We start from the raw sequence: 72,089 nt of genomic DNA, 5'->3' as shown, positions 1-72,089 counted from the left end.
TTGTTGGGTGAAAGGACTCGGACGGTCCTCATACGTGGTCAGGGCTCTTCGGGTGTCCCTATTCTCTCTGGCCTCTACCCTTGCTTGCAGGGCACGCAAAGAGTTGCTCATTTGCAAAAGCAATGCCGTGTTGGGGTCGGTTACCGGTGGGTCACTTTGAACTGGCTGTGGTAACGGTGGTGGTGGTAAATGCCTCAAGCTTTCCGGGAACAAGTCTACCGGTACCTAGATCATCCGGTGACCGCTTTCAGTGGACGATGTTGGGTCGAGGCCGGGGCTTATCGTTACTGGAGCAGCATTTATGTTTGTTCCTACTTGGGATGCTTTAGTCAGGGCTTGGGTGAGTGCCTCATTGTGCTGGTGCCTCCTGTTCAGTCCTCGGGCCAGCGCAGTGTTTTCATCTTCCAGCTCCTGCAGCCTTTGTTGTGAAAGGCGGTTTGTTTCCCTATCGGTTGTTTGTTGTCCCCGATCAATCCTGGCTTGTTCCTGGAAGGCTGCGATCTCCGCTGGCATAGACTCCAACTCTGATACCGAAGCTACCTGATTCGGGGCCTGCAGGTGCTCGGTGATTGGTAGACTGCCCGTGCTCTGTGGGTCCAAGAATCCGAATCATGGCGTTTCTGCTGATGAAGTACCTGAAGAGAATATAAGTGCCCGGGCGACACTTCTACCCTCTCCTGCGATTTCTTCCTGCTCGGTCATGATGGCTCTCCCCTATATGGCGCGCCAATGTTTCTGGTGGCTTTCTCCGGGTGCCTCATACAGAATGTTATACCGTCCGGGATACCGATCGAACTCCTAGATCTTGAATCAAGAATACAGCATTAGACAGGTAAACTGTACCGGACGGTTTACACCTCTCCGATGCCTGAGTAAGAAACTAATATATAAGAGTATCAAGTAAATAGTGGATAAAGGAGCTATTACCCGTTCAAGGTAGTTGTGCTAATGGCCTTATACTCAAGCATGGGGAAGGAGTCTCCCCTATCTTCGATGTGGGACATAGGTTGTTCTTCTGATGCCATATCAGCTCTCTTGTTTGTGTAATTAGAAGGGCTGTGCCAGCCTTGCCCCGGGCCCTGGGTGGCTGGGGTGACATCCCATACGAGTCCTGCCATGGTGGGTCGTGAACCCGGCCCATGGTATAATACTGGGGAGTACCGAAGGATCTTAATTGATAGTGCCAAACCTAGTGGAGATTTCCCTAGTATGTACACCGAGATAACGCAATCCCAAAATATCCCTCCAAGATAACTTCGTCAAGTACCTGATCACAAACGGTCTCATCTCAATACATGAATCACAAAGAGATTAAAGTTCGAAACCCCCGTTTGAACGAAAACCCTAAAGTAATGCCAATCGAGGAGGAAATTCATACAAGACCACCAAAGTCTCCGGAACACTCCTACGGTCAATATGTCAAAATGACAAGTCGATCCGACGATTGGATCGTCAAGGATAGAAAACCGAGATAATCGAAATTACGGAAAAAAAACCTAACATTTCAAACGATCTCCAATTGCTACAAATCATATATCAAAACCCTCGTATCGATGAGTAGATGATAAAATGACAACAACTGCACTCAAAGGAGGGTAGACGTGCCACCACCATTGGCCGCATGTGGGCTTCACGTGCAGCGGGATCAACCTCCAAACCAGGCTAATCCAGCCGGTCAAAATGAAGAGCTTGATGAGAGGAACAATTTTCATACTTGGAGCTAAGACCGAATCGGCCTAGATCAAGCTAGACCAAGCTCAAAAATTCTCAACCGTTAAACTTCAACTCGTTATTCCGATCACCACACTTCGAATCGGGTTTCAAGGCTGATATGGTTATGATCTAGAGGAGGAGAGCGTTAAAACTTGACCAATTTCATGCACCGCCTTGGCCGAAGGAGGGAGATCGCTCCGGGTCAGCTCCGCCTCATTCTTCCACCATTCGATCCACCATTTGTGGCTTGATTCGGTGCAAGCTATTACCACAAGGAGGCCAGGAAGGAAAATCTGAGCCGGTTGGTACCTGTTTCACCGCCAGGGACACAGGAATCTGAAAATATTTCCAGGTCGGGTAGGTCTCTTCGCCTATGAGTTGGGGTTAGCTGAGAGAGAGAAACTTCCGGATTTTCTGGAAAGTTTCCAAATAAGGAAACTGATTTTTTTTTTTTCCCAAAAAATCCTCTTTATACAAAATTTCCAAAAACATGAATAACTTCCGTTGACCCAAACTTCTTCATACGATCTCTAATTTTCGCATACCACATATTCATGGACTCGCATCGATGCGCTCTACGATTTCCGTGAAGGAAGTCTTCCCAAAATCGTAACAAATAAAAAGTCAACTCTTTAACCCCTCGAAAATAATACACTTCGAGTAATTATTCATCCGAAACAATTTTGTTCCACCCCCAAATAACGAAATTGTACAAACGACCAACTTAATAATTTCCAGAAAATCACTAGAAATTAATAATTAATTTCTGGGTATTACATCTGTGGGCCCCGAAAAATTTATCGAGCTTAAATTGAGATCGTTCAACAAGTTATTTATTTACGATCTCGATAAATGTCAAGATGCTCGAGAAAATTTTCAGAAATTTTCATAAAGTGAAATCCTCTATTTAAGGATTGGATGATAAAGTGCACGACACGACGAGTTCGTGGGACTTTTCGGGAGATTTTTCGGATACCCGACCTATTTGTTATGATTTTCCGAAGTTTTGAGATTTTAGAAATTAATTAAGAAAATAGAAAATAGGTGGAGAAATCCCAGCCATTGATTCACCCACCGCTTGATCCTAGCCGTCCATCCTTAATTGGATCAGTCTATATATCTAAGTGCTGCTCTGTTGGGAGATCCAGAAGGATTGAGAGAGAGGAAGAGAACCAGAGTTCTCTCTGACCCGAAATGTGACCCGGAGACCCATAAAGAGGATCCGACCGGGGCTACTCCGTCCGGCCTCCTCACAGCGGCAGACCACTGGCATTATCTTCGCATCGACGTAGCCGTCACGCCTGTGGGCTCGGATCGTACATGCACCAGCCGTAGACGGAGGACTAGAAGCCTCGAACTCTCTCCGCCAACCTCTGCAATTTCCGGCACCTCCGGCCACCTTCTGGGTCGTCTGTGGTATAAAACCTTTTCTCCTGGTCATGATCTTCAAATCTGTATAATTAGTTTTCAGTCTGGATTGGGTTCTGATGGTTTTCGTTTCTGGGTTCGACGCTGTTGCTGACGCCGGCTACTTTTCCTGCTCTTCTTGGCTTGCCTCGGTCTCGACTGCAACTATAGGCAAGGTATTGGGAAGCTTTCTGGGAAGATCATGTCTACATTCCCAGTTCATCATCATCTTTGTTCAACCGAGCTTTCTTGGAGTAGTTTTCGAAGGTATCATTCCAAACCTTGAATTCAAAGGTTGCTCTTGTGATGGATTCGAAAATTGTGGACTGAAGAGCTCTTGAATTATTTCTGTCCTGGAGATTTGGTTGAACCATGGTTCTATACATAGTTTGATCGAGTTGTGTAGTTTGGTGGTTTGAGGATTTCTTTGCAGATTGTAGTACCGGAGGTAATATCGAGATTTAGATGGAAATTTTTCAGTTTGTTGGCTGGAGAATCGATTGAGTTATGGATTGAGAAATTGGTTGTATTATTGATTGGAGATTGTGAGTGCGTGTGTGAGGTTTCTGTGAAATGGATTACTGGTTATGAGTGAATAAATGGTATTGTGTTGTTATGTTTGATCTGTGGCTATTGTGATTTGGGAGGTAACAACACAGAAATTTTGAATTGGTTGTGATGTTGAATGCTTGAGAGTGAATTTAAAAGGTGCTAAGGGATGATTTAAGTTATGTGGGTGTCCATAGTAATTCGATGGAATTTACTATGCGACAAAATGTGAAATAGAAATAAAAGACCAAGTATTGGGTGAATTGGGATAAATCGTTTACGAAATTGGGAACATGATCTTTGCTTGTGTATATGTTAAATTGATAGTAAATGAAAGGAATTATTATATATGTATAATGGGTGACCTTAGTAGTTGGGTGCACTCAATGCATATTGGGGTCGATACTTTAAACTTCAAGTCAATGTTCGATAATTTAGGTAATTATCGAATCTACCTCGATTGGTCAAACATGGTCAAATATGGTCAACCCTTGGTCAACTCCTGGTCAAACCAGGAAAAGTTGGGGTTGGACGATATATTAATCGTTGAGATTTCGTTTAACTGTTCAAAAGTTATTAACTATCGAAATGTCGAAATCTAGAACTCCAGTTACCCGAGGAACAGAAGGTTCGCGACTCTCGGAGTACGTGAGAGAAAGCGTCGGAATCCAGGTAGGGATTCAGGACTCTCCTCAGTTGGTGATTTTCTTTTATATTTTATTAATGTGATGCATGATAAGTGGTATGGGTTGGTTATGTAAAATGCAATGCATACTAGCCAATCCGTGAGAAAATGTGTGATGGCTTGAGAGCGAAGGGTGGCTCTGACTTTCTTGGGTTCGATCCCCTTAACCTCCAGAGGGTTAGTTACGCCGGTTGTCCGGGTATTCAGATCGTAATGACGGGCCCAGTACGTGTGTGTAGCTAGGTAGTGGACGCTCTCGCTACGCTTACCTGGTGATAAATTAATTTGAGGTAAGGTCGTGTAGTGGGTCTATGGGACCGGCCATCAGGTAGTACTTGGATTTGGCACCGTATTTATTTAAGCATCATGCATCGGTTTTTCAAGTTGAAAATCATTAAAGTTTGTCGTTCTTTTAAATATTTGGTTTAAATATGTTTTCATACTGGGCAGCCCAAATCTTTGTTTGTTGGTTTTGAGTCTAGTTGAGGTAGAGTTCCTGTTGAGCAGTGAGGACGAAAGCTCACCCCCTACAATAGTATGGATGCAGGTACTGTGCACTGGTGACTGGACAGTAGCGGACGGAGCTAGGTGTGTGGAACAAGTTCGGTAAGTCATTATTTGGATGCTGTTTTAGATTCTATTTCTCGAACTCCGTGTTTCAGAACTTGTGTTTATTTAGCATCATGTCAAATTTAGTTGAATTCTTTTTCATTGAAATTCATACCTTGTGTGATCCTTATCCAAGTACTGGATGAGTGAAATAGATTTCAGCAACTCAAGTTTTTCACCTCAAAAATATCGGTAGCTTCCGCTGTGTTTTGCAAAAAGTTTTCTAACAAAATGCCTAGCGGTCCTCTAGAATGTGAATCGAGCTTTCGGTTTATATTTTAGAGCCCCGTGGCACTGTGACGTGCCCAAGCTGGTGAGGTGCGGTTTGGGGCGTTACAACATCTAAAGCATATAATCATACATACATATACATACATATACATACATAGAAGGAGGATTAAGAGAGGACCTTCTTAAACTTGAAAAGTGAGGATATTTTATTTTTATTGTGTAGTTTAATAATCTAAACCATTCATTCTCTAGTTACATACACACATATAAATCAAACAATAAATTAGCCAAATAAGAAAATGTTTAACCATTTGATTAGCAGAATGTTTAATTTATTTTTATCTACATTTGTTTACACAATTTTGAATGACCAAATAATTATAGATTTGGTTGATTTTTTGTTGACACAATTCTTGCATAGGAATCTAAAAGATCAACGGTTGAAATGATTGAATTAGGTCTCATACTAGGGGAAATTCTACAATATGTTAACGTATAACATGCATACAATTTCCTTAAAATGGCAAAAATCCTCAAATTTTTAAAGTAAGAATGTCCTCTCTACAACAGGCCTATATATATATATAATATAATATAAACAAGGGAAATTTTTAACAATAGTCCCTGCCAAATGGCCCATCCAGAAGTTCGGTACATTTTCTTTCAAAAAAATCAAAACAGTACATGAACTTGTAATCTTGATTGAAAATATGTATATGCTGTTACATCCACCGTTAGTCAATGTGATTTTGGTCAAATTTATAAGGCAAATCCTCCTTTTAAAGGATTGATAAAGAAAGAAAAAATAAATAAATAAGGGAATCAGCTCTCTCTCTCTCTCTCATTCCCTCTCTCTCTTTGTGTCTGTCACATATTTTGATGATGCTCGGAGATGCTCAATTCTCGGTCGTCGATCATCGCTCTAATACCCGTTTACCCAATTCCAAATACTTGCCTACTTGTTTCTTCTCCTCCTCCTCCTCCTCACATTGTGGACTCAAATCGATCTGCAGCCTCTTCAACCAAGATTTTCTCCACTAAAACCTAAACCCAAATTGGATACCCACAATTCATAGAGTTTCAATTTCTCAAGATTGCTTTGGGTGATATGTAATTTGAGATTTTTAGGTTCAATTTTGTTTCTCTGACATGTGCATGCAATTGAGTTTGCCAGGATTGTTTGTTGAGTTTTCAGACTCGGGTTATTTGAGGAGGGAGGAGATTTAGGAAGATGTGTGGGGGTAGTTGAGGCAAGCATAAGGGTTTTTTGAGATAAAAAGCGATAATCTTGCTGCCATGTTTGTTGTCAATGAGCAAAAGTCGAGGGAGCTATCGTTGGTGTGAGGGAGAGGAAACGACGTGGAGGTAGAGCCGGAGGCTACAATGTTGAGCTGGTTGTGGATCTTGCATGTGGGTGGAGATGGTGGGAAGAAGGAGAATTTGGCAGCCAAGGTAGAGCACATGGACCTCATTCACAAAACCCAGATTAAGGTTCAAGCATAACAACAACCCAACTCATTAAGTGAGGACAAGATGATAGGCTTTAGAGGATTGAAATAGGATTTGGCTTTTGGGGTTTAAGGTGATTGGGAGTACCCACTAAAATGTTAGTTTGGGGTTTTGTGTTTTGTTTTGTTTAGCTGGAAGTGTGTAAGGTGACGTCATGATCATTGAGTTGGGTTTGTGAGAGTAGTGTAGACTGTAGAGTTCCCATGAGAGAGAGAGAGAGAGAGAGAGAGAGAGAGAGAGAGAGAGAGAGAGAGAGAGAGAGAGAGAGAGAGAGAGAGAGAGAGAGGTAAAATATTAAGTTACCCTATAAAAATGAATAATTGCATAAGGTTAACGGTGTTATTAATTCCATGTACTAAAAGTGAGTTGAGTTTTGAAAGTCATGTACCGTTTTAATTTTTCTGTAAGAAAATGTACCGAACTACGGAGTTGGCCATTTGTTGGGGACTGTTGTTAAAAATTTCTCATATAACAATGTAAACCCTTTTAACATGTCTATTTTTGTCATTATATAGAGATAGCATTTTACACAAAAATTTTCCAAACACTTCAACAATACTTTTATTGCTTAATCAATTTTGAAAACATAGTTTACCAAACATTTAGCTAAGTTTTTCTACATTTGATTATTTTGACAATTGAGTTTTTTCACAGCTAAGTTTTCTTATAGCAATACCAAACAAAGCCTTACTAATCTTTTAACATGGACTAAAATAAACAAACATTGAAATTGCAAGAGAAAATTAAATGAAAGAATTCATTAAAAAAAAAAAAATCTTTTGACATCAATTTTGTTAAGAAACTTGAATATATTTTAGTTTTTTATCGGTATAAATTAAATGAGAGATTTCGTTAAAAAAAATTACATCTCTAATTGGATATGTGATATAAGGATATTTATGAAAAAAAAAAGTGAGTTAGGTAAGTAAATCTAACTTTAAGCCAAACATCAGTTTGGTCCCTCATTTTTTTTTTAATCAAACTCATCCCTGATCTCTCAAATTACATCAACCTCGTTCAAAATTTGAATCTGGTGCCAAATGTGACGTCATCCGCTGAGCTGTCGCCAATAAGGAGGTCCCACATTTCTGATTTTGAACCCACAAGAAGGACAAAATGGACATTTCATATTTAATTTAATTTCTATTTTTTTCTCTCTTATTTTCTTTCTCTTATCTCTCTTGCTCTCTCTCACTCTTCACTCTGTCCGCTTCCAATGAAACCCGATTCGCCCAACCCAAAACCCACCATGAAATGCTGAGAAGCATCTGTTCCCGGCGTTACAGCGTGTACATCTGCACCGTGATCTCCTCCCTCCTCCTCCTCCTCCTCTTCGTTTCTCTCCTCTACACCCGCCTCTCCCACTCCCAATCCCATCGCTTCAGCTACTGCCACCAAACCCCCTTCTCCCAAAACGACAACATTTCTCTCTCCAACCCCCTCATCTCCGACGACTCCACTGCTGTAGTCACCACCATCCCCGCTGATTTTCTTCGATCATGTCAGCAGAGTTAAGATGTTGAATTCCAATTTGGGGGAGTTATTTGATCATCACAACCCACTAATCCAATACCTAACCAAAATGCAATGCAGACACCACAACACAAAATTGAAGAAACCCACAACACAAAACCAAGCAATCAACAACTTACATTCAACAACCAACAAATTACATAAAAAAACAAGAAAGACAAAAATGAACCTTCTCCTTGTGTGAACCGAGCTCCGAGTTTAGCATAAGAAGAAAGCTTGACGTCAAGATCTCCCTCTATCTTGTGGGCCTTTCTCCTCATCTCCTCCCACCCCGATTCCTGTATCTCCAGATTCGAATCCGTCATTTGGATCTCTCTCTAGTTCGGATCCCGGATTGACCCGTTTCTCCTTGTCTGGATGCTTTCCACCTCTTCCAATCCCTCAAATCCCTTTCCCTAGTCGCCGCCACCTCCCTCACTCTGGCCCCGCAGTCCCTCGCCGCTGAGATCGAGAAGGCGACGCGTTTTGACTTCGACCTGACCCTGCCAATCCAGGCCGTGCAGTTCCTCCTCCTCATGGTGGCCCTCGACAAGATCTACTACTCGCCGCTGGGTAAATTCATGGACGAGAGCGACACCGACATCAGGGAGAAGCTGGGAGTATCACTGTTGCTCCGGCTTTGAGAGGCTGGTGGGTAGTGGGAGCTTGTGATCGAGCAGACATTCACGGTGGCTAGGAATATGAGAGAGAGAGAGAGAGAGAGAGAGAGAGAGAGAGAGAGAGAGGAGGTTTCAAATGTGACTGAGGAGAGCAACAAGAGAGAGAAGAGAAAGAAAATAAGAGAAAAAAAAAGAAATTAGATTAAATATGAAATGTCCATTTTGCCCTTCTTGTGGGTTCAAAATTAGAAATGTGGGACCTCCTTGTCGGCGACAACTTAGTGGATGACGTCACATTTGGCGCCAGATTCAAATTTTGGACGAGGTTGATGCAATTTGAGAGATCAGGGATAAATTTGATTAAAAAAAAAGATGAGGGACCAAACTGATGTTTGGCCTAAAGTTTGTGGGACTAAACTGAATTTAATCCTAAATTTAATATCGAAATTAAAATGTATGGTGTAATGAGTAGATAGGGTGAACAAAGTGGTTTTTAGTCAAGTAGCCCTAGGGTGTGGCAGCGAAACTCCAATTTTGGGTGCTATCATATTTAGCATAGGCAGGGCTTTTCGTCGGGGCGTCGCGTCTATTGAAGACTAGGTCTGTGCAGGGGTGGAACAAGCGGGTTTGAGGGTTGAGGATGGTTGCTTTTGACGCTGGACTCAATAGCTCAAAAGTCGAAAGGGTTGGGAGCCGTCTGGGCATTCCTTACCAGAGAGGCGTGGTTGAGGAGCCGTTAAGGCAGAGCGCGGGCAGGCTTTGGGTGGCTCCGATCGACGTCATTGTGATGTAGTGGTGGATGAGCCGGCTGCCGGAGAGCCAATAGACAGCAGAAGCAGCTGAGCAGCAGCTATCTGGGGCTTTGCCCTATTGGTTTGGGCTTGGGCCTTCAGGTTTGGGCTCAAATCTGTGGGCTTAGAAGGAGGGTGTCTTGCCACCCTCATTGCTTACTTAGTGATGGGCGTGGGCCTGGCCTGAGAGGTGGACATTCTTAGGCGTTAGGTCGATGTATAGTCGAGGACCAATCATTTTCGGATCAAGACTGCTACGGAAGTTGATAATTATTTGGAATAAAATTAACGTTCATTCAAGTAGTTTATGAATAAGGATGTGTTCTTATTTGTTTGCTAGGAAATGACTCTCTGTTGGTACCACAATTGCACGCCTATCTACTGCGGACGTTAATAAATGATTTTGCCCTAGAAGACACGGAGTTTCTTTGTTTGTAAGTTCGCTAATTCTAGCGGATATTTTGTTGTAAGTGCAGCTAGACTCTTACCTATTGATTGTTTGCTGGCTAGATTCTAAATATATCAATTTTTATTTAAAAAAAAATATATAGCGTGAACAAAAAAAAAATAGTTAGGGCAACACTTCTCAGAATTGGAATCTCATAAAAAAAAAAAAGATTTTTCTAGATTAATTTACAAGTTTTCGAAATTGAGTGTCACTGTTTCGGAATCTTATCAGTAAATTCTGCAAATTGTCACTGTTTCTGTTTGAGTCTCCGTTTGAATAAAGTAGAATGTGAGGCCTTTGAGCTGGAGAGTGGAGTCAAGTCCGGCCATTGACTAGAAAGAGAATATTTCCGTCAACAACAGACGACTCTGATTCAATTCCGAAGGAGATGGCGTCAACATCTTCTCGTCGTCAATGGAAATACGATGCGTTTTTAAGTTTCAGGGGGGAAGATACGCGCCTAAGTTTTACCGATTCTCTGTATTCTGCACTAAATCAGAGAGGAATTCTCACCTTTCTGGATGACCGAGAGCTTGAGAGAGGAAAATCCATTAAGCCTGAACTTTTAGCTGCAATTGAGGAGTCTAGATCTGCGATTGTCATTCTCTCACTCAACTATGCTTCTTCGACATGGTGCTTGGATGAACTCGTCAAGATTATTCAGTGCATGAAAGAGATGGGCCAACAAGTCCTCCCCGTCTTCTTCTGGGTGGATCCTTCTGATGTGCGGCACCAAAGGGGAAGTTTTGAGCTCAAAAGGAAACACCAAGTAGATGTAGAAGTAAGGGAGCATGAAGAAGTTTATGGCAAGAAGGACAGACTAAATGCGTGGAGAGCTGCTTTGACAGAGGTCGCCGATATTTCTGGCTGGCATCCCAAGAATTATGTGTAAGTCTCCTTCCTTCATACTACTTATACCCAAAGACTAATATGTTTCCTTGCTAAAGTAGATATAGATATTCAATCCCATCCTTTTGAGAGCAGGATAATCTCTTATTTTTAAATTGATCTATTCTTTATCATTTAAATTGGATTTGGATTAGCATTTTGATTTTTCTCGTTGAGGGATGGACACGAATGGAGAGTAATGAACATCCAGTAAATTTGAGAGACTCGATTACCATTTTGCATTTACTTAATCTTGCCAAATGCTAATATTGTTTTTGCCGCTTGTGTTACATTGCTAACTCACAATTTTATCTAAATTTTCTCAGATATCAAACACAACTAATTGAGGAAATTGTTAGTCATATACTAAAGAAGTCCGTGTATACATCTTCAAGTGTTGACAAGGGCTTCATAGGAATGGATTCCCGCATTCATGATTTATTAAGCAATTACATATGTCCACACCTTTGTGGGGTGCGTTTTATAGGGATCCATGGCATGCGGGGCATAGGTAAGACAACACTTGCTCGAGCTATCTATGATGAAATTTGTCAGGATTTTGACCGAAGCTGCTTTCTTTCTAATGTTAGAGAAATGTCTAAAAACAATGGCCTAGTTTCTCTACAAGAAAAACTTCTTTCCAAAATCCTGATGGCAGAAATTAAAAATATAGAGGATGAATACACAGGAGCCGCTATGATAGAAAGGCGGTTGTGTAGAATAAAGGTGCTTGTTGTTATTGATGATGTGGATCAGTTGACACAACTAGAGAAATTGGCTAGAAGTCGCAACTGGTTTGGTCCAGGGAGTAGAATCATCATAACCACCACAGATATTCACTTGTTAAAGGCACATGGTGTTGATTCTAAATACAAGGCTAACGGGTTAAATTATGATGAAGCACTTCAACTTTTGAGTTTGAAGGCTTTTAAGAAATTTAACCCACCAGAAGATTATTTGCATCTGTGCTACGATATTTTAGGGAAGGCTCAGGGACTTCCGTTGGCTCTGGTGGTTTTAGGGTCTTTTCTATTTGATAGAAGTGCTGATGAATGGGAAAGTGCAATACGTAGGCTAAAGAACACACCTGATAAATGCATTATTGACGTGCTTCGAATTAGTCTTGATGGACTGAATAAGGAAGAGAAAGAAATATTCCTACATATTGCTTGCTTTTACAAAGGGAAGGATAAGGATCGTGTGACACAAATACTAGGCTATTGCCAGCTAAACCCTGTCATTGGTTTAAGTGTTCTTGCTGATAAATCTCTCATAACTATCTCCAACAACGAACTGTCGATGCATGATTTGCTACAAGAAATGGGCTGGGAAATTGTTCGTGAAGAGTCTCCTGAAGAGCCAGGCAAACGTAGTAGATTATGGTTTCATAAAGAGATCAACAATATGCTGAAGAAAAATAAGGTAAGAGTTTGATAATGAATAAAAAGATAAGCACATTATTATTTATGTTCTGCACTTCAATTATTGTGTAGAAAAAAAAAAAGAGGCAGATTTACTTGTAATCTGCTTAGGTCTTGGTATTCTTTGTGTTGCGCACTTAAGTCATTATTCTTGTTTTTCATTATCAGGGCACAGGTTCAATCAAAGGCATGGTAATGGAGTTGACTAAATTACAAGTGGCTCATTGGAAGCCAGAAGCCTTTTCAAATTTGTCTCAACTTAGTCTTCTCCATATTTGTAATGTGGACCTTCCCGAAGGCCTCACTTGTCTTTCTAATTCGTTGAAACTGCTCGAATGGACTGGGTATCCCTTAAGATCTCTCCCAGAAAATTTTGAAGCAGATGAACTTATTGAACTTAACCTGTGCCACAGCAACATTGAACAGCTTTGGAAGGGAACAAAGGTATGGCTATTAGTTAATAGTCTTCTTGTTTATCTGTATGAAGCAAATTGTCCTTTCTGTGTGGTGGCTCACTATTTCGATTTTATGAGCAGAATTTTGACGAGTTGAAGTTCATCAAACTCTGCCATTCTAAAAACATTTCGGAGACCCCAGACCTCACAGGCGTTCAGAATCTTGAGAGTTTAGATCTACAAGGGTGTGAGAATTTGGTAAGAATCCATCAATCCCTTGGATTTCTCGAAAAGCTTATTGTCCTGAATCTTAAAGACTGCAAAAGTCTCGAGAGTCTGCCAAGTAGAATTGAAATGGAATCTCTTGAAACATTAATTCTTTCCAACTGCTCAAAAGTTAAGAAGATTCCCGAGTTTGTTGGAAATATGGAACGTTTGTCGGTGCTTTATCTTGATGAGACTGCCATTGAGGAACTGCCTGTGTCAATTGAACAGCTGAGCGGCCTTGTGTCATTGAATCTGAGCAACTGCAGAAATCTTGCCCGTCTTCCGAGTACCATCAATAAATTGAAGTCTATTAAAGATCTTAATCTTTCTGGATGCTCGAAACTCGGCAATCATCAGGTAAATGTGCGGGAGATGGACTGTTTTGAGGAAAATGATGTGAATAGTGGGTCTGCAATAGAAATGTCAACTACCCACGATCTCATAAACTATGTGAGAGGTTCAACCTTTCATGGATGTGAAGTTGTTTGGGGATCTTCAAATAAGTTCTTGTCTTCTAGATTGGTGCAAAAAGTGAATACAGAGCCAGTGAGTTGCCGCTTGCCTATATCTGGTCTCTGTAATTTAACATATCTGAACCTGAGTAATTGCAATCTTGGTGAAGGAGAATTTGCCATCGAATTTGGTAACTTTCCCTTTTTGGTGACCTTGAATCTAAGTGGAAACAATTTTGTTCGTCTTCCTTCAGGCATTGGTTTGCTTTCTAAGCTTGAGAAACTTAAGTTGGAGAATTGCAAGAGACTTCAGGAGTTGTCAGACCTTCCATCAAATAGTATGCTAGATTTAAGGGCAGATGGTTGTACTTCACTGAAATACTTGTTTGATGCATCAAATTTGAACAGATTAAACAAATCATATTTCAATTTCATCAATTGCTTCAATCTAAATGGCAATCAAGGAAGCAATAACATAGCATTCGAAATGCTGAAGACATTCATGTCTCAGGTACTCCCTCTCTAAGTGTGCCCGCGCGCGTGTATGCGTTTCTGCTCATATACTTATAGACATTAATCACTAACAGCCTATCTTTTCTTGCACAGGGAATCTTTAATAACAGGGAAACTTTTCAAATTGTAATTCCTGGAAGTAATATTCCTGAGTGGTTCAGCCATCGGAGTGTTCGTTGTTACTTAAGTGTATCTCTACCTGCACATTGGAATAACAGTCGGTTTTTGGGATTTGCTTTGTGTGCTGTTTTTGTACTCCATGAGCACCATGGAGTGGATGAGCCTTATATAGATGAATTCGAGACTTTTAATGCAACACATCATCTTGTATGTTGCCTGAAGCTCGATGGAAGAGAGTTGGAAGTATATGGCAGACAGCCTGCATTTCGCTTTAGTGAGGAATTTTGCCAGGTTGATTTAGATCACCTGTGGCTATTCTATGTATCTCGTGATAAATACTTTGGTACAGAGTGGTGGCATAACAGTTGCAGTCGATTTGAGTTCTTATTTGAAACCAGAGGGCCGGGTCTGAAGGTGAAGGAGTGTGGAGTCCGTCTGATATATGAGGAAGATGTGCAAGAGTTGAACCAAACAACCACTCAATCAAGCAGTGGGATGTCTCCTTATGAGGATTTATTGATTGGTTTTGACATTCCAGTTGGAGGGGAAACCAGTGGCACTGGTAGCAGAACTTGCACGCTTGAAGAATTGTAGGACTGGCAGAAATATAGGGGATCCACCACTGGCCACTCTGAAAGACCACAATTAAGGACTTTCTGATTCCATGGTTTGAAATGAGTTGCAGATCATGAATGGTCAATGCCTCCTCTTCTCTCATTTGAATTTCTGCAGTAATTACTTTCTGGAGCTCTCTTGCTTTCATCTTTTACATTTAGGTGAGTCTTGATCACTCTAGTTTTGATATTATGGCTAGTTATTAGTGGACTCCCCAAGTTATTTCCAAATGACACTATAATCTTGCTTGCATAACCGATATTATTGAAGTAGTTTTACAAGAAACTGAATTGCCTCTCTGTAGTTGTTTGATAGGAAAAGCATATAAGCTTCTCATATTGATTATAGTCTATAAGCTATATTCATGTAGAATGGTGTGCAGTTACAGAGACTTTTAAGTAACCTTGCATTGCATTCTTAGCAATTTGTATGAAATTATGTAGCTCCCCTTGAAAATGATGACCTTATACAGTAAACCGACAAAATGTATGGATGCTAAATTTTCTTTGGAAGTCCATCCTTGTACCATTGGACACATTTTTTGCAATTTGCTGGTTAGCCATTGTTTCTAGAGTCCATAAGAATGCATTGATTGCACCAACTGCCTGGTGTGTGGATCTAAATAACAAATGGAATTGCATTTTTCTGAATAAAATGTGTATCTCTGGTCCATCTAAAATAGCAGGCTCAGGGAAAATAGAAAGAACTGTTCTATACTGGCTTTGTTAATTTACTCTCATGCATTGTTGGCCTTTGCCTGTTCATATATTTTTCGTCACAAATTTTTTTTTGATTTTTTCCTTCGTCTGTAAATATGCATTATGTTGTAGTGATCTTTCTGGCAATAAGGATTTTCACATGCCAGGTTGATTGCATAAGTCTTTTCTTCATGCTCTCTGCAAGTTCAAGGTATTCCATTTGATATAGATAGCGAGGGTTGAGGTAGTACTTGTGTATAAAGGTTACTTCAACTTTCCTTGAGTAGTGCAAATTCATGTGGACTTGATCAGCTTACTTTCCTCTTTATGCTTTCACTAATGATACTTGAATTCATCAAGGAGGAAAATGGTTTGATGGTGGTTTTAACTAAAGTTGGCTTGAAAGTGGAATTAACTGCTAGAAGTTTATAAAAGTTACCTGCCACATGGTCCAGTCTGTATCTTTGACATCTTTTGGCTGGACATAATGTGTGTATTGCTTAACATCTTCCTCATCAGTTTGCCTGAAGTTCTGTTTGGATGTAATGTACTATTTTGATGGGATGTACGTACTTTTCGTTTTGGTTTCGTTTTGTTCTTTTTTCAGTTATGTTCTACATAATATTGAAGTATTTGAGAGAGATTGTAAAATAAAAACAAATAAATTTGAGGTTAAAATAAATGCTCAGCTTAGATGAGTCTCTGTGCTACAAGCATGAGAAATAGAAACAGAGGAAATGATGAGGATAAGAGGAACCAAAAAAAAAAAAAACATTAAACTGGCATCAAAATTCCTGGTTAAGATTTCTAAATTAAGCAATGGTGTTCATTACATTGTCTTGTGAGTGCATAATCAATTGCTATCTTGTTAGATTGTCAACCAATTGTTCAGATTCATCTGTCATTTCATGGTAATATAATGCACATATTTATTGTTTTTGCAAGATGAGTTGGTCCCAGTTATACTGGGTCTCATCTTCCCATACTTGAAGAATATAAGTTGTTGATGACTTGCAATAAAAAGAAAGAATATTTTACATTCTTCTGCTTTCTTGCTTTTATTTTGCAGGCTCTTGACATTAGTCCTCCGGAGCAACATTCTCTTCCAGAGCTGCATTCTCCTCGAGAACAGCAACAAATTCACTTGGATCTCTTTTCTTCAGATTATGATGGGAGCCTTCTAGATGGTTTTTCAGATCTCGATAGCTCTGATGATGAGGTAGTTCATGTCTTGAATACTGTAGATGCCATTGGCCCTTTTTGATAAGAATCTCTATCCTCCATGCCTCATGATATTATATTGTTTTGCAATATTGATGGAACTTCCTCATCATTCTATAGGCTAGTACATCAATTTACGTGGGATTATTGGTTCATGGCAATGGCACTTTACTTGCATGTTACATATGTGGACTTCACAGAAAATTAATCAACTATTTTTGCAGGTAACCATCGATCCTAGATCTGAGGCGGAGACAAAACTCATGTCCTTGGCTAAAATGGGGTACAATGAATTGGAGGCTTCAATGGCGATAGAAAGATGCGGTATAACCTTATTTTCTTTGAGAATTCTCATGTACAGATTTATCTCTATGCTTTAATTCTTTTTGATATTCTGTAAACTGCTATTTACTTGCTTTAGGTGTATGCATATCTTTAGCTCCAAACCAAACTCCAGAAGTATAACTACAACAATTTCATTTAGGTTCTAACACTCTAATTTCATCTTCAACGCATCCAAAAAATATATTGGTTCCTTTCTGGGTAGTCAGGAATCAGGATCACAATCGTGTAACTGGAACTGTATACCAGGAGAATCTCGTGGACTAGGCTACAATGTTTTTCATAGCATAAAGAAGGCCAGTGATTTTGGGGCCACAAAACTCCTTCCTGATATTATCTGTTGTTTAATAGGAATTCCAACTAGGTTTACTAGTTTATTTGACTTGGACAATAATCCACTTTCTGCTAGTTCAGTCAGTTGGTGATGCCATCCATCCTCAGTCTCTTTTTCAATTCTATATATGTTGTTACCTGTCTCTGTCTACTTACTCCTGTTTTTTCTCATTCAAACATTGCAGGTATTAGCTCGTCACTTGTTGGTCTGACTGATTTCAAAGGCAGAAGATGCCCATCTTCCCCTTGAAGAGATGGTATTGTTTGTCCTTCTTGCTGATATTCAATGTTAATTTCTGGACTAAGAATCAGTTTATCTACACATTCCATGTCTGGTAGATTTTGACTGCTGGTTCAACTTTTACAGTGTACACGTCTGCAGAGTGAGTATCCTGAGAAAAATAAAAGGAAACTTTGTGAATCTTCATTGCTGAAAAGGAAAAGGATTATGGGACATGGAAACCAGATCATAGGGGAAGATGGTGGTGCAATTCATCTCCCAAATTCAATGATTGGGTTTGAAAATCCAGCTGATCTTTGTCAAAGTATAGATCATATTGGTACTAACTCTTCTTTTATCACACTCTTGGTGCTACCTGTATCACCATATCTATTGTTTACCAGCAACTCAATTCTTGTCATGAAGAGACAATTATGCCCATAGTCTTTTGGAGAAATTCCTTTCGTCTTATGGACTGAGTAATGCTCAATTGTTCTAATTAATTTTTCTTGACCTCTTCTCATGTTCATTGTATTTATTCTAATATTCCAAAAATTATCTAATAATGCTTTTTGTCTAATAGATAGTGGTGCTGAATTTTTTGGGTATTGCACTTTAGGGAGCAGGCAGTTTTGAAAAAGATGAAAAATTTGCTTACTTCTAATTGGATGGTCGTAAGGCCTCGTGGTGGGAAACCCCACCTAAGTATTTTTCTTGCACAATACATGGCCAAGTCATGATACACACTTTACGAGATACAAAAACCAAAGTAATGAGTAGAAGACAAAACAAATTCTGCACATGTAGGGATAAAACTAAGGTTTGCATATATAGAGACAAAGACAAGTAGGCATTGTTGTAAAGACAGTCTTGCTTATTCACATGTTGCTGTAGAGATGGTCCTGCTCACATGGTGCCCTTCTCGTCATTTGAGGAAAAAATTGGCAGCATGGAGTTACGTACCCTCTTTTTTGCTGAGTTACTGATAATTCCCTCATTCCCTTGAGATAAAATCATTTACTTTGGAGTCTCACCACCGCTATCAGTGACACAAAAGATCATTTATACCCTAGTTAGGAGTAAGTTTTCTCGAGCCAATTTTGGGTTAGCCTCTAGAGGGCTATCTCAACTATGTGACCCGAGCCAATCCTAAATCTTAAGAGGCCTGGTATAAAAATTTAAACATATGATTGTGGCTTCAATTTGTTTGGAGAACAAAAAAATAAATAAATAAATAAATAAATAATTTACTATGAACCTAATATATTAGAAAATTACACATAAGTGATCTTTTAAAATTTTAATTAGTCATAAGCCACCTAATTTTTCTTGTACACATAAGACCACTTGCATCCACAAAATTATTTCATTCCTGGCAATTTTACCCTCCCACTTAAGAAACCCAATTCCATTAGCCTTACATCGATCACAAATCTCTCTCTCTCTCTCTCTCTCTCTCTCTCTCTACCTGATCATAGTCTCTTTCTTTCTCTTTCTCTCTGTGTCTCTCTTCGACCACAGATTTTCACATCTTTGGTCTCCCCTCCGATTCTGGTGACCACCAGCACAACGCTCTCTCTCCCTCTCTCTCCTCGATCACAGATCACGTCTTGGTCTCCACCTCCAATTTCGTAGACCACCAGCATGGTCCTTTCTCTCTCACACTTTCTCCTCGATCACAGATCTGCACAGTGGTGGCCTGATGGTGCTGGTCCACTCTAATTCCACTGCCTTATGTCGGTTGATGACCAGAAGGGCCAGCGGCCAGGAGCTCAAATTCAAAGCTGAATCGCTCTCCGGCGAGCGGCTAAGATCTGAAGCACTTGATGCTTTCAAAGCCACTCAACTCCTGGTCTCGGCCTCATCACAAGATAATAGAAAACCTTGATATGGTGGCTGAGATAACACAGGCCTCTACAACGCGTTGCAAAAGTCGTTGTCGCCAGCGGCAGAATTGTCCACGTTCATGTATAGCCTCAAATCTCGCTTCCGTTGCTCCAACTCCTCAGCAACAACATGGATGTGGTGCAAATACGATGGCAGAATCGTGCTGCTTTTCGACAACTTGTATTTGAAAATTTACACTCATTCAAAACCCAGAATTATGTATTGTTACAGTTTTTGGATTAGGTAGGAACTCATTTGTTGATATTTGTCATTCATTTTGATAGCTTTGGTTTGATTTTGGTAATTCCTATGGATTTTACGGTTTACTCTAGTGAATGATGCTCATGGATACAAGTTATGTTGATGGATTATGATATGTGCAATATATGCAATTTTGAGCATTGCAAGCCTTCGACATTGTAAATTTATAGTTGTTTTAATGTTTCATAGTAGTTTTTGTGTTGGTTGGTAGTATCTTTCTCAGTTGGTGATAGTAGTTTTGTTAGTATTTGGTAATACTTTTTTCAATCTTTGCGAACAGATTTTGTTTTGCATTACAGTAGCTTTTGGTGTTGGTAAGAGTAGCTTTTAGTGATGGTTAAAGTAGCTTTTGGTGTTGGTGAGAGTAACTTTTTTGATGTTGGTATGAGTAGTTTTTGTTGCTGGTGATAGTAGCTTTTGTTTCTGTTACAGTAGTTTTTGTTGCCGGTGACAATAACTTTTATTTCTTGTGACAGTAGCTTTCTAATGTTGGTGACAGTAGTTTTTATTGTTGGTGGGAGTAGCTTTTAGTGTTACTAAGAGTAGTTTTTGTGACCTCACCAGAAAACTTATCAGAGTAGCTTTTGTTGCTGGTGACAGTAATTTTTATTGTTGGTGGGAGTAGCTTTTAGTGTTAGTGACAATAGCTTTTGTTGCTGGTCACAGTAGCTTTTGTGACCTCACAGAAGGTTGCCGGAAATTTCATCAGAGTAGCTTTGTGACAGTAGCTTTTGTTACCTCGCCGGAGGTTGTTGGAAATCTCACTAGAGTAGGTTTTGGTATTAGTGACAATAGTTTTTGCGGTCGCCGAAGTTCGCAGGAGTTGGCTGGAGGTCGGCCAGAGACCCGTTGGAGTTGGCTGAAGACCTCGCCAGAGAAGAAAGAGAGAATGATTGTTGACTTTTTACTCTAGTGGCATTTATGTAAATATGTTGGTTTTTATATCCAAAATTTAACACCCTTTTTAATCTAGTGGCCTTATGAGGGAAAAAAAATAGTTGGTAGCCTTATGGCTAAAAAAATACTTAAATATGCGCTATAGACTTGCTCACTTAAGGGACTGTGAGGGACAAATGCATCTCAACCAGTTGTATTAAATATAAAAGCAGAAATTATAACAATTTAAAACTGTGCATTTATTTTCAGCCGTCAGATTCATTTGTCCCTCATAGTCCCTTAAAAACTGTCCCTTAGGTGAGCAGGCATTCTTACCTATATGTAATTAACCCAAAATATAATATATAAAACTAATTTGAAAGGGTTGGATGTAATAAAAGACAATTATATTCTTTTAATGAAAAAAAAAAGAAAAAATACTTTTTAGTCCTTGAACTTTTACCTAAAAAACACTTCAGTCCTTGGCTTTCTAATTTCACATGTTTAGTCCTTGTACTCTCAAATTTTGGACCAATAGGTCCATTCCGTTACTTCCGTCCAAAACCTCCGTTAAGTAGCTAAGGTGGCATTCATTCCACGCTAAAATGTCTATTATACCTTTTTTTTATTCTTTTTTTTTTTTTAAATTTATTATTTTCTCTTTTTTATTTTTATTTTTTGTTTATCTCTTCTCCTTCATTCCCTACGACCTCTTCTGTGGCGTCCCCTACATCGCCCTCCCCCATCGCCACTGGCATCAACACTTCAACCCCGGGCAGAACTCAAAACCCAAAACCCATTTCTACAAACCCCTCCCTCTCTCTCCAAAACCCAGAACCCATTTCCGCCCTCCCACATCTCCCTCTCTCTCCAAAACCCATGCGGCCGCCTCCGCCCCTGTCCCTACACTACTCATTCTCCGACTTTGCCATTCGCTACTCGTTCTCCAATCCCCTGGCCCACCAAATACTCCGCCACCATGAGGTTGCCTCAGCCTTGACCCCTAGATCGAGACCCACATCGTTTCCTCCGCTTGATCTAGTCACTTCTGCCAAGTGCTGGTTGCATTTGCCTCGTCCTCGCCAGCCAGTTGGAATTTGCTTTCTCGTCTTGCTGGTTGCATCTATGGCCACATCTTTACCATCATTCTCTACCGGAACCTGGAAATTTCTTTTCTCTGCTTGATTCTTGCTTGGCAGTAGAGCTTCAAGGCCAAGACCATGTATGCCAATCTCTCCCATGTGTGTTCGAGTTGAGTGGTCAAGTTTTGGTCTCGGTCAGAAGTTTGGTTTTTTTGTCAATTTTGGAATTAGATTTTTTTGTTTGTTGATTTTGGAAGTTTAATTTGAAAGTTTTGTTATGGCCATTGGAAAAGTGGGGAATTAAGGTTTTGGGCGGCGGCGCAGTGGCGTTGGTGATGGCGGTGGGGATTGGAGCATTGAGCTGTTTTGTCACGCCCCCAAATCCAAGGCCAATATTGTACTGAAATCTGGCTCGTGAATTTGTGACGTGAGTCAAAATAAATAAAATTTTCTTCTTGAATAAATCAACAGGAAATAAAATAAATTATATACATGTTTGAATAGTACTTTTATTAGAAAACAAAAAAAATCGTTAATATATTTTACATAACCAAAGTTAAGCAAAATTCGAATCAGTACAGGTGTTCACTAGAAATAGTAGTAGAAAAATATTATTTTATCTAGTAGGTTCATCCCGTTTCCCCAAGCATCTACTCAATACCTGAAAACAAGAAGGTGTAGCATCATGAGCAACACAAGCCCAGTAAGTACATATACCACAATCTTATATTAATTTGCCTTACAAAATGATGCAAATTGAATAACAAAGTAAAAATGATCGGCAGTCTTCTGTCAACGCACTTTGTAATAAATACTAATATCATCGTACCATCACCTTATTGAATCAACAAGTAATGCATCATTAATATGTGAAATAAACTTTAAGCAATACATGCTTGATCACAACCAACAAATATTGCAACATTAATAGGTGAAATAACATTAAAGCAACACATGCTTGATTCTCTTTTTACTAACACCTTCACATATTCAAAATATATCATAGATAGATATTTGATCAATTTCACTAACACCTTCACATATTCAAAATATATCATGGATAGATAATTGATCAATTTCACTAACACCTTCACATATTCAAAATATATCATGGATAGATATTTGATCAAAATAACATAAGTCTTTTTAGTGAATTTTCAGATTAACTGGTAACAATCACAAATCCACATGCTAGGGACCGACGTACTATTCCCAAAGCATGGGACAACCAGGTTGACTGGTATCAAATCATAAATCCACGTACTAGGGACCGACGTACTATTCCCAAAGTACGGGTAAGCCACAGCATACCAAGGACACAACCAAGACATGTATACTCAAAGTAAGCACCCTTCCTAAGAGTATAATAGTGCACTATCTGAAGGGACTAGGGCCCACAGCTTAACAACCACGAAGCATAACCACGAAGCACATTTACCAGTAATTCACTTAAGCACGGGGTTGTTGTAATCACCCGGCTTCATAATTATATTTTTCAGACATAATCAAATTCACAATATACAATCTTTATAAATTATAGATCGTAATATATGTATATGTACACACACATATAGATACATATACTTAGGAATAATCTCATATGAAAACATATATAACATAATTGTATATCACAAATAAGTAAATTCACTAGCAAACAACATAATTAAAAAGAAGCTTATACATAATTGAAATCAAGTAAAATAGATAATAATAAAGCACAAACATTAAATAAGTAACTATAAACAATTTAACAAAATTAAATTATAGTTAGTATAAACATTAAAAAGAAGCTTATACATAATTGAAATCAAGTAAAATAGGTAATAATAAAGCACAAGCATTAAATAAGTAACTATAAACAATTAAACAAAATTATATTATAGTTAGTATTTCAGTCCTTATGTCCAAATCCATTGAAGTTCATCAACCATGTTCATATTTCTCCAATTAGAGTCATCAAACTTCAAGATGTGTTATGTTGTCCATCATAAGGCCGAATTAGTCAAATGAGTACACCATTTCAAAGGGTTTTTCACAAGGAATTCAATAATATAGTCCATGTAAACATGTGCAATGTGTCCAAGTCCAAAAATGAAGATTTTCCAGAACAGTACAGTAATCGTCACTCTTTACTTTAACCTTAATTTCATATATTAATACGTCCTGTAGTTTTGACTACTGCTCTTGATACTCTCCAGATTTAAAGTTCAGATTATAAGCTTCGTTTTGATATAAAGAACATTGAAAACGGATAAGAAATGAGTGAGATATGATAGTTTGAAGTTATGAACATCATATGAGTTTTCCGGTGAAACCGATCGGAAAAGTTTTAAAAGATTCATTGTTTAATGCTTTAAAAATCATTTAAAATGTAAAATTAAGATACAAAATCAATTAGAAATCATCTATATGAACTTGATTAGATAAAACAAGAGTAAGACCAGAATTTTGGTATTTCCGGCAGCCGGAAAATGCATGAACTCACCGGTTTCTGGAAAAAGTTGCCGGATTCTGGAAAAAAAATGGAAAGTAACAATTTTCTTTTAACCATAACTTCTTCGTTTCTTAACCTTTTTCAGTGATTCAAAATCCCAAAATGAGCCATTTTTCATGTAGATTAAGGTAGCATAACTTTCATCAGCAAATACATAAGTTTTATGCACGAAAAATTGGATTATGCAGCCGTGACGTTTTTACACCATTTTATTCTTGGTTCTTCAAATTGATCAGAATTTAAGGCAAAAGACTATAAGAGAGTTTTCATATACTTACATAAATATCTTTTGAAGTGATCAACAGGTAATTGGAGGCTTAGCCACAAAATTGAGCTTCACAACTTAAAGAACCTAAGAGCTTAAGCTAACTTTCTTTAACTAAAGATTTCTTCCTTTCCAATGAGTTTCTAAGTGAAATTCCTATATGAATGAGAATGGGATGACGTTAGAGCAGGTAGTAGTGCTCTTTTATAGACCCAAAACAACATCTAACCTTACTCAAGTTAGTTTCTAAGCTAGCTACTTACCCTTGGTGAATAGGAGTGTGGTTAAGCTCCAAGTGAATAAACAAAAACTTTTAGGCTAGATTTTTATGTGTTAGAGATGATGAGATCAGCTGCTAGAAGCTGCTTATATCACAAAGTCATCATCACTTTCTTTTTATGTTCTTCAAAAATGCATGTAAAGCTTGTCATTTGGTTCTAAGATTTAATTTCAAAATGAGTAAAACTAATCAACTCAAATTAAAATGCTTAGGAATTGAAATGATTTAGAGAAGTGTAATCTATAGGCATCTACATGAATTATAAATGTTGAGATGATCCAACACTCGAAAAGGTATTTTCGTAATAAACTCATGAGTTAGAAAGTCATGAGATGAGCTTTTTGAATTATCAAAATCTTCACAAAAAAAAAAATGTTTTCTAAGATATATGAACTGTCGAGATCATAAAAAAATGTAATATAATTATTCCTAAAAGTTCGGGTTATTACATGTTTGGCCTAGGATTGAGATTTGATGGTACTGGGGTTTTTGAAGAAGGTTTTGAGCAGGGTGTGGATGGAGCTCATGGGTTGTTAATGGAATCTTTTTTATTTTCTTTTCTTTTTGTCTAATCAATATGGGTTTGGAAGAAGAATTGTTGCAATTTTTTTTTTCCTTTTTTGTTTTGATTTGGTTCAAGAATATGTAAAATTTCTGGGTTTAGGGTTGGGAGGTGGTTGTTCGAAGAGAGAAGAGGTTGGGAGTATTGGAGAGAGGGTAAGAAGAAACTTAAAAATAGAGAAAAATTTAAAATTTAAAAAAAAATGAGAAAAAATTAAATTAAGGAAAAAAAAAAGAGATAATGAGGGTATAATAAATTTTTTGACATGGAAGGATTGCCACGTCAGCAATTTAACAGAGTTTTCAGACGAAGACTAACTGAAAGGACCTATTGGTCCGAAAGTTTGGAGTACAAGGAGTAAATGTGTGAAATTAGAAGGCCAGAGACTGAAATGTTTTTTAGCCAAAAGCATAAGGACTAAACAATATTTAGCCTTAAAAAAAAAATTCAAAATGAGAAAAAAAAAGTAAAAAATTCTAACAAAAAGTCATAAAAGAAAAACTAAATTGTATTAAAAAAAGGGAGTTCTTAGCGTCAGATATTAGACTAGAAATATGAAAATTTGGTTACTCAACCAAGTGAGCTAACACACACGCTGAAAATAAAAGTATTTCCTACTTTATAAATACATACTACTTTGTTTCACTTGATCAAAGGCCTTCTGGAATTAAAGGCTTAGTGCGGTTGCAACGGTGCCCCGCCTCAGGGCCGCCCCGCATGTGACCTCCTATTTCTCTCTCCTAACAAAGGTCTTGGCAGCTATTTACATACCATCTCCTATGGACTCAACTATTATCATATTCTGACACAGTAATGGAATTTTGAAGTCCTGTTCCTTTCCCGAATGGTCTAGAAGTTGTATTTGGGCTCTATTTCAATGTCTGCAAACGCTATGGCAAATTGACTTGCTAGATCTAGAAAGCAAAAAACAAGTTGGAATGAGCAAACAGTGCTTCTAGCCCACTAATATCAAAAATTCAAACATAATTATAAAATTTGGTATAAATGATATTATTATGTTATTGTTCAAGTAAATCCAGAATATGTGTCTGGCCCAAACTTGAGGTTACTTGCTTTAGTTGAAATAGAGTTTATATTAGAGATATTCTCGGAGAATCTTAGGAGATATCCAATCAATGTAAGATTATGTTTCCATGTACAACTCTATCTCTATGTTTGTAATCCTCTATATAAAGAGGCCCCTATTATCAATGAAAGCACGATTCAATTCTCTCCCAATTCAGTGTTCCTTAAACACGTTATCAGCACGAAGCCCTAACCCTGATACAAATAGCCAAACCCTGATTCAAGAAGCTAAAATCCTTGAATCTGAATACAAAACCTTGAAGCCTTTTCTACCTCCACCTCACACCTTGAAGCACTTGATCCTAGGAGTCCAGAACCGGCGGTGTCACCCCAAGAATCTGCTGAAAACCACCGAACCGGCCACCGGAAGCTCGATACAACCTGCAACAAATATTCCACCGGTTCACCATCTTTCGGACATCTAATTTCAACCAAATTTTGTCAGCAGACACCTCTCAATCTGACTATTCAGGAATCAGAAGAAAAATCACAAAAACCGGCCTAAAAGTGAGTGAACCGGCCGACTGAACCTTCTGCAGAAAACCGGTCGAAAAGAGAAGGAAAAAAAAAAGAGGATGAGGCAGCCCTAGCCGAGCCTAAGCCGACCACAAGTCAAGCCCAAGCCGCAACCCAAGCCAAGCCCAAGCCGAGAGCAAGCCGCGGCCCACTTACACAAGCCACGTCAGCAGTCCGGTGCCACGTCAGCAGAGGACCCAGCACCACATCAGCATCGGTCAACGTCGTTGACTGTTTCAGGTCAACTTTTCGGGTACTTTTCCGGCCAGCTTTTCGGTGAATTTTCCCTATCAAATTTTCCGGCGACCTATTTCGTGGTATTTTTTACTAAAAGTTCCCGTTTTTGAAGTTTTAATTCTTTTTCTCGGGGACTTACAACCTCCCTTCTTCTACCCCCCTTTCTTCTTCATAGGGGGGACCAAAAGCTGAACTGTGGGGGTTCGTGCTCACTCCAAGCTTGGAGCTTGTAGAGTCCTCCAAACTTAGAGTTTGTTGAGAAGAAAACGATCGACCACACACATCATTGTTTCGATCTAATCTAATACCTCTTGGAATTGGATTTCTTGAAAGCAACTACGCTAAGAAATCCTAATTTCTTAGAAGCGATTACGCTCAGAAATTCATAATTTCTTGGGAGCGACCACGCTCAGAAATTTTATAAGTTTTCGTGTAGCCTTTTACCCTCCGAAACTAACCCTAATTTCTTGTTCTCTTTCAGGATGAGTAACCTAAACAAATTGGACTTTGCTCCATTGGGAACAACTAGCTCTGAATATCACAGGTGGGTTCATGATGTCCGCCAACATCTCAAGGCCGATGAAATCCTGGATACGATTCTCGAGCCTAGCCAGGACATGCTAACTGTTGAGCAAGCTCAAGCTTTGGAAGCAAATAGAGCAGCCTTAGAGGAAAATAAGGCGAAAGCCATCATCCTAATGACTCGTCATATGGATGATTCACTCCAGTATGAGTGTATGAATGAAGAAGTCCCTAGAAGGCTGTGGGTCTCACTTGAAGAAAGATTTGGCAACGTCCGTGACTCCCTGCTTCCTAACCTAGAAGTGAGATGGCATAGCCTCCGCTTCTGTGATTTCAAGTCATTTCTTGACTACAACTCGGAAGCACTTCGCATTAAATCCTTAATGAAATTCTGTGGTAAAGAGATCACAGATGCGATGTTGATTGAGAAGACTTTCTTGACCTTCCTTGTCTTTGCATTGATGGTTGCTAAGAACTATCGAATCGATGTTACTGCAGGACGGATCACAAGGTTTCATGAGCTTATTAGAGCTATGAATGTCGCTGAAAAGCATGACAACATCCTTGTCAATGGAGCTTATTAGAGGGAGGCAACGCCTTTGGCCATGTTGGTAACACCACCAACACTAAGAGCCATCTAAATGACGCTTTCAAAGCGCCTCAATCAATGGAGTCTGAGTAAAGAGATGTATGTTCTCGATGTGGAGTATCCGGTCATTGGGCACACATTTGTAGAGCTCGGGGAGAAATTGTCACCGCATACAAAGCATATTGTGAAGCAAGAGAAGCTCACTATGTGGAACAAGAAGATCAAGAAGATGATCTAGAGTGAAGGGTTAAAGACTACAAATCTGGCTGGGATCAATAGATCGCCAATTATGTTTAGTCTTTATTTTTCCAAGAGATGTAATGGGCAATTGCCATATATTTTTGTAGTAGATGCAAATGGTTTAGTCTTTCTTCAAAGTAGGCTCACCCAAAGTAAGTGTGATGTCTAAGAAGGTTATGAGATTAGTGGTACTTAAGCGAGCCTTGCTCCACCGACATCTCTCTACTCACCTGATCACATTTATTTTGGAATTACCTAAAGAAGTTAGACGACTACCATTATTTTGCATTAGCTAGCATTTTGGATTAGATTTTCTTTGGTCAAAGAGACAATCATGTAACTCCGTTGGCTTATGAATAAAATTTCGAGTTCTTTTCATTATGACTCCATTTTAATTCTAAGCATATTACTTTGTGATCATGATGGCTGGGCGATCAGTATTAATTCAAGGACATGGAATAACCCAAGTTTCCCTTGCCAAATGGCACCTTGATTATTGTCACAGAAACTCTCTACGCTCCTAGGGCAAATCGTACATATAGATAGCCAACGGATTCCATGCGAAAACGCATGTAGAGGACGGAAATGAGTTCATTTGCAATACCTCTAATTATTGCGAACAAATGTGCATCTTAGAGAAGTTTATGTGTCTCTCTAGTGGACTTTATGTCACTATTTGAGCTATTAATCCAATAAAAGTTATGAGAGAAGATCTCTTGGATTTAGACACATATTGGCTTTGTCATGACACGATAGATCATCTTAGTCATGATATGATGATCCGTCTACTAAAGACTTCACATGGACATCCTTTCTTTCGAGCGAAACGAAGCATGAATCAAAAGTTGATTCCTGGACTAATTATGACCGACGCAGCTGCCTTTGGAGCCACCCCCGTCCACCACCAGCCTAGGGCTGGCACAATCCTTATCCATGACGCCATGTATAGCGTACATCATGGTGATGACGCGCCAGGTGATGTTGCAATCACCAACTTTGCTTCAAATAGTGTTTCAGATACTTAGGCCCAACCAAAATCCTCATTGGTTAATTCTAAGGCCTTTCGTTCGTTTACAAAGCCCGTTCCTTAAGGGAAGTTAGGACTGAGACCGTCCTATGAAAAGGATATGAAAATACTCATTTTGTTCTTACATAGAATCCGTAGGGATTCTGTGGACTGATTCAACCAACTTGCGGACGTTTAAATATCTCATGATGTTGGTTGACACGCAAACACGTTGGTCACGTGTTGTGCCATTGTCCACTTGTAATGCTGCTTATACTACACTCCTAGCACATATCATATGACAACGGGCTCAATCCCCAGATCATCATATTCAGTCAATTGGATTTGACTATGCTAGAGAGTTTACATCGAAGACTTTCAATGGTTATTGCAATAAGATTGATGTCGGACATCACATTCCCATGTACACACCTAAATGATCTCGCGGAAATGACTATGATGGTTGTCTGGACATTGGTAATGCGCACCAATCTCCTTATATCTGTTTGGGGTGATGCAATATCGCATGCAGCTATGCTAATTCGGCTATGACCTACCGCCACTCAATGTATCTCTGCGTTACAGCTAGTGACTGGGTACAAGTATTTTGTACAGTGACCCATTTATGTGCCAATTTCACCGCCACGGTTCATTATGATAGGTCTTTATAGATGAATGGGCAACTCAGTTGGATTTGAGACTCCAACAATCGTCTGCCACTTAATGCCCTTGCAAAGCGATCTCCTTACCGCTAGATTTGTGGATGTCACCTTGATGAGACAGTCTTCTAGTCGTTGGGGGGAGATAAGAACATGAATGTTCAGCAGGAACGACATGAATTGTCGTGGTCTGTCCCCACTATGTCTCACCTCGATCCCTGTTAAAGTGATGAGATCACACACATTTGCTGCAAATATGCCTGCAAGGAAGGACGTCCCTACAAGAAGACGTAGCGCCACCCTACACGGAGGTAGGCAGGGCACCAACGCCAAATAGAGTGGTACTCTAGCATTACAGGCCATGGCCCCAGCTAGGACGCGTGGGAGGCCCGTGGATTTGAATGATACTTTGGCACATTCCAATCCTTTGATCATCAAGACTCAAAATCCGTCTCATGAGAATCTTTCGGGTTATGGTTATCATTGAGGGACGCCTCAACGTCAGAACCTATTCCTGAGAATATAGAGCTCTTTGAAAATTACACTAGTGTACATGAGATGTGGGATAGAAACTCCATCATAATTGATCATGTAGTTGTGCATTTCGTTGTGCATGAGTTTGTTGAGTCTGATGATATCGAACCACTCTCCGTTGATGAATGAATGCCAACGTAGAGAAATCTAGCCTAAATGGAAAGATGCGATCCAGGTTAAGTTGGATTCTCTAACGAAGAGGAAGGTTTTTGAGTCAATGATGCTAACACCTCCTAACATAAAACCTGTTGACTAATGGGTCTTCGTTAGAAAGCGTAGTGAGAAAAAGAGATGGTAATCTCGCCTTATGGTGCAAGGCTTCTCACAAAACGCCCTGGAATCGACTACGATGAGACATATTCTCTCATAATGGATATCATTGCACTCCATTACCCTGTCAGTTTGGTAGTTTCTAAATAACTGAACATGCAACTTACAAATTGTTGAAATGAAAAAATTCGCACATCCAATTACAACGAGGCTCGTCCATATCAGGAAAATATGAGTGCTTTATTTAAATAAAATTAAAAGCCTCTCATGAAAACAAGGATGGACAAAGTTGATAGCTTTTAAAACTCTAAACAAAAGGAAAAAGCACAAGAGTCATTAAGCTGGTCTGTTGGATTTTTACAAGACGTCAGACTTCTTGTTTTGTCAAAATATAGATTACAAAGCAACTACAAAATACAAGAGTTGTAGTCTTCACGGAATACAAGTTCCCCAAGTAGTTCACTCCAAGTTGAACTCTAAAACTCTATGTTTTATACAAACCAAACTCATGATCGGTGCAATATAAAAAGCACTGCATAAAGAAAAAAAAAGGGGGGACGAACGTGAGGAGGATAGCAGCGTGAAGAGGACTGTGAAGAAGCAGAGGATAGCAGCCAAGGAGAGGAAGAAAGCAAGGAAAAAGAGGGTGAGACTTTCACCACCGATGTGCACCTTTTCCTTTGCTATTCTCAAATGATGCAGGCCTCCAGCGATACCGTAGAGTATCAATATCATGCTCCGACACGACGTGCCTTAAGGTGTCGATATTGTCGTTGAGCTCCAGCACGGCGTGCCTTAGGGTGTTGAAACTACTATCGAAGCTCCAGTGGTGGTGCCTTACGGTATCAATACTGTTTTAGAGCTTTGACTCGGCGTGCCTTTGGGTGCCGAAATAGTCCTCAAGACTTAAGTTTGGGTTAATACATCCAGAAACTGGCAGAGGACCCCGTGTGAATCACCATCCAGGCCATGCTTTCATAGGGGTCTTGGTTCAAATTAAAAATGATGATAAAAAGAAGGGAACTCTGTCAAAACACCAAAGCCAAAAATAAGTCAGTCCCGACCTTCTGATTCAAAGGAAGGAGAAGGAGAAAGGCTGTCAAAATAAATACAGTTCTGCAGCAGACTCTAAAATCATGTCTGCCGGCAAAATGAAACCAGAATTGGCACTTGGAAGAACATGCTCACCCTTAAAATAAAGCTTCGAGACTTCCAACACTGCTGTGACCACTATCACCTGGTTCGTTTTGAACATGCACAGTTAACAAACTTGTTAAAATTAAATACAAGCTTTGAAGCATCCAATTCCAAGGGTCTGAGGCTTTTAACACTAAAAGATGACAAGTAAGAAAGAAGCTGGGCAGTGGAATTGCAATGCGAGCCTCAAGTTGTCAAAAATTAAGCACACACACTTGGTAGCAGCCAATTCCAAAACAAACCTGATGCACAGGTTCTTATATTTGCAAAAGGCCAAGACAATCAATTGAAACATTCTAGACTTGATCTCATGAGGTGACAAGTATGTGTTTGTGGGTGCAGTGTGTCAAGGGAAGAAAGAAAAATGAAAATTTACGGTGGACTTGACTAAACAAACTTCAAAATTCAATTATGTGCAGCAGCTTTGAAATATTTGTGTTCCAAAAAGGTTCGATGCGGTGCCAATATAAAAGCCAAATGAGAAAAGTCTTGGCGGTGGCACTTTTATCTGGGCATGGAGCTTTAATTTAAGTGTGGTCAATGTGATCCAAACCATCCCAGAACTTGACAAAGCATAAAGCAATATATATATATATATATATATATATATATGTATAAAGAAAAAAACAAAGAACGAGTGCTCTGGTGATGTGCAGGCCATGAGATAGATTAATTAAGCTATGCATAAAACAAAAGAGCTTGATTAACAAAGTGCTCTAGATAGTTGCAGAAGATGACAAAGTGCAAAGCAAAAGCAAAAGAAGAAAAAAATGAATGGTGGCTATAGCAGACAATGGAATCATGCATAAGCCAAATATATTAGCCTCTTGTCAAAATCTGCTGGACTCCTGTCATGAAGCGGTGGATTAATTAACAAGGATGAATGCAAAGGCATATCAAAGGAAGAATAAAAGTCAAAGAAAGAGAAAACCAACTAACTCAATAAATAAAGACAGACAAAGAAGTTTACCACTTCATAGAGTTGTCAATTCACAACTGAATTAGGTGATAAAATGGATCTGGCCTCACCCACGAAGCGCCGGAGTCTTTAGATTGGATCATGCAAAGCTCCAGTCAACATTCCTGTGAAATAAAATCGAAAGAGTGTCAGTTGGCCTCCATCACAAAGCTGGAAGCGAGAGCTAAGAGGAGAAAGTCCTTACCCAATTTCTCACAGGAAGAAGCAATACAGAAAATTTCAAGCTTCAGGTGTTGAGAAATTCCTTCTACTTGAAGACCCAAATCGCATTCCATCTTCAGACCCCTCTCTGATTCGACACTCCATCTTCAGACCCATCTCTGATTTGACTTGGCAGAAGCACCGAGTTCGTGTTATGTCTGGGTTTTGGTTAAAGACAGTGAAAACAAAGAAAAGAAAATGGAGAATGGAAAAGAAAGCATCTGGGCCTCCTTGCCTTTTAAAAAAGGCCTTGATGGATGTGGACCAAGGAAATGACTCGCAAGCAAATCCTGTCTTAAATTTGGGCCCATTCAAACAATTCGGCAACGTTCAACAGAACGGGTGTCCGAATCAAAAATACCCAAGTTTTGATTTAGTTAAAAATACTTCGGAACCTAAAAAATATCATTTTGGTACAAAATCAAGAAAAATCCCAAATTCCCAAAATGTCTGAACTATAATGGTTTGATCCCTTCACAGGGTATGTTGGCAATCTAGCTACCCACTAGATGCAACCACAAATTCAAATCCAATCCCTGACTCCACTAGTCAAATTCACCCAAACACCAGAAAAAATCACATCATTCCCAAATTACCCAAAAACAAATTCAAGGGCTTTAAACCCTGACAAATAACCCAGACACAAATCAAAAAAATAAATGGGTCATCTACCCATTTAAATCCCAAATGCCGGAACTACCACTACACCAATTTCGGAATCAGACAACACATATCAGACGACAGCAAACATTTTAACTGTCGTCTGAATTAATCATACGACAGCAAGAAATATTCTATCGTCTAAGTTTTCGAATCCAACAACAGTTTTTTTTTTTTGCTCTTGTGCAATAGCATTTCAGACAATGGTTGATTTTTTTGATGTTGTCTGAATGAATTAATTCAGACAACAGTTATTATGTGATGTTGTCCAAGGTTGATTAACACAATGGTGGATAAAAGATGTTGTCTGATTGTTTTTAATCACACAACAATTATTACTTCTCTGTTGTGCAATTACTCTTAATACAATGGTTGAAAAATATGTCGTCTGATTATTTTGATTCACACAACAGTTTTTTAGTTGTCTATTGTGTGACTTTGTTTCAGACAATGTACTGAAATTGATGTCGTCTAAGTTTTAGGGTTCAATAGTTTGCTCAGCCCGCCTAATTTTTTGGTCGAAAGTTAAACTTCCCACTTTTTCTTCCCACACATATTCGCACTGCAATTTTGCTCGGCCCGCCTTTATTTTTCAGTTGACCTCTCTCTTTCTCTCGTTGTGCATCTCTTCCCACCGAGACCCTCTCATCCTCTCAGCAACGTCGTCGCCGTCGTCTCTCCCCAAACCCCCAACCTAGCCTCTGTCCCTAGACGCCTCCGACCCCCTTCACGATGCCATTGAGGAGCTCCAGCGCTGCCATCGCACCGATGTTGCGTGTGCCTCGCAGCACCACCAGCCCAGTGACCACGCGAACGACATTCATCAATGGTAGAGCCTCCAGTATGCTCGCTACCTGCGTCATTCAACCCATCGATATCATCAAGGTGAGTGTTGAAATTCATCAAGATTGTAATTTTTGTGAGATTTGGATTGGACCCATGATTCCAACTCAGGTCTTTGAGCTTAAAGTTGTTTTTTTTTTTTATAGGTTTTATATCTATGATTTGTGGGTCTATTTCGGTTTGGTTTCTGGTCAAAGTAGTAGTTAATCTGTTTTTTTCTGGTTTCTAGTTTCCCTAAGTTTCGTCGTCATGGCCTCCAAGAGCATCTTGAAGGAGCTTAAGGATTTGCAGAAGGATCCTCCCACTTCCTTCAGCACAGGTACACTCAAAGATTTATTATTTACAAACTAAATTTAGGTGTTCCTAGCATACCCAATAAATCTAATGCTGAGTTTTACCATTATAGTGTAATCCCCTGGACTCTGTCTCTCTTGCCCAATATTTTGCAGTATAGATGATATTTTTATAATTTATCTTGTGTTTTGTAAAATGGTGTTACAGATTGCCATGCAATATGATGAAGGAACCGAAGTTGACAGGAAAGGCATTGGACGTAAGGTTCCTGAAAAAGTAAACGACACATATAGTGTGGAGCTGGAAAACAAGGATTTTGCTTATGATGGAGAGAAGAGCTTATTTACTGTTGGGCAGCTCCCTCATAAAAAACTTGATTTCACAGTAGTACTGGATGACATATCATCAAGTAGGTACTTATATGTGGATCATGGTGTATCTCTGCTGCTTCCTATTTGCTTCTGGATATTAGCTCAGTGGTTATTCTGCACACAGGTCTAGGACGAATGGGGGATCTGGGGGCAGTTACTCCCTAGAAGAGAGTCAGGGCAATAGGAAGAGAGTCAAGCAGTCATTTCAATCCAAAACAATAAAGGTACAGGTCAACTTTGCTGCTAAAATCCTAATGCAAGCAATCACGAATGCCTTGCGAGGTCAGGACTCTGACCATTTTAAGGAAGCAGTTAGAGTTCTTGACATCATTATAAGGCAGAATGCAGCAAAGCAGTAAGTACCCAAGTGGTATATAAATCCTCAGTCATTCTGCTCTTATTTGTGGTGTATCATAATTTGGTTTCTCTCCAGGGGTTGTCTCCTTGTTCGGCAATCTTTCTTCCATAACAACCCGAGGAACTTCATAGAATTGGGAGGAGGGGTGTTAGGCTACAGGGGTTTTCATTCAAGCTTCTGGGCCACGCAAGGCGGCCTATCCCTGAATATGGGTTAGTTTCTAAAAGACTGAAGGCTTGGCTTTCTTTGTTGTTCTACTTAGCTAATCACTATCCTTGTTGGAATATAGATGTGTCCACTATAATGATTGTAAAACCTGGTCCTGTTTTGAATTTCCTCATGGAGAACCAGAATGTCAAAACTCCTTACCAGATTGATTGGATTAAGGTAACGGTGGTCTCCTTAATTGTTGAGATTTCATTCATGTGACAGTTTTCATGATTTGAGCTGCTTTCTTTCATAATAGGCTAAGAGGATGCTAAAAAATCTAAAGGTTGAGACCTATGCTTCCAAGACGGAGTACAAAATCACTGGATTAAGCGATAAACCCTGCAAACAGCAGACGTGAGCTCTTTCTACCTTCATCTGTGGCATGTCATTTTAAAATAGTAGTAGCATCTCACATTTGGTTTTTGATACAGTATATACTTGTATTCCCTGCAAATTCTGCAATATATTTTTACCCTTCTTTATTTGTTTCTAGGTTCTTTTTGAAATCAAAAGGAGGACACGATGGAGATGGAGAAGAGATCACTGTTTATGAATACTTTGCCCAGCATCAGCACATGCAGTTACGCGATTCAGCAGATTTTCCCTGCATCAATGTTGGAAAACCAAAGAAACCTTCTTACTTTCCCCTAGAGGTGATATATTATCTTCAAATATATAATGTTAAAATGAATACCCTAGTTAACTAATAATTCATCCATTCCTCTGTAGCTTTGTAATTTGGTTTCCTTGCAACGCTATACCAAGGCTTTATCCAATCTCCAAAGGGCTTCACTAGTGGAGAAGTCTCGGCAAAAACCCCAGGAGCAAATGTCAACTTTGCGTGATGTGAGTTTTGCCCTCCACATGATATCAATTGTTTGAGTTTAATCATTTATGTAGCAATCTTGATTTTCTTTGTTTTATCTGCCCATATGCAGCTTGGCGGAATCAACTCCTTGCTAATGGTGGAGCATCCTCCTTCTCTACCCTTGGTATCCAAGTCCCCTACTCTGATTTTAGGGATGGATGTGTCACATGGCTCACTTGGGCGTTCCGATGTGCCTTCTATTGCAGTGGTAACATTTTTTCTTCTTGACTGCACATTACATGCTATAGTTTTTTCTCCACTGCACATTACATTAGTTTTTCCCATAAATTTTACTACTATTGCATATTCCACATTCTCTTAGAAAGTCTGTTGCTGTATTATATATGTTAACGATTTACATATTAAAAATGGGAATTTTGTAGGTGGTCAGTTCCAGGAAATGGCCTTTGATTTCTCGTTACCGAGCTGCAATTCGTACTTAATCACCAAAAGTAGAAATGATTGCTAATCTGTTCAAGCCTGTGTCTGTTAAAGAGGACCAAGGCATAATCAAGTTGGCTCCTATCTCCCCCTATACTCTGCCACTTTGATTTTTTTGTAAATGTATAATTATACAAACCTTACTATTGCGGTATGAAATTGTTTACATAGATTTTGCTCTTCTGCTGGCATCCTCATTATCACCACAAAGTGTTCTTCAAGACTTGGTTGGTTTCAACATTTCACTAAATGTTGTTAGAAAACTAGTTCTGTTGATGTAATGACTTTGTTGGATATATGGATGAATGTATCGGATTTTTACAAGAATATGAATGTGTTTTGGATATGATGTCATTTTGAATGTATATCAGACCATTCAATCCAGCTAAAAACTATTGTGCAATAATTGATCATCACAAAATGATTGTGCAATAATTGATCATCACAAAATGATTGTGCAATAATTGATCATCACAAAATGCCTAACAAAAACTGTTGTATGAGCCATCTAACTATAATACTATAAGGACTAAAAGAACGAGAAAGTCATTGTCTAGCAAAACAACAAACAACATTTTTTCGAAGAAATCTATAGTATCAGTAATGGATGGACAATGGGATTTGCAAGTACATATTGTCTGACTAAGCCTTCAGACAATAGGAAGCATATAAGCCCCTGTTGTCTGGTACACATTCAGACAACAGTAAGTATATAAGCCGCTGTTTGTTTTTCTTGGTGTTCAGACAACAGACAGCATAGTAGTCGCTGTTGTAGTAAACTTTATCAGACGACAGTTTTTTGGTATTGTCTGGTCCATGTATCAGACGGTATTGAGATAGACAACAGCAAAGTATATAATCAGATGACAGTGAAAAACTGTCGTCTGATTGAAAAATTGGTGTAGTGTACATGTGGTTTGATCCCGCAAGGGTATGTAGGCAATCTGGAATTAAATAATCTAGATGCAACCGCATCCTAAACACTTTTCCTTTTCCAAAATCCAAGTCTTCCAATGGGTCGTTCACCTATTGAAACTCTTGAACTACGAGTGGCTTGATCCCTTCCCGGGTACGTAGGCCACCCATTCCAAAATTCGGGTGCAGCCGCAAAAACAAACAACCACACATTGGTTTCTTTATAAATGGAATCAAAGGGTGTTTCCCTTATAACAGGGGATTGTAATTAAGAGACACATTCTGTCTTGAATGGGTCGAACCCGAAATAATTAAAACTCTGTTATGTTAATGAATACGAGAGAAATTACGTTGGGGGATATTTTACACTGTGTGCAGATTTTCTCTCAACACAAATGTGGTCACTACACATCTATATGGGGATCTAGATATGGAATATACATGAAGGTTCATGGTGAACTTCATTTACCCAAGTCAAGTGGCTCTAAGACCACGGAGTGCGTTTACAATAAGACTGAAACGCTCACTAAAGTGACTACTTGATTGAGAAGGGATATGCCGGCGTGTTTCCATAACAAGTTTCGGATTCTATCGCGGTTCATGTTGGACATGATCTTCATAGGAAGCCCTTAAAGAGTTAAGGGAAACCGCTGAACACTTGAAATCTGAGTTTGAGATGAAGGATTTTGGGAGAACACGATTATGTCTCAGTTTGGAACTTGAGCAGCGTGTTGATAGATGCTTAGGCATTTTGACAAAGTCAAGCCTTCAAGCACCCCCATGATCGTCCGTAGTCTTGATCTTGAAAAAGGATACTCTTCGTTCGAAGGATGATGACGAAGATGCGCTAGGGGCAGAAATGCCCTAGTTAAGTACAATAGGCGCATTATTGTACTTAGCTCAATGCACAAGACCAGACATCTCATTTGCCATGAACTTGTTAGCTAATGTATAGCTCTGTGCCAACGCGACGCCATTGGATTGGTGTAAACGATATTTTTCGGTACTTGAGATGTACGATTGATATGGACTTATTCTATCCCTACAGAGAGATGATGAATTCGGAACCATCACACACCAGGAACGCAGCCATATTGGGTATCTCTCTGACCCACATGAAGGTTGTGCCCAAATTGGTTAAGTGTTCACCATGGGTAAAGACCATGATATTTTAGAGGTCTACAGAATAGACCCTAGTCACTATATCTTCGAACAATGCAGAGATTATTGCTCTTCAATGTATATGGATTGGATCTATAGTTACGCATGTTCGAACAATTGTGGTTTGAAGTCTACCACATATGAGCCTACGAGCATATAGGATAATGCTGCTTGTTTTGAAGCAAGGCTACATCAAAAGCGACCACACTAAGTATAATCAGCAACAACAGACTCTCCTAAAGATCAAAGTGAACTTGGTTCGATCTAAGGACAGTATGGAAGACTTGCTCACTAAGTCATTGCCTAAATTCCACTTTCGAGGAACATGTTGGTAGCATCGTTTGCTGAATTTATTCGAACTCCCATGACCGTAGTCATCAGGGGGAGATGCAGACATCAGGGGAAGATGTCTACATGTATGGTCTCGAAATGCGAAGGGTGTGTTGTGCTCTTTTTCCCCTTCGACCGAGGTTATTTTTGTCCCACTGGGTTTTTGTTACTTGGCAAGGTTTTTAACAAGGCAACGAGAGAAGCACCACGTTTGGGCGACACAAGGGGGAGTGTTCAAGTAAATCCAGAATATGTGTCTAGCCCAAACTCGAGGTTACTTGCTCTAGTTGAAATATGGTTTATATTAGAGATATTCTCGGAGAATCTTAGGAGATATCCAATCAATGTAAGATTATGTTTCCATGTACAACTCTAACTCTATGTTTGTAATCCTCTATATAAAGAGGCCCCTATTATCAATGAAAGCACGATTCAATTCTATCCCAATTCAGTTTTTCTTAAACAGTTATATAATTATGATTACATGTGAGAATACAATTTTATATGGACAATGAATTGTATTTCAAGAAAAGAATATCGTACTCTAGATAATCCCATTTTAGAGATAGAAACAATATAATAATAATGATTTGTTCCTTTTTATGTCTCCACTCTCCCCCTCAAGTTGAATAGTGCATATTGTGAACTCCCAACTTTCCAACAATATATTAAGCTTTGCCCAAAGGTTTGGTGAAATATCTGCAATCACATCATGAATTACGTTTTGTTTCTATTTGGTTTGATAGAGTAGTAAAGCCTCTCTCAATATGGAATAGCCAGATTAGAATGGTGTGGATATAGTGATTGTGATGATTCTGTTTGTTTCTTATACCAGCATAATTCAATGCATAGAGAACCCTCTGATTATCTTTGTTCTTTTAATACTTAGTTTATGATATGATTTTCTTGGTGTAAACGCCTTAGGAATGATATGAGAGATAAAACTTGTGGCTTATAGTTTGGTGCTTCTACTATGAATGTACGTGCAGATTCTAAACTATAGAGGGTCTTGGAACGGTGCAAGAGTTTGCAAAAATGGAACTGCAAGAGATTCAGGATAATCTTCGGAGTTGTTGTTACAAAATTTTCTTGCATATGGAACAGGTGGGCATGTTTTACCACAATCTGAGTATTAGAATGCTATCATTTTGTCTATAGTTACAATCAGACTCTCTTTTGTAGTTTTCTTGTGGTCAGAAATCTATTATATTTTTGGTTTTTCATTTAAACTTCTATATCTATAGGTTCGCAGGCTGAGGATACAACAGAGGATTAAAAGCAGAGAGCTCAAGATGTTAACCGAAGAGCAAGAAAATGAACTTCTGAACTTTCCATTATTCATTCCATTCATGCCTCCCTTGGTGAGTTTCCTCTAAAAGCTATTTGTTGTTACATTTTAATATTTTATTTATTATTAAAATTAAATTTGGGTGAATTTATTTTGTGTTTAAAATCTGAATTTATTTGTGTGTTTAAATTCAGAATTTATTTTGAATTTTATTTTGTAACTCATGGTGTTTTATTTTGATTTATTTTGGGTTTTAATTCTTGTAACCTATGGCTTTGGTTACTACACTATTAATGGTAGGGAGTGTCCTAAGAGCCTATAAATAGCACCATTTGTTGCATGCTCAAACAGATCATTGCTTTTAAGTAATACTGTTACGAAACACCACTATTCGCCCATCAATTTTCTTTCCAAAATCCTCCAAAGTGTCTTGTGTGTTTTTTAGCCAAAGAAAGGTGTTCTTTTGGTGGAGCTTTGGGTTCCTCCAATTTGTGCAGATTGGTGTGAGCCACACAACTTGTTGTTGGGCTGTTGTATCCTGGAGGGGACAAGACAAGAGATTTCTGGTGCACCGGCATTGTTCCGCAGAGGGCTTGAATCTCCTTAAAGAGAGCAAGATACCCGCGCCTCAGCCTTTTCAACGAGTTTCTCATATAGAAATTATAATTTTATTGTAATTTCACCAACAATTTTAAGGAGATTCAAAGAAAATGGAGCGTACTCAAGAGATGCCGCTTGACAATGTGGGAGATCTCAACAAGCCTTTCCGCTTCAAAGGTGCACATTTCAAGAGATGGAAGGGAAAAGTTCTCTTCTACCTTAATCTTCTCAAAGTTGTCTATGTGCTAACGGAGAAGAATCCATCAAAGAAGAGTACCGAAGGCATGAAGGATGATGAACTCCTTGCTCATGAAGAAAAAGTTGAAAATTTTCAAAAAAGATGAGTATAATTGTCGGTACTATCTCTTGAACTGTCTTGCTGATCATTTTTATGATTATTATGATACAACATATTCTTCTATCAAGAAAATTTGGAAAGCATTACAGAGCAAATATGACACCGAGGAAGCTGGTGCGAAAAAATATGCTGCAAGCCGTTTTTTCCGCTATCAAATGGTGGATGGCAAGTCGGTTGCGGAGCAAGTCCAAGACTTCCAAATGATTGTAGCTGAAGTTACATCTGAAGGTGTCAAAATTGGTGAAAATCTAGTGGTGGCTGGTATCATTGATAAACTTCCACCTTCATGGAAAGAGTTTCAAAAATCCATGCGTCATAAACAAAAGGAGATTTCCTTAGAGACCTTGACGACTCGCATCCGAGTTGAGGAGGAAGCAAGAGGTCAAGATGTTCTTATGCAAGATACAAATAATGACACCTCCAAGGTAAATTTAGTATCTTCCAATAATAATATGCCCAATGGTCATTTTCATAAAAATTCTCTTATGCAGCCAAAGAAGAAAAATATGAAAAAAGTTGGTAAACCTCACCAACAGAATAAAGGCAAACCAAGCTATGTGAATAAGAACCAATATCCTCCTTCAGAAAATAAGCAACAATATACTTGTTGTTATGTTTGTGGCAAAAGTGGGCATATTGCTCGAAATTGCAATTATCGAAAACGTGAGGCTATTCCTCAAGCTCACGTCACTGAAGAACCATATGTGGCAATGATAACTGATGTAAATATGGTTCAAAGTGTTGAAGGATGGTGGGCAGATTGTGGTGCTAATAGGCATATCTGCTATGATAAAGATTGGTTCAAGAAATACACTCCTTTTAAGGAGCCCAAAACAGTTATGCTTGGAGATTCACATACTACTCATGTGCTTGGAACTGGTGAGGTGGAACTCAAATTTACTTTTGGTAGGGTGCTAACTTTGAAAGATGTGTTGCATACACCCTCCATGAGAAAAAATTTGATGTCTAGTTATTTCTTAATAAGGCTGGTTTTAAACAAACTATGGAATCTGACCAATATGTGATCACCAAAAAAGGTGTATTTGTGGGCAAAGGTTATGCTTGTGATGGCATGTTCAAATTGAATGTTGACAATAATAATAATAAAGCATCTACTTCAGTTTATATGCTCTATTCTTTGAATTTTTGGCATGCACGTTTATGTCATATAAATAGTAGATATGTGGGAATCATGACTAGCTTGGGTTAAATTCCTTCAGTGCAAAAAGATTTTGAAAAATGTGAGACTTGCAGTAAAACAAAAATTACTAGAAGGCCTCACAAAAATGTTGAAAGGAATACTGAGCTATTGGAATTAATTCATACAGACTTGTGTGAATTTGAGGGAATTTTAACTCGTGGAGGTAACATGTATTTTATCACTTTTATTGATGATTGTTCTAAATATGCTCATGTCTATTTGTTGAAAAATAAAAGTGATGCTTTTGCCAAATTTAAAGAGTTCCTCCTTGAGGTTGAAAATCAATTCGGTAGAAAAATTAAAAGACTCCGAAGTGATAGAGGGAGAGAATATGATTCTTCTGAATTCAATTCTTTTGTTCAATCTTTAGGAGTGATTCATGAAGTTACTCCACCTTATTCAGCTGCATCTAATGGTGTGGTAGAAAGAAAAAATAGAACTTTGATTGAGTTAACAAATGCCATGTTGATTGATTCAGGTGCTCCCTCTAATCTTTGGGGTGAAGCAGTTTTAACTGCTTGTTATGTGTTGAATAGAGTGCACATAAAAATACAAAAATTACACCTTTTGAGGTGTGGAAGGGGCATAAACCAAATTTGGGTTATCTTAGAGTTTGGGGTTGTCTAGCCTTTGTGAGATTAACTGACCCTAAAAGACCAAAATTGGGTGCTAGAGCTACTACTTGTGTTTTCGTTGGATATGCTTTAAATAGTGTAGCCTATAGATTTCTTGATGTTAAAATCATGTTGTGATTGAATCGGGTGATGCAATTTTTCATGAAGAAAAATTTCCTTTTAAATCAAAAAATAGTGGGGGTCAAGAGTCTAGAGAAAATATTTTTTCACAACTAGTTCTTCTTCTTCTAATTTGCATATACAAGAAACTAATGAAAATGAACCTAGAAGAAGTAAGAGAGCTAGAGTTGAAAAAGATTTTGGCCCTGACTATTATGTCTATAATGTTAAGGAAAATCCTATTTCTTTACATGAAGCTTTATCATCACCAGATGCAATTTTTTGGAAAGAGACTGTGAATGATGAAATTGAGTCTCTAATTTCTAATAATACTTGGAAATTAGTAGATTTACCAACAGGTTTTAAAACCATTGGGTGTAAATGGGTCTTTAGAAAAAACTCAAACTGGATGGAAGTGTAGACAAATATAAAGCTAGACTTGTTGCTAAAGGCTTTAAGCAAAAACATGATCTAGACTTTTTTGATACTTTTTCTCCGGTTACAAGGATTACATCTATTAGATTATTGATTGTTATTGCTGCAATTCATGATTTGATTATTCATCAAATGGATGTGAAAACAGCTTTTCTAAATGGTGATTTAGATGAAGAGATCTATATGGACCAACCAGAAGGTTTTATAGAACCTGGTCAAGAGCACAAGGTTCGTAAGTTATCTAAATCCCTTTATGGTTTAAAGCAGGCTCCTAAACAGTGGCATGAAAAATTTGATTCCTGCATGATTGGAAATGGTTATAAATCAAATGAATGTGACAAATGCATATATTATAAATCTTGGAAAAATTCACATGTTATTATTAGCCTCTATGTGGATGATCTGTTAATTTTTGGCTCAAATTTGCATGTAATTGATGAGACAAAAACTATGCTTAAGAGCAATTTTGATATGAAAAATCTTGGTGAGGCTAATGTTATTTTGGGCATGAAAATAACAAAAACATGTGATGGTATTTTTCTTGATCAGTCACATTATATTGAGAAAATTTTGAAGAAATATGATTATGTTGGCCACAAGCATGTGTCTACTCCTTTTGATTCTAGTGTTCACTTATTTCCTGTTGAAAGTGAAAATGATGTGATTAATCAAAAGGAATATGCTAGCATAATTGGCAGTTTGCGCTATGCAACTGACTGCACTAGACCTGACATTGCGTATGTAGTTGGAGTACTTAGCAGGTTCACAAGTAAACCAGGTAAAGAACATTGGCATGCAATTGAGCGTGTTGTGAAATATTTGCTTGGTACTAAAAATTATGGATTATTTTATAAAAGAGAAAATGATCATTTACCCGATTTTAGGCTAAAAATTGTCCACTTGCTCCACCAACTGTTTTTTAACCCCATTTACCCAAAACACTCTAAGGGATTATTTCCCCTTTACCCAATTAATTCTTTTTTTTTTTTTTTTTGAGACTTTTTTGCCCTCTCCTTCTTTCTCACTTAGAGAGAGAAGTCACCCTCCACCTTGCTGTGCTCCGGTGACCAGTGGCCGGCGCGATCTCCGGCGACCGGTGACCTGACTCCGGCGACCGATGACCGGATTCCGGGAGCCGGTAACAGAAATCCGGCGACCGATGACCGGAATCCGGAATCCGGCTATTATTGCCCCCCAGTAATCATATTACTGCCCCCCAGTAATCATATTATTGCCTCCCAAAAATCATATTATTGCCGTCCAGTGAATTGTATGAACTCCCAAAACCAAAATGAATACACTACAGGCACAATTGATCAATTTATAATCATATTATTGGCTCCCAATAATCATATTATTGCCCCCCAATACAAAGTCCAATGTCTCTACTGCCTCCCAATAGACCACCAAAAATGCACCATTTTGTATGATTCACAGATAATTTGACTTTAATACACAGAAAGCAACAGGTAACTTATCAATACACCACACTATAGTGATCCATGTCCCTCATTTCAAAGTCTACTCGGGGCCAATAATGTGTCTACTGCCTCATCTTCGTTACCAACAGACCCAACGTTTTGCTCATTATCCATAACCATCTCCACAACACCGTTCTTCAATTCGTCTTCGGTGACCTTCGACTCTGCCACATCGTTTCTAGGCTCGTCATCGCTCATTACATCCACCACATCGCTCACCGGAAGCTCATTCTCAGCCTTCCTGGCCCGGGTCCGGCCAAACGAACAGGTGACCTCCGCCTGAGCCAAATCAAGGTCAATTCGTGCTTCAGCCCCGGTTGTTCACCAGCGGGAAGCTCTACATGCAGAATGACCTCAACATGTCTGCCGCGTCCGTCACCAAGCAACTCTGCGACCTCGACTTGCTGCTCAGATCTGGCATCCTCCACCAGTCATCTCGCCCCTCGCCGCCGCAAACGATGAGTCGCGCAATCACAGTCAAGGCCTCATCGGCGACCCGGAAAACACCTCCTCTGTTTAGGTCTTCATCAGCGCCTTCTCCGGCGACGCAGAACCACTCGATCGGCACCTTCATCGTACGCCATGCCGGAGTCGAGAGAGAGAGAGAGAGAGAGAGAGAGAGAGAGAGAGAGAGAGAGAGAGAGAGAGAGAGAGAGAGAGAGAGAGAGAGAGAGAGGGGGGAGGGGGACACGTCTGAGAGGAAGAGAGAATATGATAAGAGAGTAATTTTTTAATTAAAATAAGGGTATTACTGTCAAATACTGTTAGATTGAGTAAATGGGGTTAAAAAACTCTAGGTGGAGTAAGTGGGCAATTTTTAGGCTAAAATTGGGTAAGTGGTCACGGCCCCTTTATAAAAAATATCCTGCTGTACTTGAAGGCTTTTGTGATGCCGATTGGAATACTCTGTCATGTGATTCTCGCTCTACCACTGGTTATATTTTTACATTAGGTGGATGTGCTATTTGTTGGAAATCAAAGAAGCAAACAATAATCTCTAATTCAACCATGGAAGCTGAACTTATTGCTCTAGCTTCAACAAGTGAAGAAGCAAATTGGTTGAGAGATTTATTGCATGAAATTCCCTTGTGGGAAAAACCTATACCACCTATATTGATTCATTGTGATAGCACTGCAGCTATTGGTAGAGTAAATAACCGTTATTATAACGGTAAATCCAGACCTATAAGAAGAAAACACAGTACTGTGAGATCATATTTGAGTGATGGAATTATTAATGTGAATTATGTTAAATCATGTGATAATCTTGCAGATCTGTTAACTAAGGGCTTGGTAAGAGAAAAGGTCTGGAATACATCGAGGAGGATGGGATTGAAGCCCATATCATCATGAGCCATATATGAGGACACCCAACCCGGTGATTAGAGATCCTAAAAACTGGGTTCAATGGGAAAAACGAATCATAAGGTGGCCGTAAGAAAAATGAACTATATTTTCTTACTCATCCCTATGATGTAAGTGCATTAATCTTGTAACGTATATGAAGGTTGAGTTCACTTAAAACTCTTAATAAAATCTGTAGCTCATATGAGTGGGATATTATAGTTACAAGAGCATCCTTGACGGATTTTACCTATATGAGTGTGAGAGTGGGGCCGCTCTCTATGAGAATTGGGCTTATTCTTGAAATATACTCATGAAAGCCGGGATAAGCACAAGGCCGTAATGTGCTGGCTAATAAAGCTCATATTAACACCTGAATTATTATGTGTGAGCAGTAGTTCTTATTTCCCCTTAAGCAGTTGTAGTTCAAGTCTGAGACCACTATTAACTTTGGAGTAGGGATTACTGTTTCACTAAGTGAATGTTCAATACAGAGCACACCTTCATGACGCATAATGGTTCGTCTTTGGCCGGTAATTTTGGTTTATATTTGTTTTTAAAATCTTAAAATGAGTGGGGGAATGTTGTTACATTTTAATATTTTATTTATTATTGAAATTAAATTTGGGTGAATTTATTTTGTGTTTAAAATCTGAATTTATTTGTGTGTTTAAATTCAGAATTTATTTTGAATTTTATTTTGTAACTCATGGTGTTTTATTTTGATTTATTTTGGGTTTTAATTCTTGTAACCTATGGCTTTTGGATACTACCCTATTAATGGTAGGGAGTGTTCTAAGAGCCTATAAATAGCACCATTTGTTGCATGCTCAAACAGATCATTGCTTTTACGTAATATTGTTACGAAACTCCACTATTTGCCCATCAATTTTCTTTCCAAAATCCCCCAAAGTGTCTTGTGTGTTTTTTGGCCAAAGAAAGGTGTTCTTTTGGTGGAGCTTTGGGTTCCTCCAATTTGTGCAGATTGGTGTGAGCCACACAACTTGTTGTTGGGCTGTATCCTGGAGGGGACAAGTCAAGAGATTTCTGGTGCACCGGCATTGTTCCGCAGAGGGCTTGAATCTCCTTAAAGAGAGCGAGATACCCGCGCCTCAGCCTTTTGTCAACGAGTTTCTCATATAGAAATTATAATTTTATTGTAATTTCACCAGCACTATTCTGTTTCTATGATTAATAAAGGTTTATTCTCCGGTGCTTTTCCACTTTGTTCATATTAAAAGGATAAGAGTCATGTACTGTTTGTAATGTAGAATTATATTAGGGTCTTTGTAGAAAAGGTTCCAGATTAACCATTCAAGGTCTCAGATTAATTATATGTACATGAATTTGATCATAGTGGATCTGATTGATACTAGTCGTTACATTTACAATTGAAAATTGTTGTGAATGTAGTAGATTTTAACCAAACAACAAAATAAAGTTGACACCTAGCAATGTATCAATTTATATACAGCTTACACAAATTCAATGTTAGAATCTGTATCAGTTTTTAATTTTTTATACAGTGTACACAAATTCAATGTTTGAGTATAAAACTTAAATAAGCTTGACGTTTAAGCACAAAAGTTAGTCTTACTTTTCCCTCTGCCAATCTTTCCAGATTGACACAGATGCTGATATGTATTTTACTGTAGCTAAACCAAACCAAAATTTAGGTTAAAACTTTGCTTTGTGACAGTCAGCATCTCCTTGGTTTGTATATCTCAGAGTTGCAAAAGTGAAAACCTACTCTCCATCGGGTCGACATTCGCCATTCTATATATTCTGTGTAAACTTGCTGTCATATTGATGTTGTTATAAACATTTACCTTTACAAAGTACTTCTAAGGTTACATAATATGATTATGCATGTCTAGGAGACTATGACCAATTAGATGTTTGGAGCTTTTGGAGGAAGTTCTACATTCAAAACAGAAATGTTTTGCTTTGAAGACTTGTGCTTTCGGCATTGCAATGGCTTCTACATCATCAGGTTAGTAATCTTTCACCGACTTATTGGTTTGTGTTTCTTGAATGTATATGATGGATGGTTGTTTTTGTTACTCTAACAATTGGTATCAGAGCCTATCATATGCCTTTTGAAACTGAACCTAAATTTAGGATTTATTTATTGGTGTTGAAAAACCTAAAGAAAAAAAAAAACAAAAAACAAAACAAAACAAAACAAAAAAAAAAGGGAGAAGGGGTTATGGTCCGTGATTTTTTTAATTAGAAGCCCATCTGGTTGTTATGTGTTGAACGGACAAAATTTTCTATCTCCTCTCTCCCTTCTCTTCTTCATGTCAAAACACAAAAAGGGGAACTTTTCTGGGTTCCTTAATTTCTGGAGATAAATTTCGAATTACTCCAAATTTTCAATACACATGATGCTTGATGAAATCCTTTGGATGTATGTATGTTGAATTGCACTGATATGCAGGAACAATTTGCTTAAGGTACACAACTCTTGAACTCTTCATCTCTGCTATGAAAATTTTCGATTCTGGGATATTGATTGCTTTTGTGATATATGGATAGTGAAAAGCATGTTATATCGTATTGTTCTTGCTTGATTAGATTACATAATTGAATTGTTTGATTGCTTATATGGTATTACGTTATCATTAGCTATCAGGATTGCAAATTAGTTTCAATCCTAAAGAACAAGTTTTTTTAGGAGCTGTGTTTTTGTAAGAAAGACTAAAGCAAGCACTCATATACAGATTGGTCAATCCACCTAAAGATATCCTAAAGTTCTCATCATGTTTGTTCACACACACAAAATTTCCTCAAATTTTTTTTTCTTTTTCTTTTTCGGCTGCAAAACCTTGATAAAAATAAAAGTTTTTTGTCTGTATGAACAAACATTAAAGAACCTCAATCTCGTTTTAGGAATTTCAGTAATGTCTCTCACCATAGTGGTTATGTTGTTGGAATTCTTAACTCAAGGATTTAAGATTGAGATTGCAATTCTATTCTGAGCTACTGAATGTTCTTCCACAGAAGGTTTAAAATTTCATTAGTAAGGCATAGAATTGGCACATTACAGAGACATTAAAACACATAAAGTGGGGGTGTTTTCTTTTAGCCACAGCAAAGAAACATTCATAGAAACTAGTGTTTTAAGAATTCTGGTGGTGTGGTAAAGAAACTAAAGGCTTGTTGTATCTTCTTGCTCATATGTGTTGTGCAATAAGCAAACTGCAGAATGGGGTTAAAATTTAAAGAATGAACTCAAATGCTTGTTAGGATCTGGTTTTTTGTTAGAATTGGATAATGTTTTCTATGTACCTTCCATGAGAAGGAATTTAATTTCTTGTTCTCGACTTGTTGACAATGATTTCAGTTTTTTCGTTAATAAAATTGAGTGGAAATTATTTTATGATAATTCTCCTGTTGGCAATGCTTTTCGATTTAATGGCTTGTGGCAATTGGAATGTTCATATCCAAATGAGTCTTTTCTTGTTGAATCTGCTAGTGTCAAAAGAAATTTAATCATTGAAAAATCTTCTACTCTTTGGCATAAAAGATTAGGACATATTTCTAAAGAAAGAATGCAGAAATTAATCAAAGAAAACATTCTGCCTGTTTTGGATTTTTCTGATTATGATGTCTGTGTTGATTGCATTAAAGGAAAGCTGACAAACTTTAGAAAGAAAGGGTCAACTAGGAGTCTGCAACCTTTAGAGCTAATTCATACTGATATTTGTGGTCCATTCTCAACCCAAACCATTTGTAGGAACCACTATTTTATCACCTTCATTGATGACTATTCTAGGTTTTGTTATTTGTACCTTATTTCAGAAAAATCACAAGCACTTGAAAATTTTAAGATCTTTAAAATGGAAGTTGAAAATCAGTTGGAAAGAACAGTTAAGGTAGTGAGATCTGACAGGGGAGGTGAATATTATGAGAAATATGATGAAACTGGGCAACATAAAGGACCTTTTGCATTGTTCTTAGAGGAATGTGGAATTGTAGCTCAATACACAACATCGGGGACACCTGAGCAGAATGGGGTAGCTGAGAGGAAGAATAGGACATTGTTGAATATGGTTAGAAGCATGATGCTGGACTTCCTAAATTTTTGTGGGGTGAGGCACTGAAGATGGCAAATTATATATGCAATAGGGTGCCTAGTGAAGCAGTAGATAAAACTCCCTTTGAACTTTGGATTGGTAGAAAACCTAGTTTGGCACACCTACATGTTTGGGGAAGTAAGGCTAAGGTTAGACCATATAATCCGCAGGAGAAAAAGCTAGATTCCAAGACTGTCAGTGGTTTCTTCATAGGTTTTCCAGAAAAATCTAAGGGTTTTAGGTTCTATTGTCCCAAATATCATCTAAGGATCATTGAAACAAGGAATGCTAAATTTATTGAAGAAACTCAGTTGCAAGAAAAGGAGGATTTAAGTGATTTTCTCATAGAACAAGAAGCAGTAGCTAAAAGTTTATCTCAGCAACATCAAAATTCAGAAACCTTCTCACCTATGTCAGTTGTTCATCCTTCTATTAGTTCACTTCCTGATGAAGAAAATCTAGAAAACCATGTTCCTGAGCCGATCCTTCCCATTGAAAATCATCACAATCATGATCCGCAGATGCTAGATCAACTTGTAGTGCAGGAACCTCCACCTCCACCTCAACCTCAACCACAACCACAACCACAGCCTATTCAACCATTAAGACAATCGCAGAGAGTAAGGAGGTCAGCAATCCCTGATGATTACATAGTTTACTTACAAGAAACAGTTTTTGATTTAGGGGAAGAGAGCGATCCTATCACCTACAAACAAGCTGTAGATAGTATTCAATCTAAACAATGGAAGAAAGCTATGGAGTCTGAGTTGCAATCTATGAGTGACAATGCAGTTGGGGAATTATCAGAGTTGCCTCCTAATGTCAAACCTATAGGTTGCAAGTGGGTGTTCAAAACAAAGAAAAATTCAGATGGGAGTGTAGAACGACATAAAGCTAGACTAGTGGCAAAGGGTTTTACACAGAGAGAAGGGGTAGATTACAATGAGACTTTTTCCCCTGTTTCAACAAAGGATTCTTTTCCCCCTGTTTCAACAAAGGATTCTTTTCGTATTATTATGGCTTTGGTTGCGCACTATAACATGGAACTACACCAAATGGACGTAAAAACTGCCTTTTTGAATGGAGATTTGCATGAAGATATTTATATGACACAACCTAAGGGGTTTATTGCTTCTGGGAATGAATGGTTAGTCTGCAAACTTAAGAAATCTATCTACAGATTAAAACAAGCTTCGAGACAGTGGTATTTAAAATTTGATTCTGTGATGGTAAAGTTTTGTTTTGAAGAAAATCCTCTTGATGAATGTGTATACTTGAAAACTAGTGGGAGCAGATTTATTTTTCTGATTTTGTATGTAGATGATATTCTTCTTGCTAGCAGTGACTTAAATTTGCTTAATGAAACTAGGTCTTTTGTGTCTAGAAACTTCGATATGAAAGATTTAGGAGATTCATCTTATGTTCTGGGTATAGAGATTGTCAGGGATAGAACTCTAGGTCTTCTGGCATTATCTCAAAGGAATTATATAGAAAAGGTGTTGAAGAGGTTTAAGATGGAAAAATGTGCTCCTGGTGATGCTCCTATGACAAAGGGAGATATGTTGCATAAAGATCAATGCCCTAGAAACAGCTTAGAGCAAGAAGCAATGAAGGATAAGCCTTATGCCTCATTGGTAGGCAGCCTCATGTATGCGCAGGTCTGCACTAGACCTGACATAGCCTACTCAGTTGGAATACTTGGAAGATTTCAAACTAATCCTGGACATGCACATTGGGTTTCTGGGAAAAAGGTCTTGAGATATTTGCAGAAAACCAAGGATTATATGCTAGTGTATAAGAAGATAGATGGTCAAGAACTTGCTGTGTTTGGTTTCTCTGATGCAGATTTTGTGGGAAAGCAGAAGGTTCAACAACAAAGAAAATCAACTTCTGGTTTTATTTTTATGTTGGCTGGTGGCGCTATTTCTTGGAAGAGTGTGAAACAGACTAGTATCACTACATCTACCATGTATGCTGAATTTGTTGCTTTATATGAGGCAACTATTCATGGAGTGTGGCTTAGAAATTTTATTAGAGGCATGAAAGTTATAGATACCATACACAGACCCTTGCCAATATATTGTGATAACAGTGCTACAGTGTTCTTTTCGAAGAACAATAAGAGATCTTCAAAATCTAAATTCGTGGATCCAAAATATCTGTTGGTAAGAGAGAAAGTAAAGCTTGATGAAATTAGTGTAGAGCATGTGTCTTCTGAGGATATGTTGGCTGATCCATTCACTAAACCATTATTTGTTGCAGTTTTTAAAGAACATGTTAAGAATATGGGTTTAGTTGAGTCTTTAGATGTTGTTTGAATCAGTGGGAGCTTATAATTTGTTTTAGAAGCTTAGGTTTGATGTAATTTTCATTAAAGAACATCTTTGCATTTTCTGATTCATTTGGATGATGAACTATCAGTTATATTTTTATTATGGCAGCTTGAATTCTGTGTTTGTATTACTGCAATAAATTATGAAATATATGTATATATGTGCCTGTGTTTGGAAATTTGATTTTATGCAGGATAAAAAGACTAAGAGCAGCTACTTATGATCCATACTAAGCTGTCATTTTGGTTTTGGACAGTGAGCAGAGGATCAGGATTCTCTTTGAGATTTTGCAGGCTTCAATTTGAAGCATTTATAGCTCTGAAACTTTTCAGAAGCTAAAGGAGGACCATGTATGAGGCATAAAGTATAAATCACAATGCAGATGCTTCATATGTTAATTTTCATGTTCTATTGGTTTGTGTTTGATTATAGTTCTGTTCTTGTGATCATAGAGTGCTATCATTGTCAGATTTCATTGTTAGTTTTCTAAGATTCATTTACAGTAATTATTTTTTGTGAAAGTCTTGAAATTAGGTTATGCATTATTGTGTAATAACAAGAGATCACTAAGGAGTTCTTGTAAATCTTGTTTTGTTGGTTAATGAAGCTAGTATGAAAGTCCAAGTGGGAGAATGTAAAACCTAATTGGACATCATACAATATGGAACTTCATTAATCACAATATAAGATCATCTTAGGAACAAGAATTAAGGATTACACAATGTGATGCAATCCGGATAATTTGCACATAAGGAAAGTGTGATTATACTCTTTGCAGGTTGAGGAAACCTAATCCTATGTGGACTATAATTAGTTTACTAAGACATGAAGTAAAGTATGTTTTGCAGAGGAGTTGAATCCATGATTCACAAGGAAATCTTTATGGGAAGGTTTAGGAATCATCAACTCCTATATAAAGCAAGGTCCCTGTTCTCACAATTAATCAAGCAATATTGTCTACCCCATTATAGATTGCTAAGGCATTGGAGAGAACAGAAGACTTGTGCTTTCGGCATTGCAATGGCTTCTACATCATCAGGTTAGTAATCTTTCATCGACTTATTGGTTTGTGTTTCTTGAATGTATATGATGGATGGTTGTTTGTGTTACTCTAACATAGCATGTCAAAGATCGGTTCCAAAATGACTTTTTCTTTTCTTAGGTGGATCTAGCAAGAAAATTCTTTAAGGATGGAAAGCCTTTAGATTTGGAAGATAGTTTTTTAATCTTTTTTGGTTTTGATGATGCCCGCAGTCTGTTATGGACTTCAAATACTGCTCTTTTATGAGTATTTAACTCGATGCTTAAAACTTTAAAATTAGATACAAAATATTGTCTTGGAACTGGTATAACCTTTATGTTCTCAACCTATTGACCTCCAGCCACATGCATTATTCTATATTTGACCAAATCAATCATTAACTTATGATAGTTCTTTTGATTGCAATATTAATCATGTCCATATTCTCATTACTACTGCATAAGTCGATCTTCTCCAGAAAAGTAGCAACATCAACATAGAATAAGAACTACATATGTTTTCTACTAAAAACAAACGTCTGTTATAAATATAATAAATATGTGGTTGTCCACGTAAATTCTCATATTTCATGTCCTTATGATGTAAACTTAACTCCTATATAAAGGAGTCTATGAGAATGAATAAGATACACACTTTTACCTCCTCCTATATTCTGTTTCTCTATTCTATATTCTCTATTTCCTACAAACGTAAGTTTCTAGTTTATAACACGTTATCAGCACGAGTTTGCTCTAATTTTTCTTCTTCTTTGAACTCCATGATGATCTACAAGTCTTATGTTGCAACATAGTTGCTTATACCAAGGCAAATGATCTATGAGTTCCCTTTTCCTATAGATGAATATCAATTTTTTTATGCGTTCATATAATTGTTGACAATTTATATTTTCTATATGACAATGAGAACTACATGTTCCATTGCTCAAGACTTGAGTCCTCTGACCAAGTAGTCTTAGAACCTATGGTTCTATAGACATCACACGAATGTTTTTCTCGTGTGTTCCCTTTGGGATCCATTGTTCATATTTATGAACATTTTGAAACTCTGTTTCATACATGATTTTTATATCATTGTTCGTAGAACATACAGTTCTAATATTATGGATCCTGATATATCTCGTCTTTTCTCTATGTAGGAAGATGACGCATCTGACAAAATTGGAATTTGATCCTCTTGAAATTTCTGGCAAGAACTATTTGAGCTGGGTTCTTGATGCTGAAATTCACCTCATGGCCAACAACCTTGGAGATACCATTACAGTTAGCAATAAGTCATCTGTGCATGATCGAGCCAAGGCTATGATTTTCTTGCGTCATCATCTTGACAAGAGCCTAAAAGATGAGTACCTTACGGTGAAAGACCCGTTTGAGCTTTGGGAAGCATTGGCTGATCGATTTGCCCATCAAAAAATCATTGTTCTACCTAGAGCACGGTATGAATGGACGCACTTGCGCCTTCAGGACTTCAACTCTGTCACTGATTTCAATTCCGCCATGCATCGGATTACCTCCCAACTAAAATTATGTGGAGAACCTGTCAGTGAAGATAGCAAGCTCGAAAAGACTTTTTCGACTTTTCATGCCACAAACATGATTCTGCAACAACAATATCGAGAGCGAGGATTCAAAAAGTATGCAGACCTCATCTCATGTCTTTTAGTGGCGGAGCAAAATAATGAGCTCCTAATGAAAAACCATCAGTCTCGCCCTACCGGGTCTCAACCCATACCTGAGGTGAATGCTATTTTCACTGGTGGTCATGCCAATAGACATGGCAACAAGCATGGCAATACTAGTGCTCGTGTTAAGGGACGTGATCGTCAAAGACCTAATGGTCAAGGCCGTGGAAGCATTAACCAACGATTGGGTCCAAAGAAAAATGCCAAAATCCACAAAGGCAAGGGTCAGATGAACAAATCCCCCAAGAACAATGAAAGCTTTTGCACCAGATGTGGTTGCAATGGCCATTTTTGGAAAACTTGTCGCATGCCAGATCATTTAGTGGCGCTTTACCAAGCTTCTATCAAAGGCAACAAAGTTGAAATTAACTATATCGATCAGTCAGATCCTTGGGATTCATCTGAGCCATTGGATACCACTCCACTCGACATCTCTGATTTTTTTGTGGACAATGGACAACATATTGATGACATGATCAGCGGCGGTGTTCTTGGCACCGATTAATTTGAAGCCTATGTTTAGGCATTTTATCTATCTATCTTTATTTTGTTTTGTCATTTTTATTTGTTTTTCCTTATCTAGTTTTTCATGGTTGTATTTTCTGATTTGAAATTTAATAAAGGACATTTTTTAAGCATATATATTTATGTTCAATTATGTAATTATCTTTAATTACGTTTTTCACTATGAATTATGTTGACCATGGATTACGTTTTCATCATGAATCATGTTTATTTACGTTTCAATTTGAATTATGCTCATCAAGGTTCATTACATTAATTGTCTTTATTATAATTCATTTGTTGAGATTATTTTGGCTAGACATAAGTTTTTAGTCATAACATGCTTGCTGGGATTTGAACCCAGGCTTTTTGAATGAGAGCCAAATATCCTAACCAATTAGACTACAACAAATTGATGGTTATTTTGTTATAATGTTATTTTTAATGCATGTATCATTTATTGTCTCAGCAAACTATTTATATTTTCCTATTATGTTAATCATTTTTGCTACATGCATATTTTTGCTCTAAGCAATTTTATTTATTTATTTATTTTCTCTTATGAAGGCAATGACTATGATTCATGGATGCCCTTAGCTCCAAAACGATGGAGATCATATTTGTCTTGTTGATAGTGCTACTACGTACACGATTCTTCGAGATCGGACATTTTTCTCCACTTTGGTCCTTACTAAAGCTAATGTGACCACAATATCTGGATCCACAGACCTGGTTGAAGGCTCTGGTAGAGCCCATATTAAACTACCGAATGGCACTATATTGTCCATTCAAGAGGCTTTGTTCTCTTCCAGATCCAAAAGGAATCTGCTCAGTTTTAAGGATATCCGTTTAAATGGATACCATATTGAGACCACAAATGATCAAAATGTGGAATATCTTTGCATTATTTCCAATAATGACGACCAAAGGCGCATATTGGAAAAATTGGTTGCCCTATCATCTGGGTTGTATTACACAATCATTACCCCAATTGAGGCATACCATGTAATGAACCAACAATCCAAAGATCACCATGCATTTATGCTTTGGCATGACCGTTTGGGTCACCCCGGATCTACCATGATGCTGAGAATAATTACAAATTCCAATGGTCATCCGTTGTTGACTAAACATGTTACTTTGCCAAGCAACCCTTGCAAAGCCTGCTCGCAAGGAAAACTGGTCATCAGACCATCTTATGCCAAGATTGATAGTGAATCCCCATCTTTTTTGCAAAGAATTCAAGGGGACATTTGTGGACCTATCCAACCTCCTTGTGGACCATTTCGATATTTTATGGTCATGATTGATGCATCTACAAGATGGTCTCATGTTTGCCTTCTATCTACTCGTAATATGGCATTTGCCAAACTCCTTGCTCAAATAATTAAATTACGAGCACAATTCCCAGACTACTCCATTAAGTCTATTCGATTAGATAATGCTGGTGAATTTACATCTCAAACTTTTGATGACTACTGCATGTCTATGGGAATTGACATTGAACATCCTGTTCCTCATGTTCATACTCAAAATGGTTTGGCAGAATCTTTTATTAAGCGCCTTCAAATAATAGCGCGTACCCTATTAATGAAAACTAAGTTGCCAATTTCTGCTTGGGGACATGCTATTTCTCATGCGGCAACACTAATTCGGTTGAGGCCCACAACCAACAATCAATATTCCCCATTACAACTTGTCCTTGGGAGGCAGCCCAATATCTCCCATCTTCGAATTTTTGGTTGTGCTGTTTATGTGCCTATTACACCGCCACAACGTACTAAAATGGGCCCTCAACGTCATTTGGGAATCTATATTGGTTTTGATTCACCATCTATTATTCGATATCTAGAACCCCTGACGGGTGATATCTTTACTGCACGTTTTGCAGATTGTCACTTTGATGAGACGGTATTCCCACCGTTAGGGGGAGATAAGATTGTTCCTTTTTGAACGTCGTGAATTATCGTGGACTGTACCTACTTTATCTCACCTTGATCCTTGTACCAAACAATGTGATAATGAAGTACGAAGGATTCTTCATTTACAAAATATTGCTGACACAATGCCTGATGCGTTCACTAATACAGCAAAAGTGACAAGATCACATATTCCAGCTGCTAATGCGCCTGCAAGAATTGATGTCCCAATTGGACAAAATAATGTGGCCGCTAATGAGCCATCTGTTGCACGCTTGAAGCGAGGCAGACCTATAGGTTCAAAAGATTCAGTTCCTAGAAAAAGGAAATCAATGGCACATATGAATCATAATGAAGTCGCTCCCGGGCAAACTTTTGGGCAAGATATCAATGTCCGACCAACAACTCATGATTTTGAAATTACAGAAGAGGACAATGTTTTTGGTGACACACAAGTCTCAAATGAGGCTCAGGTACCTGAAAATAAGGAAATTTCCGTAAACTATGTGTACACCAATGAGTTGTGGGATCGTAGAGATATGATCATTGATAATATATTTTCATTCGTAGTAGCTACTGAAATAATAAAAGGCGATGATACTGAACCTCGGTCTGTCAATGAATGTAGACAGAGACATGATTAGCTCAAATGGAAAGATGCAATCCAAGTAGAATTAGATTTTCTAGGCAAGCGCTGTGTTTTCGGACTTGTTGTCCAAACACCACCCAATGTAAAACCAGTTGGTTACAAATGGGTGTTTGTGAGAAAGCGCAATGAGAATAATGAGATTGCAAGATATAAGGCGCGACTTGTGGCACAAGGTTTTTCACAAAGACGTGGAATTGATTATGATGAAACATATTCCCCCGTGATGGATGCCATTACGTTCCGCTATCTAATAAGTTTGGTGGTTTCAGAAAAACTTGATATGCGACTTATGAACGTTGTTACTGCATACCTATACGGGGAATTAGATACTGATATTTACATGAAAGTCCCAGAAGGTTTTATGTTGCCTAAAACAACCACAAAACAGCATAACATGTACTCAATCAAATTGAGACGATCATTATATGGACTTAAACAATCTGGACGAATGTGGTATAATCGTCTTAGTCAGTATCTGCTCAAGGAAGGATTAATCAATGACCCTATATGTCCTTGTGTTTTCATTAAGAAATCAATTTCTGGTTTTGCAATAATCGCAGTATATGTCGATGACATGAATTTAATTGGAAGCTCTGAAGAGCTTGAAAAGACTGCTAAATATTTGAAACGTGAGTTTGAAATGAAAGACCTTGGTAAAACTAAGTATTGTCTCGGTTTGCAAATCGAGCATTTAGCTAGTGGAATTCTTGTCCATCAATCAACTTATACTGAAAAAGTCCTAAAGAGATTTGGTATGGACAAAGCTTACCCAGTAAGCACGCCAATGGTTGTCTGTAGGCTTGACACCAATAAAGATCAATATCGACCAAGACAAGATGGTGAAAATATTCTTGGTCCAGAAACACCATATCTTAGTGCTATTGGTGCTTTACTTTATTTGGCACAATGTACAAGACCGGACATTTCTTTTGCAGTAAGTGTGTTGGCAAGATATAGCTCTGCTCCAACATTACGCCATTGGAAAGGTGTAAAAGATATTTTACGCTACCTTCGTGGTACTACAGACATGGGTTTATTCTATGCAAATAATCCTGTAAATGGTCCAAAAATTGTTGGATATGCTGATGCAGGATATCTCTCTGATCCACATAAAGGTCGCTCTCAAACAGGATATGTATTTACTTGTGGAGATACAGCAATATCATGGCGATCAACAAAGCAAACACTAGTGGCAACTTCCTCTAATCACTCTGAAATAGTTGCACTACATGAAGCTGGTCGTGAATGTTTTTGGTTAAGATCAATGATCCGCCATATTCGGAGTACTTGTGAGTTACCTTCAGTGACTGATGCTCCAACCATCCTTCATGAAGACAATGCGGCCTGTATTGCTCAAATTAAGGAAGGATTCATCAAAGGTGATAAAACTAAGCATACTGCACCAAAGTTCTTCCACACTCATGAGCTTCAGAAAAATCAAGAGATTGAAGTTAAGCAGATCCGATCTAATGACAACCTAGCTGATCTTTTCACCAAATCCCTACCGAAATGCACTTCTCAGAAGTTAGTAAATGGTATCGGTTTGAGGCGACTCTCGAAGCTGTCAAGTGACACATCCAATGATCAGGGGGAGATTCCAATCAGGGGGAGCATCAAGAAACATGCTACCTAAGACATATGCGCGTTGTACTCTTTTTCTCCTTCGACCAGGGTTATTTTTATCCCACTTGGTTTTTGTTACCTGGCAAGGTTTTTGACGAGGCAACATTAAGCGCGTCCAACACCATATCACAAATTGGTGGACATCCAAGGGGGAGTAACAAAAACCCAGTGGGACAAAAATAACCTAAGTCGAAGGGGAAAAAGAGCACAACACACCATTCATGTTTCGAGACCATACATGTAGAAATCTCCCCCTGATGTTTGCATCTCCCCCTGATGACTACGGTCATGGGAGTTCGGATAACTTCGCAAACGATGCTACCAACACGTTTCTCGAAAGTAGAATTTAGGCAATGACTTAGTGAGCAAGTCTGCCACACTGTCCTCAGATTGAATCTAGTTCCCTTTGATCTTGAGGAGAGTCTGTTATTGCTGATTATGCTTGGTGTTGTCGCTTTTGATGTAGCCTTGCTTCACTTATTCAAAATAAGCAGCATTATCTTAAATGCTCATAGGCTCATCTGTGGTAGACTTCAAACTACAATTGTTTGAACATGCGTACTTATGGATCCAATCCATATACATTCACGAACTGCTTCATGAAGAGCAATAATCTTTGCATTGTTCGAAGATATAGCGAGTAGGGTCTATTTTATAGACTTCCAAGATATCATGGTCTTTACCCATGGTGAACACTTAACCAGTTTGGGAATGACATTTGCATGGGTCAAAGAGATACCCAACATCAGCAAAACCTTCCAAAACACATGTTGTTTTGGGATGGGGATAGTGGACGCAGGCCAGTGTTGGCAGCGTTCCTGATATGTGATGGGTCTGAAAGATATCTTTCTGTAGGGATAAAGCATGCCCATATCAGTCGTACATCTCTAGTATCGAAAGATATCTTTAACAGCCAGTCCAATGGTGTCGCGTTGGCTCAGAGCTATAACTACTAGCTAACAAGTTCATGGCAAATGAGATGTCCGGTCTTGTGCATTGAGCTAAGTACATTATTGCATCTATTGTACTTAAGTAAGGCACCTTTGCCTTTAGCACATCTTCGTCATCATCCTTTAGACGAAGAGGATCCTTTTTAGGATCAAGACTACGAACGATCATTGAGGTGCTTGAAGGATTGACCTTGTCAAAAATGCCTAAGCATCTATCAACACGATGCTCAAGTTATAAACAGAGACATAATCGTGTTCTCCCAAAATCGTTCATCTCAAAATCGAATTTCTAGTGTTCAGTGGTTTTCCTTAACTCTTTAAGGGCTTGTAATGAAGATCATGTCCAACATGAACCGCGATAGAATCCGAAACTTGTTATGAAAACGAGCGGGCATATCCCTTCCCAATCAAGTAATCACTTTAGTGAGCATTTCAACCTTATTGTAAACGCACTACGTGGGCCAGAGCCACTTGACTTGGGTAAATGAAGTTCACCATGAACATTCATGTATATTTCATATCTACATCCCCATATAGATACATAATGACCACATTTGTAAGCTGCATGATCAGTTATTTGGAAACTACCAAACTGACAGGGTAGTGGAGTGCAATGACATCCATTACGAGAGAATATGTCTCATCGTAGTCGATTCCAGGGCGTTTTTGTGAGAAGCCTTGAGCCATAAGGCGAGATTACTATCTCTTTTTCTCATCACGCTTTCTAACGAAGACCCATTAGTCAACAGATTTTATGATAAGAGGTGTTGGCATCACTGGCTCGAAAACCTTCATCTTCGTTAGAGAATCCATTTTAACCTGGATATCATCTTCCATTTAGGCCAAATTTCTCTACATTAGTATTCATTCATCAACAGAGCGTGGTTCGATATCATCGAACTCAACAAACTCATGCGCAACTAAATGCGCAGTTACATAATCAATTATGATGGAGTTTCTATCCCACATCTCATGTAGACTAGTGTAATTTTCATAGAGCTCTATATTCTCAAGAATAAGTTCTGACGTTGAGTCGTCCCCCAACGGTAACCATAATCCGGAAGATACTTATGAGACGGATTTTGAGTCTTGTTGATCAAAAGATTGGAATGTGCCAAAGTATCATTCGAACGCACGGGCCTCCCATGCATCCTTGCTGGGGCCATGGCCTATAACACCAGAGTGCCACTATCTTTGGTGTTGGCGCCATGCCTACCTCCTTGTAGCGTGGCGCTACGTCCTCTCGTAGGGACGTACTTCCTTGCAGGCATATTTGCAGTAGATGTGTGATCTCGTTACTTTAGTAGGGATTGAGATGAGACATAGTGGGGACAGACCACGACAATTCCTGTCATTCCTGCTGAACATCTGTGTTCTTAACTCACCCTAACAATGGGAAGACTGTCTCATCAAAGTGACATCCGCAAATCTAGCGGTAAGGAGATCGCCTTGCAAGGGTATTAAGTGGCGGAAGATTGTTGGAGTTTTAACTCCAACATAGTTTCCCATTCATCTGTAAGGACCCATCATAGAGCACTGTGGCGGCGCAATTAGCACATAAATGGGACACTCAAATATGTGTAAGTACGATACTGGTACTCACTCACTAGCTATAACGCTGAGGTAGATTGAACGGCGGTAGGTTGTAGACGAATTAGCATAGCTGCATGCTATATTGCATCACCCCAAGCGGATATAAGGAGACTGGTGCGCATTACCAATGTCCGGACTACCATCGTAGTCATTTCCTTGAGACCATTTGGGTGTGTTCTTTGGAATATAATGTCTAATATCAGTCCCAATGCAATAACCATCGAAAGTCTTCGATGTAAAACACTCTAGCACGTCAAGTCCAATTGACGGAATAGGATGATCCGGGCAGTGAGCCCGTTATTGTATGATATGTGCTAGGAGTCTAGCATAAGCAGCATTACAAGTGGACAATGGCACAACATGTGACCAGAGTGTTTGCGTGTTAACCAACATCATGAGATATTTAAACGTCCGCAGGTTAGTTGAATCAGTCCACAGAATTCCCATGGATTCTATGTAGGTGCATAAGGAGTATTTTTATATCCTTTGCATAGGATGGTCTCAGTCCAAATTTCCCTAAGGAACAAGCTTTGTAAAACGAGCGAGACGCTTTAGAAGCAACCAATGATGATTTTGGTTGGGCCTAAGCGTCTGAAACACTATTTGAAGCAAAGTGGGTGATTGCAATATCACCTGGGGCGTCAATACCATGATGGTCGCCATCCATGGCATCATAGATAAGGACTGTGCCAGCTCTAGGATGGTGGTGGACGGAGGCGGCGCCCTAGGCAGCAGCGTCGGTCACACTTAGTCCAGGAATTAACTTTTGATTCATGCTTCGTTAGAAAGGATGTCCATGTGAAGTCTTTAGTAGACTGATCATCATATCATAACCAGGATGACCTATCCTGTAGTGACAAAGCCAATAAGTGTCTAAATCCAAGAGATCTTCTCTCTTTCGTTGGATTTAATAGCTCGAAGAGTGACATAAAGTCCATTAGAGAGACATATAAACTTCTCTAAGATGCGCCTTTGTTCGCAATCATTAGAGGTATTGCAAAGGAACTCATTTCTGTTCTCTACATGCTTTTTCACATGGAATCCGTTGACTATTCATAGGTACGATTTGCCTTATGAGCGTAGAGATTTTCTGTGACAGTAATTAAGGTGCCATTTGGCAAGTGGAACTTGGGCTATTCCATGTCCTTGAATTAGTTTTGATGGCCCAGCCATCATAGTCAAAAAGTCATATGCTCAGAATCAAAATGGAGTCATAATGAAAAGAACTCAAAATTTTATGCATAAGCCAACGGAGTTACATCATTGTCTTTTTGACCAAAGAAAATCTAATCCAAAATCCTAGCTAATGCAAGACAATGGTAGTCATCTAACTTCTTTTGGTAATTCCAAAATAAATGTGACCAGGTGAGTAGAGAGATGTCGGTGAAGCAAGGCTCGCTTAAGTACCACTAATCTCAGAACCTTCCTAGACATCACACTTACTTTGGGTGAGCCTTCTTTGCATAAAGACTAAACCATTGGCATTTACTACAAAAATATATGGCAATTGCCTATTATATCTCTTGGAAAAATAATGGCTTAAACAGAATTGGCGATCTATTGATCTCAGCCAGATTTGTAGTCTTTAACCCTTCACTCTTCTTGATCTTCTTGTTCCACATTGTGAGCTTCTCTTGCATCATAATATGCTTTGTAGGCGGTGACATTCCTTCACGAGCTCTACAAATGTGTGCCCAATGACGGATACTCCACATCGAGAACATACATCTCTTTGCTCAGACTCCATTGATTGAGGTGCTTTAAAAGCGTCATTTAGATGGCTCTTAGTGTTGGTGGCGCCACCAACACGGCCAGAGGCGTTGCCTCCCTATCTCTTTCCACGTTGACCTCTTCGGTTCCTTGTTCGCCTATTTTGGTAGTTACCTTCCCAAGTAGAGCAACTATATGGACCAGAACGTCCAGAAGTATCCCTAAGATTAAGGTTTCGCTCTTGGCGCCCTCTCTTAGGAGAGCGACTATAATTGGATTCTGAAATGTGCTCTGTTTCCACAGATCTCGAATTATAGTTCTTCACAAGGATGTTGTCATGCTTTTCAGCGACATTCATTGTTCCAATAAGCTCATGAAACCTTATGATCCACCCTGTAGTAACATCCATTCAATAGTTCTTAGAGACCATCAATGCAGAGACGGGGAAGCTAGAGAGATTTTTCTCAATAAACATCACATTTGTGATCTCTTTACCATAGAATTCCATTAAGGATTTAATGCGAAGTGCTTCTGAGTTGTAGTCAAGAACTGACTTGAAATCATAGAAGCGAAGGCTATGCCATCTCACTTCTAGGTCAGGAAGCAGGGAGTCACGGACGTTGCCAAATCTGTCTTCGAGTGAGACCCACAACCTTCTGGGGTCTTCTTCATTCGTACACTCGTACTAGAGCCAATCATCCATATGACGAGTCATTAGGATGATAGCCTTTGCCTCATTTGCCTCTAAGGCTGCTCTATTTGCTTCCAAAGCTTGAGCTTGCTCAACAGTTAGCACGTCCTGGCTAGGCTCGAGAATAGTATCCAGGATTCCATCGGCCTTGAGATGCCAGTGAATATCACGAACCCACTTGTGATATCCAGAGCCAATTGTTCCTAATGGAGCAAAATCCAATTTGTTCAGGTTACTCAACCTGAAAGAGAACAAGAAAATGGGTTAGTTTTGGAGCATAAAAGGCTAGCACGAAAACTATAGAATTTCTTAGCGTAATCGCTTCTAAGAAATTAGGAATTTCTGAGCGTAGTCGCTTCCAAGAAATCTGATTCCAAGAGATATTGGATTAGATCGAAACAATGATGTAAGTGGTCGATCATAAATTCTCTACAAACTCTAAGTTTAGAGATCTCAACAAGCTCCAAGCTTGGAGTGAGCACGAACCCCCGAAGTTCGGCTTAATTAGGTCTCCCCTATGATGAAGAAAGGGGGGTAGAAGAAAGGAGGTTGCAAGCCCCCGAGAAAAAGAAGAGAAAAATAATAAAAACTTCAAAGATGGGAACCTTTAGTAAAACATACCTCTTGGGATTGCAGAACGTAATTGGTCCTTGTCGTTGGATTGGAGGTCCTAGTGCAAGCAAGTAGACTTGTAGGATTGATGCGTGGTTGCAGAGTCGCAGGGGCCGCGGAATCGTGGAGTCAAGGTCGCGGGGTTGCGGATTTGTGGAGTCACGAGGTCACAGAGTGGTGGATTAGCGGAGTTGCTGGGTCTCAGAGTCGCAGGATCACGGAGTCCCTGGGTCGAGAGGTCACGTTAAAATGCGAGCGTTTGCTGGGGCATGAGAGAGTGCGCGAGGGGCAGAAGGCAAGCAGGGCTTGCGGGTGTTGCAGGGGTAGTGACTAAACTTGTGCGTAGGGTAGTAGCGGCAGAGGCTTGCAATAGGAACAAGCGCACGAGTGCACAGGAGAAGTGCTCGGCGAATGGTAGCGAACCAAAAAAGTATTTTGGGTTTTTGGCTTCTTAAAGCTAAGGTTAGGACTCGTGCTGATAACGTGTTTTAGAGAAACGGGAATTGAGAGAGAATTGCTGTTGTGTTCTCATTGATAATAGGGGCCTCTTTACATAGAGGATTACAATGCATAGAATCTGAATCATACAAGGAAAGGTAATCATACATTGAATAGGAATCTCTAGATTCTTTTAATTAAACCCTATTACCACTAGGTCAAGTAACCTAGAGTTTGGGCCAGACACATATTCTGGATTTACTTGAACAATAGGTTAAATTCTCTCCTTGTCTTCATGGTACAATCGACTTCTCTTCATGATCATACATGAATGTTAATGACAGATGAAATAATTGTAGTCTATATGAAAAATTAGCAAGCAACCAAATTGGTTGAAACATGTTGAAAAAGGTTATAAAACCATCAAATATATCTTAGATACATGAATACATCATCATCAATCACTTCATTTGCAAAACAACTACCACGGCTCATTCTTTACTGATTTTAATATTGACCATGACCATATGAATCATGAAGATATTGACATATATTTAATCTTTTAAAATCTTAGAGGCATCAACTTTTTCAAAACTTGAAGAACAACAAAGGTACGAAAGTTAAGTTATTCAATCTTATAGCGATATACCAACCTCATTGATGTGAGAAAGAAGAAAGGTAATTAGTAATTACCATATTGATATGTGCCAGAATTAATTAGCAACTAATTCCATAATAAATCAAAAAATTATGGAAAAAGAATATATTAAATAAATAACCGATTGTTTAAGGAAAACTAAATTGGGAGAGAATTGTTGTGTACTTTCATTGATAATAAGGGCCTCTTTATATAGAGGATTACAATGCATTGAATCTGAATTGTACAAGGAAAGGTAATCGTACATTTAATGGATATCTCTAAGATTCTTCGAGATTATCTCTAATTAAAACCTTATTACCACTAGTCAAGTAACCTAAAGTTTGGGACAGATACATATTCTGGATTTACTTGAACACTCCCCCTTGTGTCGCCCAAAAGTGGTGCTCCTCTCGTTGCCTCATTAAAAACCTTGCCGAGTAGCAAAAACCCAGTGGGACAAAAATAACCTCGGTCGAAGGGGAAAAAGTGCACAACACACCCTTCATGTTTCAAGACCATACATGTAGACATCTCCCCCTGATGTCTGCATCTCCCCCTAATGACTATGGTCATGGGAGTTCAGATAACTTCCGCAAATGTTGCTGCCAACATGTTTCTCAAAAGTGGAATTTAGGTAATGACTTAGTGAGCAAGTCTGCCACACTGTCCTCATATCGAACCTAGTTCACTTTGATCTTAAGGAGAGTCTATTATTGATGATTATCTTTGGTGTTGTCGCTTTTGATGTAGCCCTGCTTCACTTATTCAAAATGAGCAGCAATATCCTAAATGCCCGTAGGTTTATCTGTGGTAGACTTCAAACCACAGTTGTTCGAATATGCGTAATTATGGATCGAATCCATAAACATTCACGAACTACTTCGTGAAGAGCAATAATCTCTGCATGGTTCAAAGATATAGCAACTAGGTTCTTGTTAATGTCTAAGATTTAGCGATGGCCAAATCTTGGTTAACGTTGATCTAGTGAGCGGACCGCTACTTATGATACTCTTGTGGCTTCCGCTATCTGTCAAATGAAATACAAAGGGCGTTAGAGGGAGACCGCTTTTGGCGGTCTTCTCTTCTCTGATGCCTAAGTTAGTCAATGTATTTATGTTGATAGAATAATAGTAGGTAAGTAGTAAATGTGTAATTAATGAGGAGGAGTGAACCTTTTATAGGTGGGGAAGAGGCTGACATCTTCCTTGTTTTCGATGTGGGACTGATATGCTTCAGTTCCCAGCTTCTGATGCTTCAGAGAGGCGATCTTGGAGCAGCGCGTGGTGGCGCATCAGAGTGATCTTGGGGTGAGCCGGGGCTCAGGTGATAGCCTGCTTGGCTGTGTTTTCGTAGGTCATACCATTAGTAGTTGTTGGTACCGCTGGCGGTAGCATAAGCGTGCTCATTATAGCTAATTATGCTTGGCAAATGCTCATGTACGTACAAGTCCCCAAGTCCCCAGTCAAGGAGGGCAATCTTGGTTGGGGAGTTGCCTAGCTGTTTGAAGCGTTACTTCTGCTAGACTTGTGAAAGCATAATTAGTGTTAGTGCGTTGCCAACCATGGATTTACTATGAGCAAACACTTTATACCCTTTCGGGTGGGCCCCTGCTAGGCCCTCCAGGGAGTCCCCCACTCCCCAGCTAAGATAGGCCTCCGTTTGGCCTGCATATTATTTGTTGAGGGGGATCTGCGCTGAGCAGAGGGCATTGGTAGCGAGCTCAATCTTTGGTACAGGAGTGGCGGGGGTCAATGTGCCTGATCAGGGCAGTCAAAGACTGTTAACATGTTCCCTTACCTATCCCAGAGGATCGTAGCTTGACTGCAACGCCGTGTGGCTATCGTCTCCAGAATGAGGTGTTGCCTCGGGAATCGTCGTTGGCAGAAGTCCCTCTTCTGATAGAAAGTGGTAAGAAGTGTCGTGGGGACCTTCTTCCTTGCTAGATGGAGAATTGCCGCGAGCGGTGTTGCGCTCAGCAAAGACTGGATTTCTTAGCAAGATGGAATGGAGGAGTCCCGCTAACGGTGTTGCTCTTAGCAGCGACTATCTCACTTTCCAGATGAGGGAGAAGTCCCGGTAGCGGTGTTGAACTTAGCGGCTACTATCTCGCTTGCAAGATGAAAGGGAGAAGTCCCGCTAGCTGTGTTGCACTTAGCGGCAACTGTCTCTCTTGCAAGATGAAAGGGAGAAGTCCCGCTAGCGGTGTTGCGCTTAGCGGTAACTGTCTCGCTTGTAAGACAAAAGGGAGAAGTCCTGCTAGCGGTGTTGCGCTTAGCAAAGACTGTCTCGCTTACAAGATGAAAGGGAGAAGTAGCGATGCTGCGCTTAGCAAAGACTGTCTCGCTTGCAAGATGAAAGGGAGAAGTCCCGCTAGAGGTGTTGCGCTTAGCGGAGACTGGCTCGTTGGCCAATTGGTATGCTTGCCTTTTTTGATGGTTACTTTGGATAGACGCTTCATTTGACAACGCCCGACACGTGGCTATCATGCATTGGGTTGGCGTGTGAGTGCACATCGCCTCAACATGCCCGTCTCTTCGCCATTAATGCCAATAATTATCGATTTTGTAACTGAGGCGACGCCTCGGTTAATCCAGATAGTGAATGAGATCGTGGGGCTCATGTACGGTGCTGGTGTGATGTCGTTTTTCTGCACTTCAAAACCTAACTCGTCTTCTTCAAGCTTTTTTTTTGAGAGCTGAGGAGTACGTTCTGCAAATCGAGTGAGAGTGTTTCTGTTTGATGAAAGAGATTCGTCGAAGTGACGACAAGCATCTCCAAGCGCACCAGAGTTCCTATATTTCATGTTGGTAATCTTAGCCCCGTGCCTGTTTGATTGCTTCTTGTTTCTGTCAATTGAAATTTTTTGCTATTTGAAGTGACTGCTACCATTCTAAGGCGTGTCTGAGGGTCTAGAAGGGTTTTGGGGATGGGTTTAGGTGTTTGTGGCAGAGAGTTGAGGTTTATGGATTTGCTAGATGGTCTAATCTGGGTTTTATGCGTATATACATTGTGTTCTTGTTTTGGTATTTTCTGGGTTTTGTGGGTATGATTGTTCTAGGTTTTCTTGACTAAAATCTGGCATAGGGATAGTTTAGATCATTTTGGAACTGACTGACTTGGGTTTTAGGATGTTTCCGATGGCTAGCGTCATAGAGATCTCGAGCAGTGAGGATTGCAGGTCTGACGTGTTGCTCAGCTGTTCAGATAGGATATTTATTGACTCATTATGTCCATCTGCCCCAGCAGGTACCTCACTGTCTGAACCGCTAGACATCGAGCCATTACAAAGCATATCCTAGGAAGTAGCCATGGGTCGCGGTGGGCACCCAGAGAGTCTGGCGGTAAGGGAAGAGCCTGCTGCCCGTAAGCAGTACGAGGAGAGGTGAGCTAGTAATAGTGCTGCTAGCGGCTCCGCTGATGTGGGAGAGGCTGGCGAGGAGGAGATAGAGTCAGCCTGGGTTCTCCGTGACGGTACCCCTATTAATGATGCGCGGGGGGGGGGGGGGGGGGGGGGGGGGGGGGGGTCCGATGACTGTGTTGGCCTTGAATCGTTTGAAGCGGGCGTTTAGCCTTCTTGGCTTGGTGAAGCTGCGTCCGCCAATGAGGGACGAGAGAGCATCAATTCAGCCAGCAGGGTATGCCACTGTTCACGAAGCTATGTTTTGCCAGGGGGTGACGTTTCCGCTACTGCCAAATCTTCAGATTTTGGTATGCGAGTTCGACCTTGCCTTTGGGTAGATTTGCCCTTATATGTAGAGATTGTTGATGGCGCTCAACTCACTCTGGCGGTTGTCTGGCTGCGAAGGTCCGACTCTGGTGGAGGTGCTGAACTTTTACGATCTGGTTTATGTGAAGCTCCAGGGCTGCAACGGCCAGGTGAATCTTATGCATTGCCAGGGGGCGCCTAAGTTGATCGAGAATTTGAAGGATTCGATGTCCCCCTGGCGATCAACCTTCTGCGTGGCGACCACAAGGTGGGAGTGCGATGTAGGGGCGAACACACAAACCCCATCGTTTAGGATTAAATCAAAATTCCAACCTATCCGAGGTTGCCGCTAGCCCTGCTAACCAACTTGCTGTGACTTCTTAGTTTCCTTCCTCTATTGCCTTTATTTTATTTTTAATAGCTTAAGCTTTTGTGCAGTGGGCTTGCATTTTACGTTTACGCGCGAGGAGCAGTGTCTTGTAGCAAGGATCAAAGGGTGTTAGCATAACCACAACTTGATAGATCTTCGTCTGTTGACAGGCTGGGAGCTGTTGATGGATCTAAAGCTAACCCGTCGTCCTAGTAAGTGTCTCCCGCCAACCTGTGTCCTTGCCACCCTGTCTTACGCTAACTTGCTCTGTTTGCTTGTTTAATTCAGACCCCGTTCCTATTAACAAATCTAGCCGTGACGCGTTTAAGAAAGCCATGGACAGTGCGGAGTTGCTGGT

At 39.2% G+C, this 72,089-nt stretch overlaps 3 protein-coding genes and 1 long non-coding RNA gene across 5 annotated transcripts; 3 read left to right on the top strand and 1 right to left on the bottom strand.

Annotated features, from left to right (window-relative positions):
* The first annotated feature begins 10,273 nt into the window (after positions 1-10,273).
* On the top strand, positions 10,274-18,030 carry LOC112181876 (disease resistance protein RPV1-like). The gene is made up of 9 exons (XM_024320274.2): positions 10,274-10,962; positions 11,289-12,384; positions 12,552-12,827; positions 12,920-14,008; positions 14,104-14,906; positions 16,513-16,662; positions 16,889-16,988; positions 17,525-17,596; positions 17,707-18,030. The coding sequence occupies exons 1-5, from the start codon at positions 10,463-10,465 to the stop codon at positions 14,722-14,724; spliced, it is 3,582 nt and encodes a 1,193-aa protein (XP_024176042.2). The 5' UTR covers positions 10,274-10,462; the 3' UTR covers positions 14,725-14,906; positions 16,513-16,662; positions 16,889-16,988; positions 17,525-17,596; positions 17,707-18,030.
* A 13,213-nt stretch (positions 18,031-31,243) lies between these two features.
* On the bottom strand, positions 31,244-33,494 carry LOC121051021. Of its 2 annotated transcripts, none has more exons than XR_005804822.1 (4): positions 33,286-33,494; positions 33,093-33,205; positions 32,114-32,970; positions 31,244-31,950 (listed from the first exon to the last, which is right to left on the bottom strand). It is a non-coding gene; the product is annotated as an uncharacterized LOC121051021 (long non-coding RNA). The 2 variants fall into 2 exon arrangements; XR_005804821.1 differs by having other exon boundaries at positions 32,114-32,162.
* A 1,200-nt stretch (positions 33,495-34,694) lies between these two features.
* LOC112200483 (protein argonaute 4A) lies at positions 34,695-37,349 on the top strand. The gene is made up of 10 exons (XM_024341523.1): positions 34,695-34,847; positions 35,307-35,512; positions 35,595-35,825; positions 35,904-36,040; positions 36,118-36,215; positions 36,295-36,392; positions 36,532-36,691; positions 36,768-36,884; positions 36,977-37,114; positions 37,290-37,349. The coding sequence occupies exons 1-10, from the start codon at positions 34,695-34,697 to the stop codon at positions 37,347-37,349; spliced, it is 1,398 nt and encodes a 465-aa protein (XP_024197291.1).
* Positions 37,350-55,292: 17,943 nt separating this feature from the next.
* On the top strand, positions 55,293-57,043 carry LOC112200463. Its single transcript, XM_024341495.2, has 2 exons — positions 55,293-55,337; positions 55,784-57,043. Exon 2 carries the CDS (start codon positions 55,788-55,790, stop codon positions 56,829-56,831), a length of 1,044 nt encoding a protein of 347 aa, XP_024197263.2. The 5' UTR covers positions 55,293-55,337; positions 55,784-55,787; the 3' UTR covers positions 56,832-57,043.
* The last annotated feature ends 15,046 nt before the right edge of the window (positions 57,044-72,089 follow it).

The sequence above is a fragment of the Rosa chinensis genome, chromosome 1 (assembly GCF_002994745.2).
Source record: "Rosa chinensis cultivar Old Blush chromosome 1, RchiOBHm-V2, whole genome shotgun sequence".
NCBI lineage: Eukaryota > Viridiplantae > Streptophyta > Magnoliopsida > Rosales > Rosaceae > Rosa > Rosa chinensis.
This window is presented reverse-complemented; position numbering and strand designations above follow the sequence as displayed.

Bases quoted from the DNA above. Each gene is read 5' to 3' on its own strand.
- LOC112200483 (XM_024341523.1), top strand. From the start codon at position 34,695: ATGCCATTGAGGAGCTCCAGCGCTGCCATCGCACCGATGTTGCGTGTG. The intron at 35,513-35,594 runs GTACTTATATGT...TTCTGCACACAG, and splicing joins GATGACATATCATCAAGTAG to GTCTAGGACGAATGGGGGAT. The intron at 36,692-36,767 runs GTGATATATTAT...ATTCCTCTGTAG, and splicing joins CTTCTTACTTTCCCCTAGAG to CTTTGTAATTTGGTTTCCTT.
- LOC112200463 (XM_024341495.2), top strand. From the start codon at position 55,788: ATGACGCATCTGACAAAATTGGAATTTGATCCTCTTGAAATTTCTGGC.
- LOC112181876 (XM_024320274.2), top strand. From the start codon at position 10,463: ATGGCGTCAACATCTTCTCGTCGTCAATGGAAATACGATGCGTTTTTA. The intron at 10,963-11,288 runs GTAAGTCTCCTT...AAATTTTCTCAG, and splicing joins TGGCATCCCAAGAATTATGT to ATATCAAACACAACTAATTG. The intron at 12,828-12,919 runs GTATGGCTATTA...TTTTATGAGCAG, and splicing joins AGCTTTGGAAGGGAACAAAG to AATTTTGACGAGTTGAAGTT.